The sequence below is a fragment of the Crocodylus siamensis genome, chromosome 4 (genome assembly GCF_052110815.1).
Source record: "Crocodylus siamensis isolate JL-2025a chromosome 4, ASM5211081v1, whole genome shotgun sequence".
Lineage (NCBI taxonomy): Eukaryota > Metazoa > Chordata > Crocodylia > Crocodylidae > Crocodylus > Crocodylus siamensis.
Genome location: NC_143398.1, coordinates 137,929,688 through 137,997,023, shown reverse-complemented (window position 1 = coordinate 137,997,023; position 67,336 = coordinate 137,929,688). Strand labels below are relative to the sequence as shown.

Here is a 67,336-nt window from a genome sequence, read left to right as displayed (position 1 = left end):
GGAGTCAACTGTGACTCTAAGAGCTCTCTCAGCCTCCGAGCTGCTGAAGAGGACATCCCCCAACCTGTAGGTATGCTGGGGGTTCCTTCTTTCTAGGTGGAGTACCTTACATTTATCTTTTTTTAATTAGTTAGAATCTTATAAAGTAGTAAAGATGATCCTACAGTCTCTTTCTGGCCAAGAAATAGAAGGGGTAGTGTGTACAGGAGTCCCAGCAAATATTACATTGTTAAATGGGGAATATCAAACCACCTTAAAGGGAGTGCAGCATTCTGAATCTGCAGAGGATCTTATATTAGGATCCCCCTTTCTAGCAGTGGAGGGATGGATCCTAGATTTTGCCAGTGAAGTAATTTGGAAGGTCACAGGGATAAATGGAGAAATTAGGGAAACAAATCCTTATTGGAAACTAGAGTGGTGTATAGGAATAGAGGTCATAAATTTGGACACTGAAGACAAATAGGTATCACAATTCCCAGATGGCTGGGCTAAAAATGTGATTGTAGGAATATAGAAGCCTCTGTTAAGATAAAAGGAGATTTGGTGCAACCACAAAAGCAGTATACGTTTCAAAAGCAAGCTGAAGAGGCTATTCAGCAAACAACTGAAGAATTGTTGAAGCAGGATGTTGTGATTGAAACCAATTCAGAGTTTAATTCACCTTTTGGCCAGTGTTAAAGTGGATAAGAAGTCATGGAGGTTGATGATAGATTATCAAGCTATCAGTAAAGGCACCCAACCCATGGCCCCTATTGTTGCAGATATGCCACCTATGTTAAGTAGTGTACAGGAGGGGCCTCAGTGGTTTTCAGTAATTGATCTAGCTATTGTTTCTTTGCCATACCTTTGCATCCAGAGTCCTGGAATAGATTTGCCTTTACTTTTAAGGGCAGTCAGTATACATTCACTAGGGTGCAACAGGTATTTCTTATTGTCCTAGCCATTGCCAACCATCATGTTACAAATATGCTACAAAAGCTGAGCAAAGACGACCAGGAAAAGGTGACTTCGTATGTAGGTAACATATTAATATAGGGAACAAAACAGTCTGAAGTAGAGGCTCACTCGGACTGAAAGAGTACTAGCCTTCATACAAGAAACAGGTTTCAAAGTTAGTAGAGCCAAGGCACAACTTGTAACCCAAGAGGTAACTTATTTAAGAGTAAGATTGGTCACAGAGAGGAAAAAAGTAGATCTACAAAAGATAAAGTTATTGTTAAAATTACCTACCCCAAAGGACCCTCACTCATTAAGAGTGCTGTTGGGGGGATTTAACTTTTTAAGATCACACACATTTCAGTTTGCTGAAATTACCCAGCCTTTGTGGAGACTTCAAAAAAAAAAGTTCAATGGCAATGGGGGCTGACTGAGCAGCAAGCTTTAAACAAGTTAAAGATAGTTTAAGTGATGACCCCTGCTTTAAAATATCCAGATCCAGAGAAGCCATTTTACATAAAGTTAGCAGCTACCATAGGCGACTGGTAGGGGGAGGCATAGGCGGGGCAGGTGCCTTCCCTCACAGGGCCATCTCCGCTGCCACCGGTGGCGACTGCAGGTGTTCACCAGCTCCATTCCTGCTGCTGATGCCACCCCACTGCTGCCAGCATCTGCAGGTGCTCGCCAGTTCAGTCACTGCTGCTGGTGTCTACAGGTGCTTGCCAGCTCTGTCCCCGCTGCTGGCTTCTGTGGGTGTCCCCCCAGGCTCCAGAAGCACCAGTCACCCATGGTAGCTACAGAAAAAGCAATTTCAGCAGTATTGATGCAGAAAGATTCAGTAGGCAAACTTGTGCCTGTGGTCTATGAATCCCGCAAGTTAGTGGGTCTGGAAACAAATTTCAATCAAAACAAATTTCAGTCAGTGTGAGAGAATGTTTAGCTATTGTATGCAGAGTTCAAAAGTTTAAAAGCACAACCAAACTGGCACCAGTCATTATACAAACCTACCACTCCCCTCTTAAATACATACCATCAGGGAGATTAGCAGACTCAAAGGTCTCCAACCTGAATAGCTCAATGGGCTTTATTTCTAACAGGACAAGAGGTCCAGCATGAAACTAAATCAAAGGTAGACATGCTTCCGTATGCACTGTTAATTGAGGGAAGCACCCATGAGTGCCCAGATATAAATCCCCAACTAGAACAAATAGGAGTAGGAGAAGCTCCACCACTGAAAGAAAATTCAGCAGTGCATGACGCTCCTCAGCATGTCTGGTTTACTGGTGGGTGCTCTAGCTATGAGAAAGAAAAAAGATATCCTGGGTATGGAGCTGTAAGCTTATCAGGTGAAAAAATTGGGGGGTATCGCCTCCGGAGTATTTAGCACAAGCAGCAGAGGTCAGGGCAGTAAAAAAGCTATTAACTCAAAGATATCCTAATGACCTAACAAAATTTGGGTGCATCTAGACTCTGATTTTTGTGTTGAGGTACTGATATATTGAATTAAAAATTGGAGTAAAGCAGTATGACACACTGCAGAGGGAAAAAAGATTGCTCAAATGAAAGATTGGCAGGCCATTTGAGAATTGATACAAAAACATCCTGGGCCATTAAAGGTTAAACACGGGAAGGTGCACCAGCATACTCTATCCTTAGAAGCCCACATGAATGAATTGGTGGATGCAACTGCTAAAGAAGGGGCACAAAGAAGGGCAGCTGTAGTCCAAACACACAGTCAAACTAAGTCAAAATGGGAAATCCAAGGAAAATATGCAGTCCATCAGGGTTCTGGGGAAGTCAGAAGGTATCCACTAGCAGCATGCAGGAAAGAAATCATAAATGCCTGTTTGTGGCATGAGGCCACAGAAGGCACTATTGCAAGGATTCAAGAATTAGCATACTGGCTGAAATGCATCAGGACGTGAAAAAATGAGTCCATAATTGCTTGCGATGTACTGCGGGGGGGGGGGCAAGATCTGGGACTAAAGTACCCCTTATGCACCAGAGGATAGTGGGGCCATGGCAAAGAATTCAAATTGCCATGGACGGCTAGAGGAAATCAATATTTATTAATGATTGTTGACTTCTTCAGTGGATGGGTGGAAGCTTTTCCAATGAAAACCCACACTGCTGAGGCTACTGCCAAAAAATTATGGATGGAAGTTATTTACAGGTTTGGAACCCCAGGGATAATTGATTCAGACCAGGATCTCCACTTCACAGGATTAGTGTTTAAATAATTTCTACAAGCCCTAGGCATAAAGCAACATTTACACATACCTTACCACCCACAGGCATCAGGGCAAGTAGAGTGAATGAATCATACTATTAAGAAGTGACTCTAAAAGGTGGTGAACAGGTCAGGAACCAACTGGGATGAAAAGCTGCCTCTAATTTTGGCAGCACTCTGAAGTGGAAATAGGTTAGGTACAGGGCTGCAGTCATATCAAATTCTGTTTGGAAAACTAATGTTTCTGCTACCATTTAGCATGATTTCAGAAGCACCAGAAGCTAGTTCTCCTGAGGTAGTAAAATGGGTACAGGAGCTGCCAGAACAGCTCAAGCAATACAGACAGCAAGTAACAGGTGCTATATACAAAACTCAAAAGGAAAAGGACCAATACCAATCACAAGAATCTCACCTACGGGACATTGGGCAACAGGTTATATACATAAAACTGACTCCAAAAGCACATGCCCTGGAATGTAAATGTGCAGGACCATACCATAGTATCAACAAAAAATTAGCCCTATCTTGGTCCAAATTGATAAGGGAGAAAAGGGTAAGTGTGTGTATACTTTCCGGTTAAAAATGATTAATTGAGCATAACAAAATAACATTGTTGTTTGTGTTATAACAGGTATTAAGTGACAGGAACAGGCAATGACATTGTAGGAGTATCCAAAATGTTATGGATGCTGTCAGAAGAATCAGAAGGACTCTTAATCATAATTTGCATGGCTTGCTTGCTTTTGTTTTTGCTTGTTGTGAACACTAATGCTTCTGATTTGTTTTAGGATTTTAAGCTGGAGCAAAAACACAAAGATGACAGGAATAAAGGAACTGTTAGCAGTAGGGTTATTAAAATTACTCAGAAAAGTGAGTGCTCCCAAATCACTCCGAGTGTGTTCAGGTCTGAACCAGGGTTTATTATTTCAAAATAATTTAGGTTTATTTACAGAGTGTTATGTTCAAGTTATTGTGTGTGAAGGCATTGTTCACATAATGGAACCAATAAAATTGCCCCATTCTGGATATTTTCACTTAATACCTCAAGTTAGGAAGTAAAACAGGGGACATGGTAGCATCAACATCCCCTGAGATCCCCTGAGACTGATTTGGCTAAGGCTTTTCTAACTGTGCAGGACAACGCATTCACAGCCCTCGTGTATTTAGCTTAAATGTGGTATTTAGATGTAAGTAAGGGGCCTGTAATGCAGGATGTAAATAGGATGTAAATGGGCAAGTTCCAATTGAATTATGAAAGCAGCTTTATAGGCAAACTAAGCAAGAAAGAAGAGTGGCTTTGCCTTTATAATCAAACTTCTAAACTTGGTATTGAATCCAACTACACTGCAACTTAAAGTGAAAGTTCCAAAACACACTTAAACACAAGGTATTTCCAATTTATAACCTAGGAAACAAGAGTAATGGGTCATTTATATAAAGAATATATGTTACAACCAAATACATTTTGTTTTGACTCTGATTTTATAATACTTCACTACCTGTTGTATAATGAGCCTTATAGTAAGTCACTGATAGTAGCTGTGTAGGATATAGATGTGTGTGTTTGAGAATATAACAGTTATGTATCAAACAATGATATTATGTTAGTGTAAATGATTTAGCTATCAATGTTTATTTGTGTAATGTTTTGTCAGTAATAGGATATGACACTGAGTATATAAAAAAGGGATAGTAAACCAGAGCTTTACTATCAGTTATGAACTATTTGAAAAAAGTAGATTTATACTCAATAAACTTAGAAATTTCAGCAGAGATTCTCTGCCACACGACACATGACACAACATCCAAAATTGGTACATGGTATAAATGTCATGCAAGGAAAAACTATAAAACCTATATCACAGTGTAAGCCAGCTCCAAACATTTCACTAAGGTTTTAACCAAAGCAATATCACAGCTAGTAGGAAACTCTGTTCACTATCAAGCCAATGGGATATTCCATTTAATGTTATATCCAATAGTAGTTTTGCGTGTTGCATTTATTTATTAACCTTATTATTTATTATTTTATATTGCAGGTAAAAATTATAGTAACTAAAGAGTGGCATTGCAAGCTAAATATGTGATACCCTAAATTATAGGGTATCAAGGTGGGGAATGTAAGCATTAAAAATTAATTGTGGATGAATGCATGAGTGAAAGAGTGAATGTGTTTTTCAAACTGAGAAAGCAGCCTTGAGAGCAGGAAGATAAGAAGAACAAACAAACCATCTATAAGCAGAACAGACACCTTGTCTCCCTGTCTCAGGATGTTTTAAATTAAAGTAACTCCTCACTACCCATCCATCCATCTGCAAACCTAAGCCATGAGGTATGTGACTAGAATCAGCTCAACAAAGTGACTGGCTGAGTGGGTTGTCAGGGGGTACCGCAGCAGTCTGCCTAAACTAAGTATTTAAAAAGACAGTGAAGACCGAGCCCTGACAACAGTGTGTGCCATCCACATCCTACCAGGAGAAAACTGCCGGCAGCCCTCTCATAAGATCGTGTCCAGAGGCACCGTGACTAGCCATCATGACTGAACCTGAGCACCAGTGGATTGGCCAGTATGTATGTGTGTGAGTATAAATGATTTTAGATAGACCATTGCTTTTCCCCACTTGATCTATGTGTGCCACTCAATAAAGACCTTGTTTTCTTTTCCTGCACGTTGGTCTTTTATGTGCACTCTCTTAATATGCCTTTAAAGGTGAATTTAGGCAAATCCTGCTAATGCTAAATGCTTTAGCAGGGAGCCAAGTTCTGGCCCTGCTATGCTTGCCTCCACGGACGAACTGGACCTGGAAGTCCAGTGGCACAGTCACTACAGCAGATGAAGGCCCTATAAATCCAGCATTTTCTAGCCCAGTAAGAGACAAGCAGGATCCCAGAAGGAAAAGTTTGTAAGGTACTGGAGAGGAGTAGTTCCCCTGTAAAGGGGAAAAACCAGGAGATTTACCTGGCACCAGTATGGAGCTGCTGGCAGGATGTCTGAGGGAGAGATGGGAGATTCACAACTGTCAGGAGACAAATGCTCCATTTGTCACCGCCACTGCTGACTGCTACAGTCCAGTAGTACTGCTCCTCTGCAAAGGAAGATACACAGACAGACACAGGGAGAATGTGAGTAACAATTCAGAACCATAGGAGGCATATAATTAGCCCTAAGAGGGCCATTAAAATCCCTTCATAATACAGTTGGGGAGATGGGAGGAAGCACCCGAGCCCTAATTAAGTCAGAGACTGCAGCCTGCAGAGCTGCCATAGCAAAGCTAAGAAGTTCCAGGAAGATCCCCGAGTTATATAAATGGAAAGAATTAGCCCTACAAGCAGACTGATTGATGAGAGAATCAACTGTTTGGGAGGGAAGACTGTTTGTAGTTGGTGGGAAGTCTGAATACCTGGGGGAACAGCTGATCCTCCCAGGGATCAATGTATGAAGTTGAAGTGAGGAAGCCAAATTGGTATGAGTTAAGCAACCTAATGGGAGACTCTCTGAGGGATAAGAGAGTCCAATATAAACTGGCAGTGTCTGGGAGTAAGGATTTGGCATGCCCAGGATTGTTTTCTTTAGTTTGTAATTTGTGTTGACTTTATGTTTATGAACAAGACAAGCTGAGTTTGAATAGGAATGATTCCAGTCTGAGACCTGAAGAGTGAACATGGAGAGGTGAGCGGACTTAGCCTTCACCAGTGGATTGTGATTATTGCAAGTGTCATCCAGATGAGCAATGGCCCAGGGTGCAGGGGTGGAGGAACCCTGGACAAGATACATCTCAAGGTGGGTGAGGAGTGAATTGACTGAAAAGAGTAAATTCTGGGAAAAGAACAGCTGAGAGGAAGTTTCCCCAGAGTTTTCCTTTGTGGTCAATGATTCCATCAAGGAATGGCAGGCGAGAAATCCAGTGACAAGGGGAGTGTTGACTCTAAGTGAGAAATGAACCCACAGGCCAGATAGCACCCTATCACACCTGCAGAAAACAAGTACCAAATTTAGGCTGGCATAGGTAAGTCACATTAGCCCATGTATAGATGCTTAATGCACATTAACGCAATGTATGTCAATGGATGCACACCATCTTAATGTGTATTAGTGTGGTTACATGTGGGCTAACATGACTTAGATATGTAAGCCTAAATTTAATGGGCCTTAATGCACATTAGTGGCTCTGCATGTGGATGCATGCCTAAATCATAGTTTCATAGCTGGTAGGGTCAGAAGGGACCTGAGCAGATCATCAAGTCCGACCCCCCTGCAATGGGCAGGAAAGAATACTGGGGTCAAACGACTCCAGCAAGGTAATTGTCTAGCCTCATTTTGAAGACCCCCAAGGTAGAAGCGAACACCACTTCCCTTGGAAGTTGGTTCCAGATTCTAGCTGCCTTGACTGTGAAGTAGTGCTTCCTGATTTTCATAGACATTAGGGCTGGAAGGGACCTCGGGAGATCATCGAGTCCAGCCCCCTGCCCAAAGGGCAGGAGAAAAGTAATCAGTTGGAGCCCCAAACCAGGCTGGAGAAAGAATCCAGACTTCTCCTTCATGTCCTATGAGAGAAGGTTAATTGGGGAGGAGAGGAAATCAGGAAATGCTTTCCATGGCCCTATGCAGACTTGCTGCTTTCCTAGGCAGAGAGCCCTTGCTGTTGCCTGATGCAGTTCAAAGGGCTCCTATCATTCATCTGGCCTCCAGTGCATAAAAATGCAGGTATGATGCAGGATGTAGGGTCCTCTTTTCACTTACTAATTTCTCTCTCTATGCACACAAGTAGCACCAGGTAGTTAATAAACAGACCCGTAATGGGTGCGCAGAAGGGCTAATGCTGTGTACAGAATGACAAGAGATGTATGTCATTAACATCTACCTAAATCCTTTCATCCCCTGAAAGCCTCATAAACACCTCTCCTCCCCGCATTGGAACTGCAACCCCCTGGAGTGGGCGAGAACATGCCAGGCAGAGAGGATTCTTTCAGATTAAGCCTAAACCTTTTTCATTCACGGTCCCCTAAAAAATTTTGAAAAGAGGTGTGGGCCCCTTTGAATTGTAAGTGTGGGTATTCACATACTTTTGATTGATCATAGTCATCTTTCATGGACCCCTTAGACCAGGGTGGGCAATACTTTTGGCTGGAGGGCCACTTATCGAGTTTTGGTGAGCTCCTGGGGGCCACAAGGGTAACCCTGGCCCTTGACAGATGCCCCGCTCCCTGGTTGCCATCTTGGGAATGCAAGTCTTGTCCCTAACCCCTGACTTTTGCCACCAGAAGTCCCTCCCTTTGTCCCTGGAAGTACTCCATTTGGGAAGGACATGACTCTATAGCATGGAGCTCCCTGCTGTTCCCCGTGACCTTCAGATAACACCAAGCTGCACTGGGCTGCTGGGTCCATTGCACGGGGCTCCCTCCAGAGGCATGCGGCTTGGGTGGAGAACCTGGGAATTGCACGTGAGCCCCATGAGATGGAGCCAGGCAGAGCCCATTCCCCCACTGGCCCAGGCTCCACACTCCTGCTGTCCTGCCCTGGGCCCCCGCTGGCCCTGGTGCTAAGCTCCCATCCAGTTGCTGCTTTTCTCCTGCCTGCTGTCACCATCACTCACCCACCTGGTGCTCCCACCTCATCACCACCACATTCCCCACCCCTGCCTGCCACTGCTGATGCCCTTCCCCTGCCACTTGCCTACCTTCTCACTCATTCGCTGTCCCCCCACTCTTTACACTTGCTGCCAATCTCCCCTCCCCCCCACCTGCCAGCATCTGTCTAGCCTGAACCTACTCTCAGTCAACTTGTGGCCATTATTGCTAGCTACTCCTGGTAGTGATTGGGGAAAAGAGATTCTCCCATTCCTCACTGGTCCCCCCTTGTAAATTTATAGATAGCCACCAGATCCCCTCTTAATCTTCTCTTCTGGAGGCTGAGCAGGTTCAGGTCCCATAGCCTTTCCTCGTAGGGCCTGCCCTGCTGCCTCCTGTCTATGCGAGTGGCCCTCCTCTGGACCCTCTTGATGCTGACCTCATCCCTCTTGAAGTGCAGTGCCCAGAACTGGACACAGTACTCCAACTGCAGCCTGACCAATGTCGCATAGAGGGGGAGGATCACCTCCTTGGATCTGCTCCTGATGCATCTGCGGACACAGAGAGGCCCTGGGGGAAACATGTCCCCCCCATCTGTGCACGGAGGAGGCAGCTGGCATTGCGAGCTGGGCTTTGCACCCAAAGCCGAGCCCCAGCCCACCCTTCCCCCTCTGCAGGTCCCAGGGTGGAGCAGGAGAAGGGGAAGGCAGTGCTACGCTCTTCACAGTGACAGTCTGCTCTGTGCTACACTGCATTCAGGCCAGGTGGCAGCACTGGGAGCAGGGGCTATGGTGAATTTTTGGGAGCCTGCAGCCTCCCATGTAGCCCCACTCCCAGTGCCGCCCTGTGTAGTCCCAGCCTCAGTTGGCAGCCAGCCCAGCCAGCATGCAGATTCAGGGGCACACACACCCCATGCCCTCTTGGGCTGTGTGCTCCCCTCCCCCAAGGCCCCCTGGACAAGTAACTTGTGGCTCTGTCCCACACCCTGGCTGTGCAGGGCTTGCCCCAGCTCCAGCCCCCCTCCCTCCCTCTCACACCACTACTGCAGCCGCTCACACTACCAGGTATTTGGAGGGGGGATGTGCCCCCTGGGGCCTCCATTGGGTGTATACAGTGATGGGAGGATCCCCATACCCCTGGACGAACCACCCAGGCTCAATCCTCCCACCACTCGCCCAGCTGGCAGGGGTCCCAGTCAACTTACCCCTGCTCCTGCCTCTGTGGCACTGTCCCTGATTGCAGGGGCCTCAATCTGCTCCCTCACCCCTTCCCCACATCATGGACTGACCTGCTGGGCTTGGGGTGGGGTGCACAAGTGCACCCATGCATGCTCAGCCCCCAACCCCAGCCTTGGATAGACTCAGATCTAACACTGCTCTAGATGAAACAAGGTTATTTGGGGATATCTTTATTGGACCAACTGTATAGCTGGGAGACGTGTTAGACAAGTTTTCAAGCACAAAGTGCCCTTCCTCAGGTCTAGACAACTGTTTAAGATTTCATTAACCAAAGATTCAGTTTTTCCCTACTACCATATGGCCTCACTTGCAATAAACAAAGGTAACTGAAGTGGAGATTTCCTCCTAAAATACCTATCTCGGTGTATGGGACCCAGCTGCCTTCAACTTCTAAGGTTTTTTGTAAAGCCACAGGAGAGGAGTGAGTGGAAAAAGCAGAGAAAGCTGTGATTCATCCTTGTGACTTCTGTTAGTTGTTCAGGATTTGCTTGTAATCACTGGGTGTTTCTACATGTGGTTTTACATGCATTAAACTTAATGCACCTTTGTTTAAGGCACATTAAGGTGATTTATGAGCTTTTTAAGGCTCATAAAGGCAATTCAAAGATAACAAGAAGTTATATTTTAAATACATAGGGAGTAAAAAGAATGCACCGGGTAACATGGGGCCCACTTGGCAATCTGGTGGTTGCACCAGATGATAAAGCTGATCTCTTTAACAAATTCTTTGTCTCCATTTTTCTGAGTAGGGACTGGACATTCCCCTCACCGGGATTCCGGATGGACTCAGGAGAAGCACAGCCTGGCCTAGGGTCAGAGAGGACCTAGCTAGGGAACTTCTGGAGGGACTGGATGTGTTCAAATCAGCAGGTCTAGATGATCTCCACCCCAGGGTGCTGAGGGAATTGACAGAGGTCACTGCAGGACTCCTGGCATGGCTTTATGAGCACTCATGGTGCTTTGCCAAGGTGCCAGAGGACTGGAAAAGGGCCAATGTGGTCACCATTTTCAAAAAGGGAAGGAAGGAGGACCCAGGAAACTTTAGACCCGTTAGTCTTACCTTGGTCCTGGGGAAGCTTTTTGAGAAAATTATCCAGGAGCACATCTGCGAGGGACCAGCAGGGGAGATTATGCTTAGGTGCAACCAACATGGGTTCATTAGGGGCAGGTCCTGTCAGACCAACCTGGTGGTTTCCTATGACCAGGTCACAAAATCCTTAGATGCAGGTGTCTCAGTGGATGTAGTCTGTCTGGACTTTAGGAAGGCCTTCGACACTGTCTCTCAGCCCATTCTCATTAAAAAATTAAGTGACTGTGGTATTGATGCCTACACAGTCAGATGGGTTCCAAATTGGCTGGAGGGCTGCACCCAGAGAGTGGTGGTAGATGGGTCATTTTCAAGCTGGAGGGACGTGGGCAGGGGGATCCCCCAGGGCTCAGTCCTCGGGCCTGTACTGTTTAACATCTTCATTAGTGAATTGGACGAGGGGTCAAAAGTACCTTGTTCAAATTCGTGGATGACACTAAGATGTGGGAAGAAGTGGGCACTCTAGAAGGGAGGGAGAGGCTACAACTAGATTTGGACAGGTTACTGAGATGGGTGGATGAGAACAGGATGGGATTCAATACTGACAAGTGCAAGGTATTGCACCTAGGGAGGAAGAACCAGCAGCATACCTCATCAGCACAGAGGCACACACACATATACATACGCAGACACACTAGCAACTCAGATACACACACATTCAAAATAACTAGTTTAGGTTTATGCACACCTATCACCAGTTTAAGCCCATACATGCTACACACACCAAATTTAGACAGAATCAGTTACCAGCACCTACACATCCAATACACATACATGGATTACTAATTTATATACCACACACACACAATGATATCTATATATATGTGTGTGTATTCATTAATTTACGCACATACCACCCATCTATACGTACACACGAGTGAGTCCCTAAATTGGGTATTGTGATATGCATGTATGTATGTGCTTGGTGTACTTGGGATACCTGGGGAAAGGTTAAGGTAAGAAAGTAGAAGTGTAGGGAGTAAAAGTTGCTGGAAATTAAAGTCACTGGGACCCAGACCGGGGTTAGAACCGGTAGACTAGAAGGGCCTGGGTTGAAGAACTGAGGCTCAGGAGTAACTGTAAGTTAATTGAACTTGATTGATTAAAAGACAAAGCGCAAAGCCTGCAGAACAGCATGCTGGCACAGAGCCTGGGACTGGAGCCAGAGCTATGGGCGAGCTGAAAAGGTAAATGTTGAGAGGAGGGAAAATGGGACTAAGGAAAAGTGTGGATGTTAAAGAGGGGTCTGGGTGTGGGGAGCCAGAGGATGGCTTCAGGGCAGCTAGAGAAGTTGCAGGGAGTGGCAGTAGGTGCTGGAAGCTGGAGAAGGGCTCCAGCTGCAGGACAGCTAAGAGGAGCTGGGAAGCTGTGGGGGGGGAGGGGAGGATTACATAAGGTGTGGGGGAAGCCTGAAAACAGAGAGATGAACAGCAGAAAATCACAGGAAAAGCAGCAGGTGGCAGGGCACCAGGAAAGCAGAGAAAGGCATCAGAAAGTCACAGGGAAAAGGCAGTAGGAGCAGGGGAGGCTGAGAGGTGGCAGAAAAGGGGAGATGGAATTGGGAGGAGATGGGGAAACTAGCAGAGAGATGGTGGAAACTGGAGCTAAGAGAGAGAGAGAATGAGGCTGAAAATTAAGATAAGGAAGGGACTGGGATTTAGTAAAACATGACCCAACTTGTGGTTGCAAATGACAGTGGTTTTATTGAACAGGGGAGATGGTGACACAATGTCTTATTGGTTCCCTTGCACCCACCCACACACACACACACACAATGGCAGCAGGGGTTAGAGAGGCTTGGTGCAGGGCCTGAAGTCCACTGAAGTCCAGGAGGAGAGAGAGAGGCAGAGAGAGAGAGTCCAAAATTGTAGGAGGAGGTATGCAGGTAATATCTATCTATCCAGGCTGGGAAGGGATCCTTGTCCAGTAGGTGTTGTCCAGCGGCAGGTTGCTGGCAGGGCCCCTGGGTGGATAGGTGGTATGGCATGGTGCTGGTCCAGATGGAGAGGGCGTCCCACTGGGTCTGTTTTCACTGCCCCTTTAGGGGCAGACTTTGTGTGACCCTAGTGACAGGAGGCATGCCCAGGCAAGGGTCAGCCCCTGGCACACTAAGCATGTGTCCGCCATGCAGGGATGTGCAGTTTTGGGTGTTTGTAATGGTGGGAGTTGCTGGTTCTGCAGGGTCTTTTGTCTTTCAAATGCTGGTTTTGTCTCTGTTCCTGGGTGAGGTCCGTGGTTCCTGGATGAATCAATGCGAGGTGATGACCCAGTCATTACAGGCCATTCAGTAGAGGCCTGTTACCATTGTATTTCAGTCATTCCCAATAACTCTTATTCATCCGGGAACCAATTTACATGGGAGGGATACGTGACTCATACAGTTGAGACACAGGGGATGCCTGGGCAGAGGACACAAGATGGAGACTTGACATATAAAATGAAAACTTGACATGACTTTGGTTCACTTACAAACACAGGCCTAAACCATACAATATACATATGAAACAATAAAAATCAATTAAAAAATGATAATAACACAATATACAACGGTAAAAATCAATACAAACCTAATAATAATACAATATAAAACAGTGGATATCCAAAACCAAAAACTTGCTACCAAAATAAAAATGTTTAAAGTTTATCCTACATCTTAGCTTACTTATACTAATCTATAGGGAATAGAGAGGGAGAGAAAAAGTCAGAAATGGTTGGGGAAGGGGAGAGAATGCAATAAAAAAAAAGAAGAAGAAAAACTGGGGGTTTTGCTACAACATCATAGTAACAACCTCTACATCTAGACAAAGGAAAACAAAAGTGGCTACAATTGCCTTTCCTGGTACAGATAGAAGAGTCTCTCTTGTTCGTGTTTGCTCCCTAAGAATCTGTTATGCCTCCGAGGTGCAATAAGGACCTTAAAGTAGAACCAGGTCATGTCTACACAAGATGCTGACTGCACAGCAGCCCAAGAATACTGTGCAGTAGTGTTGTGTGGCAGAAACTGTGAAGCAATGCTAGTGTGCAGGAGTCTTGGGCTACTATGCAGTCAGCGTCACAAAAAAGCCATATGTCGCTGCATAGTACTGTGTCTAACAACTGTGCATTCAGTGTTTTGTGTAGACATGACCCCTGTGTCTCCTCAAGCTGATAATTTTGAGTGGATACTTCCTTTTGTCAAGCTCCCTAAAATGCTAAACTTTCTCAAACCATTAGCTTTTGTGCAGTTTTATAGAGATGTCTCTAACCAGGAATACAATAACTATGATTCTACTGTTTCATGTGCATAGCTAGACAAATTTCACTAGGCAACACATGCACAAGCACACATACACACACACGGAAAAAAACTGTAAGCAAATCCTTCACTGACAGTCAGTTTGGCAGTGAAGGATTTCCTTACAGGTTTTTTTCGTGTGATTTTGTGTGCGTGCGCGTGCATGTGCTACATTAGAAACTCTTACAAACATGTTCAACCTGCAGGCAACACAGGAGAACAACCAAACCCTTTAGATCAAAAGGGAAGTTTGTTACAGCTGCATACTTTCCCACTACTGGGTAGTTTGTATAATACTGTTCAGGGAAGAAGGTGAAAACGCCCATCCCTTTGAGGTAATCTAAATTGTCACTGCCTGTTTGTTCTTTGCTTCATTCAAGTTCAGAGAAGTTATTCTACATGACTGATTTGTGTACCTGCTTTAAAGAGGCTTGCTTGAGACTCTTGCATGGGATTCAGTGACTTGCACACATCTGGAACCATAATTACAATTTAGGTCAGGGATTTTTTTTTTTATATAGCAAGATACGATGGTGTCATGTAGAAGGTTTCCAGGACTCACACCAATTGCACTGCTTCTGGTCTCCTTTGTGAATGTCTTTCTTGTGACTTATGTGAAGAACGTAATACAAGAGCTGAGCAAGGAGAGACGGGGATACTTAGAGGTTCATCCTCGATCATTTAACCAGGAAAATGCAGTAATTGAGAGACTGGACCGTTTGGAGACATATATTCGCAACATCTGTAAGTAAAGTATATCCGAAACGTTTATCTTTGCTAGAAACATGTCTCTAAGTTATTCTGCTTTGTGGGGACTTCATAGCATTTTAAAATTGATTCATGGTTTGGGGTTTTTTTGCTTTGTTTTGTTTCTTGGGACTTGGCTGGGCTCTTTTATTTATTTTTTTCTTCAGCATTGGAAAGGATGTGATGAGGTCTTTGTCATATCTATGAGACAGTCTCCTAAGCATGCTTATCTTTACCTACTTTTGCTTTTTGGCTGTTTCCCTGAAACCTCCTAGTGTTGATTGGGTAAATCATTTAGAGATTTATATCTATAAATACTAGAAGCAAGGAAAGATCTGAAGCTTTAGAGTGAAGAGATTAAGAGCAAATGATAAACATCTGGAAGAGTTGGTCAAGCTGGCAGGTCAATTTCACATGAAAACTATTGTTCTAAAAATGAATCTTGCAAACTGCACCTGTTTGGAATGGAAGGATTCTTTGGGAAACTCAGTTCCCCAGCTCACTGTGCCTGGTAGGCAAACAACTTGTATATGGAAGACTGTGATCAGTCCGTGTTTGTCCTTATCGTGTACAGTACTAGTAGACCGTGGCAGTATTACTGGCCAGTTGGGTGGCTTAGCTTTTTTACATCTGCTAACAGGCAGAATGAACTGAGGTCTGAATGGAAGCCTGCTTTTCATCTCCAAAAGTATAAAGGGAGGCAAGAAGCCTGTAAATGAGAACAGTCATATGGGAAGAAACCAGGACTTTGAAGGGCTAGCCACCTTAAAGGCAGACGGATTTGGGATACAGAATATTCTCTGCTTCAGGAATTCATTCATTTATTCTAGAATGAGCATGGCCAGCTGTCCCAATGAAGTCACCCGAAAAAGGGCTACAGGGTCAGGTTTTTGGGCCTTGTTTTTGCTAGACTCATTCAGCTCCACTAAAGGGGCATCTGTGGTGAGAGAGCTGATGCAGCAGAGACAGTGTAGGCTCTCATTATATTCGTCACCATGTTACAGCCTGTTCCACAATTGAGAGCCTAATGGGTACATATTAGAAAGGGGGAAGTAGACAATGTATTTATCATCTAGCAGGGCCAGACACAGGCATGGGTAAACCAGATAGCCGCCCAGGGCCAGGACAAAAAGGGGACCTAAAAATGGTAACTTTTAAATTATTATTATCATTATCTCTGGTGAAGGGGGGCCCAACACTAAACGTTCACCTAGGGCCATCAGATGTCTAGGTACAATGCTGTCATCCAGAGCTGACAGCAGCCGGTTCACTTGTCTCTTTGGAAGAGCTGAAGTGGATCAGCAGGTGTTCTCCACCCATGCTTCCACAGACCCAGTGGTTATAACCACAGTCCAATGCCCGTGTTCCTATTACCAACTGGATTGAGTCTACATGTCACTCTTCTTTGTCGTTTTTCCCATCTCTGGAGCCCACTCTACAGAGTAATGAAAAATGAAAAATGTGTTTGTCTCGGCATCTTAAAAAAGCTGTTTATTTTATTTGTTCTCTCTGCAAATGGAAAAAGCACAGGGGCTGCATTGCCGACTCACTGTTAGAGGCCTTTTCCTTCTTCAGATAAACACAGGAATTACAAGTCAATTAAAGGAATGGCTCTTTCAGATACTGAACTGAGCATGTGTAGCTATGAAACAGTTGGGACATGTGGGTTTGAACCCCTGTAAGCTGAGGGGGCAGACCTGAATGTGAGCCTTTCATTTCTTGAGTTAGCTAGCTATTATAGCAAAGGGGTCCAGAAGTAATGGCAGCAGCACATGATTAGCCCTATGAAAAAGAACATGCAGGTATTTGCTATCATGAGAGGCCTCTGGCCGGTGGACTTATTTGAACAGAGAGAGCTTCCTGGAATAGGTCTTGTGCAGTAGTTCCCCTTGTGGGCACTCTTATTCCATTCTAACTGTGCCTTTGTGTAGGTTAAGTCAAATGAATTAAGCTGACCATAGCATGGAATAAGAACATCCATATAAGGACAGAATAGTATGGAATAGCTTTTTCTAGTCCATTAAAAGGTACTACCCACCAAAACCCTTGGTTTATTCTGAAACTTATAGACCTATAGCACATTCTTTTTTTTTTCCCTCTTGGTTTTCATAGCACATTTGACTCAAGTGATAAACACATGGGAGGAAAGCTTTCTTTAGTGAAGGTTTGAAATAATAGCGGCTTCCTTTTTGGAAATTCTAGGTATGGAGAGTCTCCTTGAACACTCTTCCTGTAAGCATACCTACTCTAGGACAGTCAAAAACTGGTCTGTTGATTGTTTCTCTGCTGAATACAAGCACCTTGAGATATATTGTCTTAGTGTGTATTGTACTATATATGGATGCATACATCATTGTGTAAAAGAAAAAAAATGTGAACACTACTATTTGTCCCTGTGCTAGAAATATGACAGGTCCTGGATAGAAATCATGTAGCATTCAACACTCAAACTACAGTATATGCAATGTGTATTTAGGACTGACTTGTGTTTCTGTGTGCTGCACTTGAGCAAAGAATTCTCCCTGGTGTGCTATTTTGTTCAAATAAAAACTTAAATAAGACATGCACAAAACTTCTATCTGTCTGCCTTTTTGGCCACTGACAGGTGTGTTTGGTCTGAGCTCTGAGAGCTTCTCCCTGTTTTGTGAGACTTTCTCCTTCTCTTGCTTTGTTTTCCCTCCCCCAGACAGTCTGACCCGTTTCTCACTGTGGTCCTCTACTTTTCATTACCTTTTCCTGCTCTCTCCTCCCCCCCCCGCTTTTCTCAGCCCTTTCTCCTGCAGTAACCGTCTCCCCCTACACTTCTATCCCCCTCCCTCAAGGTTGTATTTCTTGTTACAGGAAGTGCCAGCTGGGGTGTTGTAAGACTGTCCTGCATGTTTGCTCCTCTCTGCTGTTTATCTCTCTGTTTTTTTGGCTTTGCCAGTCCCCCCTTCAAAACCCTTCACACATGGCTGCCACAACCTTTGGTTCCTCAATGCCAACAGCTGCAGAGACCCTGTGAAGCAGATGGCTGTCTTTGATTTCCTGTGCCAGAAAACGCTGAATGTCTTCTTTCTGTGGGGAATACACACTGACACAGCTAATCAAGCTGACTGGCATGCCTCCTGAAAGGGCCTCATGTTCTTGAGTCATAGCACCTCCCTCAGTGCAGGGGTCACGATCCCTTTGTCGCCACATCTGACACGTGACTCGGTGGTAGCCCAAGAGGTTGTCCCTGGCTGTCTGTTCACCATTTGCATTCTGTTCATGCAACATCACCTCCTCCTTATTAACATCTATGCGCTCACTGCTGGATGAGAATGGACTGTCTTCTTTGAGACCCTAACTGTATTTTTGCAGAGCGCAGCTGATGGTGATGAGCTTCTCTTCCTAGGTAGGGACTTTAATTGCACAGTCAATGCACAGCTTGACTAGAATGGGCCAGAGTCCCATCCATCCTCTGCCCAGAAGCTGTGGACCACTTTGGAGGCAGTGGACTTTGATATCTGGCACCATCTCCATGCCAATGTGAGGCAGTATACCTGCCTGAAGGTGACTGCCAGTGGACTCTCCATGACATGCCTTGACTGCCTGTATGTCGCCAGGTACCACCTACCCATTCTGTACAGCAGCTGTATTACCCTGGCAGGACTATCAGATCACAGCCTGGTTTCTTGTGCACTGAGCCTTCCTGGAAGGATGCATTCCTGTTCACCCTACTGGTGCCTTAACACTAGTCTATTGCAGGATGCTCACTTCTGTGACTGCATTGCTCACTTCTGGCAGACATGGGAGGCCACAAGAATCACCTTTCCCTCCTGGAAGGAATGGTGGGACATAGGAAGGGTGCAGATTAGAGTTTTCTGTCAGCAGTACATGCAATTCGCAATAAGCAAGCTCTTCCACTGTGTTCGGGAGTTGGAAGGAGGATGTGATGCAACTTGAGGTGGCCCTGCGTGATGCTGACAGTGATGCAGGGCTGCTTGAGAGTCTTAAACTCTGCAAGCAACATCTGTGGGACCTGGCAGAGAGTGCAGCGTGGAGTACGAGGGTCTGCACAAACTGTCAAGAACTGGCAGAGACTGATGCTCAACTCATTTCTTCAGCCTTGAGAAACGATGACCCGTGCGGAATGTCATTGACCATCTTAAGACTCTAGATGGCTGAATGCTCACAGATCCTGTTGAGATCCAATGCTATGCCATCGCCTTCTACCAGGAACTGTTCTGAGCTGAACCGACTTGCCTAGAGTTCACTAGACACTTATAAGATAATCTCCATAGGCTTTGCTCATTGGAGACTGATCGGCCTCTGCCTCCTGCATATCTTTTGTGAGAGTCTTGTGGACCAGACCATGCCAGCCAGCTGTCACTGAGTGGTTCTCATGCTGTTGCCTAAGAAAGGGGACATTGGCTGCATCAAGACCTGGCAATCAGTGTCCCTGTTGTGTACCAGTTACAAGATCCTGGCCAAGGCTTTGGCCAACTGGCTGTGCACCATTATGACTTTGATTATCAACCCTGAGCAGAGCTCCTGCATGCCTGACAGGACCATCCAGGACAATCTGTTCCTGCTTCGAGACCTGTTGATGGCTTCAGACCTCTCCGGTCTCAACATTGGGTTTGTCTCCTTGGACCAGGAGAAAGTCTTTAACCGGGTCAGCCATGACTACTTGTTTCAGATCCCATCTTCACCTCTGCCCTCTGGGTCCTCTTTTGGGACACTTCGAACCTCCTGAAGATAAACAGCACTCTCTGTGTCCTGTTCCTGACTGCCCTCTGTCAGGAATGCTGTACACCTTGTCTGTTGAGTCCCTACTCCACGCATTATAATGGCACCTGACCGAACTAACTCTTCCACCTGCCTCTGGCTCAGCAAGTTGCCTATTGGTCAGGCTGATGGCATATGCAGATGATGTGACTGTTCTTTTTAGCACCTAGGGTGGTGTTCAGTCCTTAGTCAACTGTCAACAAGCCTATCAGCGTGCCTTTTTGGCTTGTGTGAACTGGACCAACAGTGACACCCTCCTTCTCAGTTCTTGGGTAAGCCCCCTTCCCCCCGACTTACCCGGTGGAGGGTCTTACCCTGTGTCAAGAGTGCCTTCAGGTCCTGGAGGTGTTTCTCATGCCATCAATCTTCTCGGCACAGACCTGGGAGGACCTTGGTGCTGACATGGAGGCACTTCTACAGCGATGGCGCTGGCATCTGCCAAGCCTCTCCTACTATGGGCAGGTCCTCATTGTCAATAAATTGGCAGGTGCAACATTGTGGTACCAGTGTGTTGTTTTGGACCCCCTGCCGGACCTGCTTGTGAAGCTCCAATGACTTCTTGTGGACTTCTTTTGGGATGGGTGTCATCACCCTCCCCCGCCCTCGGGCCATTCTTTATTTGCTAGTGGCCAAGCAGGGCCAGGGCTTAGTTAACTTTGTGGGCAGGGTAGCTGTCTTCTGCCTGCAGACCCTCCAAAGCCTCCTTTACTGTGAGGACCTCCTCCCCTGGCAGCAGCTAGCCAAGTCATTTTTGCAACGGGTTGGGGGCCTTGGTTTTGACCAGGAGCTTTTCCTTCTGGATCCCACCCTTCTGGACTGGGGTGTTTTCCCACCCTTCTATTGAAGCATGGTGCGGTCCTGGTGAGCTGCCTTCTGCTTCATGTCCCAAGCCAGGCATCTGTGGTTTCCGCAGTTACTGAAGGAACTTCTGGTCCATAACCCGGCCCTGCAGCATGGGCTGCCAAGCCTTGCCTCTAGTAGACTTGTTGACTCCCTCATCCAGTTGCATACCATCCAGCTAGGACACCTCCTCAATGTGACCTGGTCAGAATGGTTGTCAGCTGAAACTCCGGCCACCTGCTTGGGCATGCACTTGGTCCGCTGTGTTGCCTGTTTCCTAGGGGATGTGTGGGCCATTCTCCCAGCAGATGCAGCAAGTGCTCTGGATGATGACCTCTAGGCCCAGAGAAGCCTTCCTGAAGGGGATGTCCTGGGTGAGCCCTTTCCATCACTGCCCACTGTCCTGGTTGTGGACGGTGACCTGGGGGTTGGTGCTGGCACCTTATTGGCTCTTCACATGCCTCCTGACAGCAGCACTGGGATCCACTTCAATATGCTTCCCTGGAAGGCCCTGTATCTGTGTGTTATTCGAATTTGTCATGCCCGCATCCTTGTCACTTGGGTTGACATGATGTGGTGGAGGCATGTGGTGGCACTGGCACTCACACTGGCCTGCTCTGCCTTGCACACACTTTATAAGCCCCCATCTCCAAAAGGATCAGTGACCTCCAGTGGCAGTTGCTACATGGGATACTGGCCACCAGCACTCTCATTCGCTACATAGACCTAGCTGCATCAGCAGCCTGCCCCTTTTGTCTGAGGGGAATGGAGGAGGTTCTTCATCATGCTTTCTTCAGATGTCCCTGGCTGTTGCAGCTATTTGCTGCCCTCGGCACCTTACTTGTGGCACTAGACTTGGCCTTCTTGGAGGCCATTTACTTGTTCTCCCTCCTGTTCCAGGTGGCCAAAAAGAGAAGGGGTGTCATCTGCCTGGCCAACTTCTTACTTGGCCAGGCTAAGATGGCTATCCTCAAGAGCTCCAGGAACTGGCTTGCTGGGGCTGGCTCAGATGACACCCTGCAGCTCTTCCAGTTTTTGGTATGGCCATGCCTGTCATTGGAGTTTGAGCATGTGGTCCTCCAGCAGATGATTCCTGCCTTCCAGGCATGTTGGGCCATTCAGGGGGTGCTCTACAGTGTTGAGGGTAGCTGTTTAGTCCTTGCACTGTGATACTGCTAGCCCCTTCCCAGGGTAACAGCAGGGGTCTCAGTAGGATGATGTTGTACTGGATATTTTTGGTTTTAGACTGTGAGGGTAAGCCTTGCCTGCTGAAGGCCCAGGTTCTGTCTGTTGTATCAGGACCCCTACATGGACAGTATTTTGCTTTTCCTTGTTGGATTGTTACCCCCTTTTTCCCTTAATAAACCCTTATATAAAGTCTGTCTGTCTGTGTGTCTTTCTTTCAAAATGACCACCAATAGGCGTGTTCCCTCAGAGCTCTGAGGGCTTCTCCCTGTTTGGTGAGCCTTTCTCCTTCTCAAGCTTTGTTTTCCCTCCCCCCAAAATTCTGACCCCTTTCTCCCTGCATCTGCCCCCCACAAACTTTTCATTACTTTTTCCTGCCTTTATTCACCTTTTTAAAGCCCTTTATCCTGCAGTAACCCATTTCCCCCTCCCTCTGGGCTTATTTTTCTCTCCTCTCACTGCAGCTTCTCTGCTGCTTGTTGTTTTCCCTTCTCCTCCCAGGCATGTTGCTCACCTTTCTCCCCTCCTCTGGTGTTTGTTTTTTTTTGTTTTCCAGCTTCTTTGTTCTCTGCCAGCAGAGAGCTGCCCATCCCCCACCCCTCTGGTTCCTTGCAGGGTTAACCATTTTTTTGGCTGGAATGGCTGAAGGTGGCCCACTGCTGGAGCTTCTGCTCCTCTGGACTGGAGTTTTCATCTCTGGCTTTCTGCCGCTCCCTCCATTGGAGTGGAAGGGTGTTCATAGTTCATAGGGTCGGAAGGGACCTGAGCAGATCATCAAGTCCGACCCCCTGCCATGGCAGGAAAGAGTTCTGGGGTCAAACAACCCCAGCAAGGTGTTTGTCTAGCCTTATCTTAAAGACCCTCAAGATAGGAGCCAGCACCACTTCACTTGGAAGTTGGTTCCAGATGACAGTGAAATAGCGCCTCCTGATGTCTAATCTGAATTTACCTTCTGCCAGCTTGTGACCGTTATTTCTAGTCAATCCTGGTGGTGCTCAGGGGAACAGGGACTCCCCCAAAGCCTGCTGGTCCTCCCTGACTAGTTTGTAACAGGCTACTAGATCCCCCCTCAGGCTTCTCTTGTGGAGGCTGAACAGGTTCAGGTCCTGTAGCCTCTCCTCATAGGGCCTGCCCTGCTGCCCCCGATCATGCGAGTGGCCCTTCTCTGGACCGTCTCCATGCTGTCCACATCCCTCTTGAAGTGTGGCACCCAGCACTGGATGCAGTACTCCAACTGTGGCCTGACCAGTGCCACATAGAGGGGGAATATCACCTCCTTGGACCTGCTTGAGATGCATCTGTGGATGCATGACAAGGTGTGGTTGGCCTTCCTGACTGCATCCCCACACTGCCGGTCCATGTTCATCTTGGCATCAACGATGACTCCAAGATCCTTTTCTGCCTCGGCACTGACGAGAAGGGAGTTCCCCAGCTTGTAAGTATGGTGCTGGTTCTTCCTCCCCAGGTGCAGCACCTTGCACTTGTCAGTGTTGAATCCCATCCTGTTCTCATCTGCCCACCCCTGAAGCCTGTCTAGGTCTGATTGCAGCCTATTCCTCCCTTATAGCATGCCCACATCCTCCCTTATCTTAGTGTCATCAGCAAATTTTACCCCCTCGTCCAAGTCACTGATGAAGATGTTGAACAGTGCGGGCCCGAGCCCTGGGGGACCCCATTGCCCACATCTCTCCAGGTCAAAAATGACCCATCCACCACCACTCTCTGGGTGCAGCCCTCTAGCCAGTCGGCGACACATTTGATTGTGTAGGTGTTGACACCACAGTCCCCCAGTTTTTTAATGAGAATGGGGTGAAAGACAGTGTTGAAGGCCTTCCGAAAATCCAGGAAGACTATGTCCACTGCATCTAAGGATTTGGTGACCTGGTCGTAGAAGGCCACCAAGTTGGTCTGACAGGACTTGCCTCTATTGAACCCGTGTTGGTTGCCCCTAAGCATAACCTCCCCCGCTGGCCCCTTGTGGACATGTGCCAGGATAATTCTCTGAAAAAGCTTGCCCAGGATTGAGGTAAGACTAACTGGCCTATAGTTTCCCGAGTCCTCCTTCCTCCCTTTTTTGAAGATGGGAACCACGTTGGCCCTCTTCCAGTTCTCTGGCACCATACCAGAGCACCACAAGTGCTTCTAAAGCCATGCCAGGGGTCCCGCAATGACCTCAGCTAATTCCCTCAGCATTCTGGGGTGGAGATCATCAGGACCAGCTGATTTAAATACATCCAGTCCCCCCAGAAGTTCCCTGACTAGATCCTCACTGATCCTTGGGCTAGATGTGCCTCCCCTGGGGCCTGAGCAGGGCTGTTGGTGGTGGGGCTGATCCGGTCACTGCTCAGGAAAATGGAGGCAAAGAAGTCGTTAAATAGGTTAGCTTTGTTGTCTGGTATGATGACCAGATTTGCTAGTGTGTCTTGCAGGGGCCCCACGTTACCCGTTACCTTCTTTTGCCCCCTATGTGTTTAAAAAAGGACTTCTTGTTGTCATTGATCTGGGTAGCTAGTCCCAGTTCCATCTCCACATTGGCTTTCCTGACCGCCCCCCTGCATCCCCAAGCAATCGCAGTGTAGTCCTCCCTGGTGATGGCCCCTCCCTTCCATTGGGTGTATGCCTCCCTTTTAGCTAGGGGACATTCTCAGATGCTTTTGGTGAGCCATGGGGGCTTTTGCGCCCTCCTGCTCCCTTTGATCTGTGTTGGGATTACCTCCCTTTGGGCTTGGAGGATTGTCTCCTTAAGGAGCGACCAGTCTTCCTGAACACTTGACTCCCCTCCCCTCCGGGACCTCAGTGCCTCCCCTACTATTCTCTTTAGCTCATTGAAGTCTGCCTTCCTGAATTCTAGGGCTGCTGCCCTGCTGCAGGCCTTTGCCATCTTGCACTGGATGGTGAATTTCAGCAGGCAATGATTGCTGTCGCCCAGGCGGTCGAGCACCCGCAGCCCCTCACCAGGTCGTCACCCGTGGCCAGCACCAGGTCCAACAAGGCATCTCCCCTGGTGGGGCTGTGCACCTCCTGGGTCCTACATTTTGGCTAGGAACGTACATGAGTGGTCAGGCCTGGCTGACTGCTCTTCCCAGCAGATGTCTGGAAAGTTCAGGTCACCTGTGATGACCACGTCTTTTGACCTAACTACCTCTATGAGCTGACTTAAGAACTCCCAGTCTAGCTCTTCCCCTTAGTTGGGTGGTCTGTAGTAGACCCCCATCTTTTAGTCTCTTTCCCTCGACTGCCTTGTATTCTAACCCAAAGCACTTCAGTGTGCCCCTCCTCTGACCCTGTGCTACTTGATGAGGATGTGTATTCCTCCTTAATGTAGAGCGCCACACCCCTGCCTTTCCTCCCTGTCCTGTCCCTCCTGTACAGCCTATACCCCTTGATATTCACTGCCCAGTTGTGCGTTGGGTCCCACCATGCTTCTGTGGGCTCCACTATGTCTGGGTTGGTGTCAGCTAGCAGGAGGATAAGTTCCTCCTGCTTGTTTCCCATACTACGAGTGTTTGTGTAGAGGCATTTGAGACCTACTGAGGATGTCTGCACTGGCCCCTAATCTCAGCATTGCCCTGGCCCCTGTTGCTTACCTGTGTATATGTTCTGCTAGTTGGTCTAGGCTGGGCTATACTTGTGGGTGCTGCTTGGTTTAGCAGTCCAAACCAAGTGGGTGTGCTACTACTGCGGGGGCACTGGTGGGCTGAAAAAATGTCCTTTACGATGCCTGGGTAAGTTCAATCCCTATAATTTTCCTCAGCTCCCCTGCTTTGGTGCTTGAGATTGTGGTAGCAGGTGTGTCTGTCAGAGGTGTTTTTTGCCTTGCAACAGCCTTGGACACACCAGCCATTCAGGTAGTAGCCTCCAATATGCCCCCATTTCACTCAGACAATGAGCTCACCAACTGCCTGAGCCCTTACAGCATGGTGATGGGCCCCATTCATAGACTGCTGTTTGGCAGCAAGATCCCTGAGCCTGTCCTATCCTTGAAACGGCAGAAGTTCATGTTTCTTGACATGGAGGGTTGGGGTTTGCCCAACCCCATGTCCTTCCTGATTGATGGGCAGTGGTATGAGGTGTACCTCACCACTGGGGACACCTCATGCTTTTGCTGTGGTAGCAGGTCCCATCTGGCTACCCACTGCCTAAGCAAGAAGTTGGCTGCAGCGGAGCTGCTTGTGGCTGTGCCCGGTGGTGGCTTGTCTGCTTCTGGTGTGGTGGGCCCCATCAGGTGGTGGGGATGGGCCTTCTATCCAGCCACTCCTTGCTTCATTGGACTCAGCTAGCTTTGTAGCAGTGAACCTGGCCACCCCTCATTCCTCCTCCTAGAGGGGAAGTTTTGGCTCTTCCTGCTGGGAAGAGAAAGTCCCAGAAACAGAAGGGGTCTTCTAAAAAGGCCTCACCATCCCCTCAAGAACTCTCCATTACTTCAAGGGGAACTGAGGCTAGTAAGCAGGAACCCCCAACCCCTGCCTGCTTCCTTGGCAGTTCTCCCAGGCCTGGGGGTGAGCTGGGGCCAGGGGAGGTGGTGGAGGAGTCTGCTGGCCCTCCCCCCATTTCTCAGCCCCCTGAGCCTGATGAGGTTGGCATGGAGGTTGGGCCTTCTGGAAGCAAGAATGCCTCGCCCAGGAAAGCATCCCTCCCAAGAAATCGGGGACTCATGTCCCCCTCTAAGGTCCTTCAGAGGGAACTGCTCCCATAGGGCCTGTTGCTGAGATTCTTAGTGAGGGGGCAAAAACTACCCCCAGGCCTCGGCAGCTCTTGGTGCAGGACAGTTCCTCCTCCTCAGTGTCAGATTTTGATTCTGCCTCTGAGGATGGGTTGACGGAAGTCCTGCCTCATGAGGTAGCATCCCCCGATTCAGCTCCAGTCCCCGCTTCCATGGGGAAGGTTCCCACACCAGAGGTGGAATCTGTTCCTAGTTCTGCCAAACCTCCTTGTTCTGGTTACTCTGTTGAAAGCCTTACTGAGTTTCTTGACCAGACCAAGCACCACCAGAAGGTTGCACAGAGCATTTGTAAATGGTTATTAGAACCTGAGACATTCATACTTTCCACCAAGGCTGCAGAATGGTGCTTCACTCCACCCTGGGGATGCAGCATTATAGTTTCTGCCTGAGCAAGCTTGCAGATGATGTTGGGCAATTGCTGTGTGACGCACAGGCTTGCAGGCGTAGGCCCATTTTTTTCTCCTGTCTGGCATACTTACTACTCCATAGTGTTCCTATCTGTTCGTTTTGTCTTGCCTGTCTCCATTTCTACATACCTCACACACACCTGATATGGCCTTTGGCTCTCTCAATGCCAATGAATGCTGAACTCCTGTGTTGTAGAAGGCTCTCTTCAATTTCTTGCACCAGAGCCAGATAGATGTCACTTTTCTGCATAACACTTGCACTGATGCAGCTAATGAAGTGAACTGGCATGTTGTCTGGAGGGACTGTATGCTCCTGGGTCATGGCACCTCCCTCAGCACAGGGGTTGCAATCCTCATATCGCCGCAGCTGACACCTGACTCAGCAATTGTCTAAGAGGTCACCCCTGACCACCTTCTGACTGTTTGTATTTTGTTCATGGTACATTGCTGCCTCCTCATTACCATCTATGCGCCCACTGTTGGGCCTCTTTGAGACCCTGACTGTTTTTTTACAGAGTGCATCTGGTGGTGACAACCTTTTCCTTCTGGGTGGGGAATTTAATTTACACAGTTGACAAGCGGTTTGACTGAAATGGACCAGAACCCCATCCATCCTCAGCCCAGCAACTGCGGACTGCTTTGGAGGCAGTGGACTTTGTTGCTGCCTGGTGCCATTTCCATGCTGATGCGAGGCAGTACAACTGGCTGCTGGTGGCCACTGGTGCAATTACCATGGCACACTGTAGCCATTTGTACATTGCGTTCCCACCCTGCAGGGTGGCTGCATTTATTCCATCTAGACACTTGGGACACAGTCCGTGGATAGCGACCTGGGTGCTGGGCCCAGTACTTCCTTGACTCTTCCCATGCCTCCTGCCAATGATATCAGGGTTTGCCTTGACGTGCGCTCCTGAGGGGCCTTGTACACATGGGCGGTTCATGTCCACTGCACCCTCATCCTTGCCACTTGTCCTGGATGATGTGGCAGCAGCGCCTAGTGGCACTGGCTTTTGGGGCCTTGTTTGCTGCACTGGAGGTGGATGTCTCAGACATTGCCTATTTGGTTTCTTTTCCATGCCGGGCATCTAAAAGGGGTGTCATTGGCAAAGATGGCTACCCATCAAAGCTGTAGGAGTTAGCTCACTAGGGCTGTTTCTGATGCTGCCCTGTGGCTGTTCTAGTGTTTGGTCCAGGCATACCTGTCACTGTGATTCGAACTTGTGGTTATCCAGTGAACAATACCCATCTCCCAGGTGCATTGCACCATTACAGGGTTGCTCTAAGGCATTGAGGGTGGCTGTTTGGTCCTCATGCTGGGGCCATGCCCCTGCCCCACTCTTTGTGGAGTACCAGCAAGGCTCTAGAGCAGTGGTCTCCAAAGTGGGGTGCGCAAGACAATTCATTGGGGTCCGGGAAGAAAATATAAGAACTTCTATTTATATTTATATTTATATAAATATACATATATTGGGGGTGTGTGCTCAAAAATTTTTTACTGATAGGGGTGTGCTATCAAAAAAATTTGGAGACCACTGCTCTAGAGGATTGCTATGGTACTGGATGTTTTTGATTTTGACTGTGAGGGCAGACCTTGAGGGTTAGCTCCAGGCTCTGTCATCTGCACCTGGTCCCCTGTGTGGGCAGTCTTTTTTTGTCTTGTATTGTCACCCATTTCCCCCCCAATAAACATTTATAAAAAGTCTTTCTGTCTTTTATACATATATAAATTTTTCTGGCTGTTCTTTGTGAAAAAAGCAAACAAAATACATTTTACCAACTGATTATGTCACACAATAACTAGTTTTATCTCTGATGCCTAACAGGTCAGTCAGTCCACATGGTCTGATTACTGGCAGTCACAAGAAAGATGGACAGCAAAAACTGAGGAAGGAGAAACTCTCCAAACTAAGGCAATGCTTATAAATCCCATGTCTGCCTGGGGCACTCTCAGGTCTATAAGATACTTGTCTAGAGAAGGGAGTATTAGGCAGATGGGTAATTGGGATAGGCTGCATTGACTGTTGGTCCATGTGCTCAGAATTACCTTTGTGGTCAATAAGGCATAAGCAACATGGTTCAGATGGGGACATATTTTGATCTTACTTACTTCACTGTAAACCAGCTCTTTTGGAGTCTGTAGGACCTGATTCTAAAACTTATTTTCACAATGGTTTTACTCTTGCATTTTTTCACTTTTTTTTTTCTCTGAATTTACACTAGAGTAACTGAAAGCAGAATTTGACCTGGAATATTTAGGCTATTAGAAATAACTTTTTGGAATCATATTTTTTTTAATTCTTTCTATGAGGAAGATAAATCCTGATTTCACCTCATGCAAGTTTCATGGTAGGGATAACTCCACTGATTTTTCATTGGAATATTTGCTTCCTCCCTTTGAGGAGAAACTTGTCTGCGGCATTTATTACAAATATTATCCTTTGTTTCCATTATACTATGAACATAATTTTCTTTTTTTAAGCAGCAATTTCAATGAACAAGCCCTCTAAAGATGATAAAAAGTTGCTACAAATGCCAAAGATGGAAATGCATCAGGAAGAAAGCAAGTTAGAAAAGGAAAAGAAAGCTGTACCTCGGATACTATTTCCAGATTCATACCTCTTTAAGAGATGGGGCACAGATCTAACAGAAGACCAACAGACCAAAGCCCAGGAGTTATTTATTAAATATGGGTATAATGTGTATCTCAGTGACGAACTTCCCCTGGATCGACCAATTCAAGACACCAGATATGCCAGGTGCAGTATAAACCCTACGTATATGCGTATATGTATATGCATAATTTAACAAGTAACAGCCATTTTGAAAGAAGTCCATTTTGTCTGCAATGAGTGGATTCTGCCTTGATGTGGCTGCTCAGCAGCAGGGAAGGGAAGGCCAACCGTGGCATTGTTGAATGTACCCATTGTTTATGACCGTATAAAGAAGTGATGCAGTCCGGGAAATGATCATTGCACACAAAATGGTTTCACTTTGAAATTGCTGTTGCAATTTTTGGAACACCTTTGTGTGCAGAATATATATATACATATAATTACATACAGAGATGTCGCTTCTCTTTAAATCTAGGCAATTAACTGGCTTGATGTGGAACAGGGGATTATATACAAGGGATCCTTGAGCAGATCAGGATTAGTGCTGGATTGATTGTTCTTTCATTCATTTTCTTTTGTGTTTTACTGACAATGTCTTACAATATTCTTGTACAATAGTTCTCCCTTTTTCTAGTGGGCTGTTGAGACTTTGCACTTATTACTCTACCCATGTGTACATCTTTTATACCAGTCAAAAATATTACATTTTGAGAAACGTTGATGAAAACTGAAGTAACATTTTTTACAGGATTTTTTTTTTGTAACATGTTGCTCTTCACCAGCTCAAAGTGTTATGTCCATTGACTTCAACCAAGTTACTCCTGATTTGCAGGAATCCCCAAGAAAGAGAAATCGGATTTTTCTATCTATCATAGGATCAGAGCATTTCTTACTCCTTGCTGAGCTTCTCTCCAGGGTTCCCTGAAAAGAAAAGAGACAGATTTAGAGATTACTCTAAGCCAACACTCCTGAACTTTCAGAAACACTTTGATCTGAATCAAATGTTGACCTAGTCCTTAGCTCAATCAGGACCAAAACAATACCAAGCAGCTGAAAAAAAAGGAAAAAGAAAAAAAAAAGCTATTTATCTCTCTGCCAACTGGTCGTGTCAACCTAAGAATAAAAGATAATTTCATACTTATCTGATTAAGAAATCCTCCAGTCTACCTGCCCAACCCTTTTCAGGCCACATAATAGTTATTTTACTGTCAGAGCCAGATTACATAGGTTTGCCTTCTGAAGAATAGATGGAGCCAAGTCAAGCGAGTAAAACAAACAAGTGAAATTCTTCCCTTCTGAGAAGTAATGGAATGAAGCATGTGTAAACACATGGGAAAGAGAGAGGTACTCTGTTACATTTATATGGTGTGCTAGCTACAAGGAAATATTGCATTCAAGGGTCAGAGAATGCTATCTCTTTTTTATGATGGAAAGGATTACAGTCTGCTGAGTTGGATTATAGAAGTTAGATATACTGGAAATGCCAGTCCCTAAGGAGCATACTGTTCATATCCAAATAGTGTAACTGTGATGGCCAAGTAGGGCATGATCTCCAGGCACCAATTTAAAGGGCACCAACACAACGTTTCTGTGCCACCCTACTGTCCTGCTAAAGAGACTGGCAGTTGGCAGTACTCAGATTGGGGCAGGGAATGGGAAAATGCTGCTTCTGTGGGTAGAGGTGCTGCTGAGGGATTCTGCCTTGATGTGGCTGCTCAGTTATTGTATCTCAAGGAAAATCTGCTAATATTTTTCTTCCTCTCTTATAGCTGTAAAAAAAAATCCTACCCCAAAGACCTCCCAACGCTTAGTGTCATCCTGATATTTATGAACGAGGCAACGTCAATCATCTTGCGTGCCATCACCAGTATAATTAACCGAACACCTTCTCACCTGCTGAAAGAAATTATACTGGTAGATGATCATAGCTCAAATGGTAAGCGAGTCAGAAAAAACATATGCATTAATTTCTGGGGGCCACTATCAAATTATCCAAGATACTAGGAGCCCAGAGGGTGCTTGGTGAAGAGCAATGAAAATGAAGAATTAGTTTGGAGGGATTGAAGCAAAAAACCTCTGAAGAGCCTGGTAAAAGGGAAACATGATGCAAGTATCTGAAGGGTTTAAGGACTGAAGAAGAAGTTTAGTTATTTAGTGGGATGTAGCCGTACAGAGCTGTGAGATGAGATTAAACTAATAAAGGGAAAATGTAAGTTGTCTGTCAAGAATAGCTCCCTGACAGAAATGTCTGAGGCTACAAAATATGCTCCCAAAGATAGTAATGGAAACTTCATTGCTCTTAAAAATGAACTGAACAAAAATCTGCTCTGGGGAACAGGCCTGGCTTCCAGGTGATTTATTGGTCTGTCAAAGTCCACCAGCAGTGATGTCTTTCATGCAGAGAGCTTCCTCGGCTAGCTTTGTGACTGTTCATGGAAATTCAACTTGGAATTGGCTGCTTGAGTTTTTATTGACTGCACAACAAACTAAACAGTTGGTCATGGGCTTGAACTGATGCAATACTTAGATTGTTAGGCCTGCCCACAGGCTGGGGATCTTTGTTTTAGGACTCAGGAGCTCCTCAGCTATCTAGCTTTACTCAGCCCTACTCCCTGAGAAGCAACAGGCAAAACTTTTTATTTTGTCTCACAGGCCTTGATTGGTATTGGACTCCCAGTTGATTCTAGCTGCTGGTGGATCAAAATGAGTAGATTTTAGCAGTACTTGTATCTGAATGGCTTCTTTGGGCAATGCTCAGAGGTCCAGTCTCTTTCACTCTTGCCATTTTCTAATTTGGATGGAGTGTGAGAGATTTAAAACCTCCTACTGGGTTTTGAGAAGGCCCCTCTGCTATACCCTGTCACAAGGAATTTTTTGTCTCTCATTTCTGTAATTTTCTGGCTGACTCATTCTAGTTTCTGCCTCTGGAAAAGAAAAAAAGTTGTACCATGTGCAAAGGGAACCCATGCCTAATATACACAGGTACATATTTGAGAGCCTTGTGACAGGGCCTCCAGCCCCTATTACAGCAGAGTTAAAGGACTATATCTTAGGACTGAGGTGGCTGGCTAACTGCAGGTAGCAAAATGTTAGAGGGCTGATGAGGTAATTGGCAATCCCTGCACCCAAGGGATGGGATTAGGCTGGGTATATCCACAGAGCTCCAAGACTACAGAGCAACTCAGGCCCTGATCCCTGGAGAGGAAGGAGCTTTGTAGAAAGTCCCATGTGGAGCTAGGGTTTTGCTGTTAGTTAGTTTGTCTTAGTTTTAAGGCTGTGAGGCATGGGAGAGACTGAAGGGGCAGGCCACTGAGGGAACTTGGGGAGGGTACTGTAGATTTGTCTACCAGACAGCTAAGGACTGTGAACCTTGTGCAGGAAAGGGCCTGAGAGCCTGAGGACTGTGAGCAAGGGACAAGCAAGTCTAGCCAACTGCACTTGAGGAAGCCACTCTGGTGGATTAAGGGCCACCTCCCAAACATCCATTACATCGAAGACAGGAAAAGCAAAGTAGCGGGATGGTACCCTGAGATGCTAGAGTGGGAGTCCAGATCAGTGAGGCCATTAGGTGGCACCAGAGTTGCCCTAAGGGCCTGGACCTTGTTGCAGGCTTGTTTTTCCATCTCAGCCTCTGTCTTTACAGGTTCACTAAATTATGGGCTCAAATAACAGCAGTTAGCCATCTAATTGCTCATCCATCTATGAAGGTAGATCATTATTTGCTGATATGTGCACAGTTAAACTAGGCCATACAGTTTTGCCCCTGAGTTTAAAAACCAAGCGCTTGAAGTCCAGGATAGGGTGTTAGTGTAGGTGAAGGCTTTCTGCACAGGAGTTCTTTGGTGTAGTTAAATAATTCTAGCCATATTGTAAGGAAGAAATCTCCATTAAACTCAAGGCTGGGAGGAGTTGGAAAGATATTAGTTATTTAGTTTTTTTTCTGTTCCCAGATAAAAATAACCTCCATTAATTGTCAAAGAAACTAAAATGTACCCCTTTTTTTAGAGGACTTACTAGGACCCTTGGATGAAAAGATAAGAAATTACAATGCAAAATATCCCGGGCTGTTGAAAATTGTGAGGCATCAGAAAAGAGAAGGCCTCACACAAGCCCGGATTTCTGGCTGGAAAGCATCCACTGCAGATGTTGTTGCCATCCTGGATGCCCATATTGAAGTAAATGTTGGATGGTAAGATCCAGAGGGATTTCTTTTCCAGGAGTGAAGTATTTTGCTGAGGAGCTGAGGGAGTCATCTGAGCATGGCTTTTCTTTAGTTTCACCATACAGTGGAATTTCCTGTGCTGAGTAATGGCTGCCCCTGAGGCTGGGGAAGGGACACATTGATTGAAAAATCAAAGTGGGGAAACAGCCAGATAACTAGTGGGGTTGTTTAGAAAAGAGCAAGTTAGTGATTCTCAGCTTCTTTGTATATATGTGTCTGTATGGGTGAAGCCTTCTCTTTAGTTTGTACGCATGTGAGAAGATGCTCTGTAAGAACTATGAGGAAAGACAGAGGGATCTGGGACTGTTCAGCCTGGGGAAGAGAAGACTGAGGGGGGACTTGGTGACCGTCTATAAGTATGTAAGGGGTGAATATTGGGAGCTGGGAGAAAAACTGTTCACTAGGGCATCCCAGGGAAGGACAAGGAGCAATGGCCATAAACTGTTAGAGGATGGTTTCAGGTTGGATGTAAGGAAGAACGTCTTTACGGTAAGGGTGACCAGAATCTGGACTACACTTCCCAAGCAGGTGGTGCAGTCCCCAACCTTGGAAATCTTCAGAAGGAGACTGGATAGACACCTTACTGGGATCATTTGAACTTAGCAGTATTCCTGCGCAGAGCAAAGGGGTTGGACTCGATCTCTCTAGGTCCCTTCCAGCCCTTAATTTCTGTGATTTTTATGAACCTATGCAGATTATTTTCTGTGGATGCCACACCCTTGTTCCACTTTTTTTTGGTCCTTGAAAATAATCATAGTAGCCAATGGAGTTTTACATAGGATCTTAATTCACCTAACCGGTGCCTGATGAATTTATAGAGTAACTACTAATTATTATTACCATAGCACATTAGCATAATTTACATAAGGTTCTTTACAAAGACAGCCAAGATGAGGTTCTTGCCCTCGGATACTTACAGTTTACATTAGATATGGGATTTTACCCTCTGTGTGTGTGTGTGTGTGTGTGTGTGTGTGTGTGTGTGTGTGTGTGTGTGTGTGTGTGTGTGTGTGTGTGTGTGTGAGAGAGACATCCCTCTATGTTCTCCCCTCCTCCCCGCCCCCAGCTGACTATTCTTCACCTTTGCCTCACTTACTGTGTTTCATTACTGAGCCAATGCTGTACCCCATGCAAAGATGGTTCTATACAGTCCTGACCTCTCATAGATCACCTAGAAACTCTTCCTATTTGTGTTTAAGAAGTAAGTCCACAAGGACAGGGATCAGGACCTCTATATACCTATAAGGAAAAGCTGTCTTCTGTCCCAAATAGTTTCCAATCTAAATCCATGGCAGGAGGCAAAACTTTGATATAGCATATAGGCAAGGCACAAGTAAAGGGTCTGTGCTTTTTATAATTAGCAGAGGTATTGGTGTGTGAGTTGTGTGATTATTATGGGTGGAATGGGAAAAAGAGCAATGGTGTAAGATGTCTTGACTGAAGACTGACATTGCTAACTGAGTATAGGTAGAAGCTGATCGAACCATACCACATAACTTGTTTGGTCCCACTTCTGGAGATAAGCTGTGAATTTCAGCATCATGGTGCTCTGCACTTTAATTTATTCTTGATGCAAGTCAATTGTAATTTATATGGTTATTATCCTAGGGCTGAACCTATTCTGTCTCGAATAAAGGAAGATCGTACTGTTATAATATCCCCTGTGTTTGACAATATCCGCTTTGATGATTTTGGCCTTTTGGAGTATTCTGTGGCTGCAGATGGATTTGACTGGGCCCTGTGGTGCCTCTATGAAGCATTACCTATAGAATGGTATGATCTCAAAGATGATACAGCTCCGGTTCGGTAAGTCTGAGCAGCATTCAAAGGGATCACAGAGAGCTGAGGTATCTTCAGTGTTGCCCTGTGGGGTTAGGCCAACTCTCAGGAGCTCAATATTGTGCATATTGTACACAATTGCGCATATACCAACACACAAATCAATTAGGTGCATACACACACACACACACACTATCAACTCAGGCATATACACATCCAAACTAGCCTAGGCACATGCATACCTATCACCAATTCAAGCACATTCACTATACACCCCAAAAGTTAGACAAAAATCAATTGTCCATACCTGCAAACTGAGTACACATACACAGATCACTAATTCGTATGTCACTGTGTGCATGATATATACACACGCACACACACCAGTTCACACACATACAACCCACCTACACATAGGTAAATTCTTAACTTGGATGGTACGGTATGTATGTGTATGCTTGGGCTACCTGGGGGAAGGTTAAGGTGAGAGAGAGAGAGAGAGTTAAAGTGTAGGGAGTGAAAGTTGCCAGAACTGGGATTAGATCTGGTGGACCAGAGAGAAGCTGGCTGAGTAACTGAGGCTTAGGGTTACTTAAGGTAGATTGGGGCTGGAAACTGAGGCAGACAGCTGAGATATTAGGGAGGGGGGGTGGGGCAGACAAGGAAGAGACAGCCAGGAAAGAGAGAGAGAGGCAGAAACCTGGGAGCCTGGGGCTGGAAACAGGCTGACAGCTTAGAGATTGTGGGGACAGATAAGTGGTGGCAAGGAGGAAACAATCAGGAAACAGACAAAAACCCAACTTGGGGTTTCAAAATAACAGGTTTATTAAACAGACAACACACTACACAGCCCCATGAAGTTATTGGTACACACACACACGCACACGTGTGTGCGCGCACACACACACATACACACACACACACTGGCAGCAGGAGAAAGGGACTCAGTGGAAAGGTTGGAGTCCAGGCAGGGAAGAGAAACAGAGTCCAAGTCCTTGGTTGAAGAGGGGGTGTGGGGGGGTGATAGCTACCTATCCAGGCTGGAAAGGGGTCCTTGTCCAGCAGGTGTTGTCCAGAGGGGGGTCGCCAGCAGGACCTCTGGGTGAATAGGTGGTGTGGGTTGGTGCTGGTCCAGATGGAGAGGGTATCCCAAGGAGTCAGTTTTCACTACCCCTTTTATGGGGCAGACTACCTATGATCTCCTATGGGGAGGGCCTGTCCAGGCAAGGTCAGACCTGTTCCAGAGGGTTCCAGGTGTTCTTACTGAGCATGTGCAGCCTTGGCACAATGGTGGGTTGCCTCATCTTTTGTTTCTTGAATGCTGAGGGTGGTTCCACAGGCGGGGTTGTTGGTCTAGGTACTGGTGTTGGTGGTTTGGTCATTCAGAGGGAGCTATTTTTAGACCTACTGTCACTGTCTCTCGAGCACCCTCATTCATCCAGGAACCAAGTTACATCGGAGGGCTATGTATGAGTCATGGGTTACACAACCAGGCCTGGGGACAAGATAGACACTTGACAAACAAAATGGAAACTTGACATGACTTATGCTAACTTACAGTACCAGTAAAACCATTATATTGAACAGTAAAAATCAATATAAACATAATAATTATGCAATATAAAGGAGAAAAAAACAAAACAAATACAATTTGCTACCAAAATAAAATGCTGAAGCTTATCCAATGTCTTAGCTCACTTATGCTTATCTATAGGGAATAGAGAGGGATAGAAAAAGTCAGAAATGGTTGGGGAAGGGGAGGGAATGCATTTTAAAGGGAAAAAAAGACAAATTGGGGTTTTTGCTACATTAGTCTCAATGAAAACTAGAAAGGAAAGGGGTTTTACAGTAGTGTGAGTAAAATAGCACTACAAAACTGTATACTAAAACTCTAGGTTTGGATCTGAGGGTCCCTTGGCAACACTGCAGATCTAATATGACCCATATTCTGGGTAAAATCTTGAGAAGAAGGGTGTTCCATATTTTAATCCTGTTCTAAACTTTTCTCTCTGGGCAGACTTTGGCAGGTCACTTAATTTCTTTATCCCGGTCACAATTCAGGGTTAGCTGCACCTTTGGGCCATCTCTAAGCAAAACCACTCCAGGTGTGATTTCACCTCCTTGTAGTGGAATCTCATCACTCTCCATATACAGATTGAAACATGTGGCTACCATGGGCACCCACTGTGCTGATTCATTAGGCCTAACTGCATTCAAGACCTATCATGCTTTCTTTCAGGACCTCTGACCTGACCAATACAATGGTGTAAAACAGGCTTTTTTTAATATTAGTGGTAGGAATACAGTATAAGAAAAAAGTATCTTAACAGTCTACACATTTTACTGTTTTATATAAAACTCGGTTAGCCTTGCTTATTCAGATTCCCCAACCTTTGGACCTGGGTTTCATGCTAGTTTCCCTCAGTTGCTATGTCTCTCTTAAATCTAGTCAAACCAGTTTAAACATTCTATTGAAGTGGTTATAGAAAAAATATTATGCATAACTGTTTTTCAGGTTATTTCTAGAACTTAAACTTTTATCACCATGTAGCAATTAAAAGAACATGTCATATTCATAAAATGTTACAGGCATCTTCTCCAAAGTACTTTGCACATTAGGCTGTAGAAATCCCTTAGGGAGAGCTGTGTATTTTGAAAATAAGAAGACTTTTGTACATAGTATAAAGTAGGAGTGCATCGATATAGAATTTTTGGGCCAGTACTGATGGCTGATTTTTAATGAGCCATATTGGTTGATGCTGATCTGATTCCAATATACAGCCAGGCAGCATGGAGAGCAGTGTCTGGCTGGTAAGTCTGTTGTGGGAAAAGGGCCAAGGGGGGAGGGAAGGGGTATGTGGGAGGAGCAGATCGAAGCCCCTGTGGTGAGGGAGGGAGAGGGGCTTGGGCTGGGGCAGGGCAGGCGCTGCACAGCTGGAGTGCAGTGGGGGATGAAGCTGTGAGTGGGTCATATGGGTGGCGATTCCCACTGCTGCATGCACCCTGGGAGGGCATGTGGAGCATATAGCCCCAAATCTGTGTGCAGGGTGAGGGCAGGCTGCCACTGTGGGCTGGGGTCAGGAAGGTCTTCTTGGCAGGGGCTGGGCTGGGGTGTGGGCAGCAGTGGTACTGGGAAGAGGGCTATGGTGAATTTTGGGGTGGCTGCAGCCCCCCCATAACTCCTCTCCCAGTGCCGCCACCGCCCATCCTGAGCACAGCCCTGCTGGGAAGAGCTCAGCACCACCCCAGCCCCAGCTCACAGCGGCAGCCTACCCTCACCCTGCATGCTAATCTGGGGGCACCTGCCCTCCATGCCCTCCTGGGGTGTGTGCAGTGGCAGACAACCCCCCCCATTGAGGGACTCAAAGCTCTGTCCCCCACTCTACCCTGGCTGTGCAGCACCTGCCTTTGCCCCTGCCTCACTCCCTCACCATGGGGGCCTGAATCTGCACTCCCCTCACACCCTTTCCCTCACAATAGACTTACCAGCCAGACCCAGCTGTTCTGCACGTTGCTGGGTTGTGCTCCTGGCTGCCTGTGTGCTGTGCTGTGGCTGTGCATGCATGGGTCATTTATCAACCACGTTATTGGCCATATCAGTCAAAAAAAGCTCATTGCCGATACAGTCCTTATATTGGTGCTGATCTGATATGGGACTGATGTATCAGTGCACCTCTAGTATAAAATCAAGTCATTTTAGCTTCCATGCTTAGGAGGAAAGATGAAGGATTTATATGTATGCTGTTATCTTAACCCAGCTCACCCTGCCATGGTGGTTAAGGTCATGTAAATACACAGGTAAAGGTCAAATTTAACCCTCTGTACATTAAGGACTTTTAAATATAAATTATAAGAGGATGGACATGGGAAGGTGAAAGAGAACCAAATCTATCTAAAAAAAGCAATTGACTGTTGTTTTTGATACACTAGTGAAAACTAAATGAAGACTCTTTTCATGAACCATCATTCAGTCTTCTACTGGAACTTTTTGGGAATTCAGAAAAGCATAGTTAATTCCTAAATGATTTTTCAGGGCCCTTTGCTTCCTGCTTGTTTTGTCATTTTAGCTTCTCTCCAATTGTACTCATTCTCTTTTGTAGAAGTCCTTCTATCATGGGCATACTTTCTGCGAATAGAGAATTTCTGGGTGAGATTGGGGTACTGGATGGTGGAATGCATATATATGGAGGAGAGAATGTAGAACTGGGTTTACGGGTAAGTTTAATTTTTTTTCAGCTTATAAAACCAGCTATATAAATGTGGCATGTGATTTTCAAAGTAGCTCAGCGTTCAGTACTTGGAGCCATATTTCCCCCCAACCCGAACCCTAACCCCAACATCGTTCAAGTTACATTTGGGTTCCAAATTAGGCATATTTTCAAAAGTTCTCATTGCAATGATTTACCTGGCCAGACTTTGTAGAGTCCAGTACCTGATGTTCTGAGATGACTTGAAAAATCTGACCCTTTGATTAAACCTGTGGTATGGGTAGTTTTTGCTCAGTAAGTTGCTTGCTGGGAGGTGGAAAGTCTGCTATCCTAGCAGAAGAGGCTGGGGAAGCCAGGCACATTCAAATGGGAAATAAGGTGCATATTTTTTCTATTAGTGATGGTGTTGTAAACTAAGGAAAGTTGTGTATTCTCCATGTCTTGATGTCTGAAGGGAATGACTTGTTGCTTTTCTGGGAGACATGTTTTAGATGCACACAAGTTTGAGGGATCAGAACAGTGATAACTGAATTCCTCTGATGTACAAGAAGCCAGGCTAGAAGAGGAAACACTCCCTTTTGGATCTAAAGTCTATGGGTCTTCCAGGTTTCAGTCTTAAATGTGTTTTCCATAACTTCACAGTCAAGTCTATTCTGCCTCTGTTCAGAACCCACAGATTAGGTTTGAGTTTCATTTATTCCAAAATAGTGACACAGCTTACCTAACCCATCACAGATGGGTTTAATGGCCACAATGGAAAATACAATTGAAACTGATAGAGGCAAGAGAAACATGGAGAAAAGATGGTGCATGAGTTTGGTAAGAAGTTTGGAGACAAACTTGTCCATCAATAGGATTTCTGTTAAGTAGTTAAAAGCAATGACTATAAGGGGAAGAAAAGAAAAGAAAAAGAAGAACATGTAAAAACCAGAAAAAGAAAAAGGGGAAAAAGAATTTGATATAGAGTTTACCCAGAGGGTACTGCAGTCTTGAAACCAGAAAAAACCCGAAATAATATGCCAAAAAAAAAAAAAATCTATTATAACTTATTTTAATTTTATTTAAATATATTTTTTGTACTAATTTGTGTGTTTGCAAAGTGTGTCTAGAAGTGACTGCATAATAGCTCAAAATACAGTCCTATTGTATATTGTGTGTGCATGGTAAGGGGGTCTTTGTGGAGATGTGTGTGTGTGTGTGTGTGTGTGTGTGTGTGTGTGGTAGGGTGTGGGTATGGTGGGTGGGTGTGGGGAATGTGGTTAGGGTGGAGGCTGTTATGGTGGGGGGGGGAGAAAGAAAGAGAGAGATGTGGACTGCATGTGAGCTTCATGCTATGCAGACCCCGGGCCCAGGTTCTGTGCTTCTGCCCCACCCTAGGTCCCGGATGGCCCCAGCGCACCAGCATGGACTTTGCACTTCTGCCCACCAGCAACACGTCCCTGCCATTTCCCTACTTTCCCTCCCCCATGCCTGCCCAGCACTGCTGCTCTTGCTTCTCAGCTGCCACCGCCACCACTCTCCCTACTGCTGCCACTTTCTGCAGCCTCCACTCTTCCCATCACTCCCTGTGCTGCCACTGCTAACCACAGCCCCCGGCTGCTCCCCCTGCTTCTCCCTGCACCACTGCCACTTCCTGCTGCCTCACTGCTGCTCCCTCTGTTTCTCCCACTGTTCTGCCACTTCCTGCACACTGCCATCACCCCTGCTTCCCTCTGTCTCCCTTCCCGCTGCTTCCCACGACCCCCTGGTACCCCCCGCCTGCTGCTTCCTGCTTTAGCTCCAGCCTGCCCTGGCCAGCACCATGCAGCTGCTGGACTGATCACAGCAGTTTCCTCCCCCTCCCCGCCCCCACTCTGTTATCTTATCTTATCTTACTTTCCACACAGATGATGGGAGGCATGGAACAGCTCCAGGGTTGCAAGGCCAAAAGCTGCAGAGGCTTCCATTTGGGGGCTGGGCTGGGTTGGGATGGGAGGGGGGTAGTGAGGGACTGAGGGTAGGGTGGAGCCAGGTGGGCCTTTTTGCTTAGCCGCCGGGTCCTGCTGCTGGTTCGCCTTGTATCTGGCTGCTGCTGGCTGCCTGTCATCTTTGACAGACAGCCAGGGGAAGATAAAAATTTATTTTCTAAAATTTTGGGGGGACCCGTGGGCTGGATAGAATGGCCTGGTGAGACTTATTTGGCCTCTGGTCTGTATTTTTGCCCGCCTCCCCCCTCCCCACCATGGTCTATATGCTTTCTCAAAGACTTCCCCAGACTTGAGGAAAGTCCTAACTCTATAATTGGTGCAATAAAAGATATTTCCAAACAGACATTACTTCTCATATTACTTGGATAGGAATTTAGCTAGGACTCCAGGGGTAACTCCTCAGGTCAACGTTTGTACAGGCTCTAAATCCTGCACTTACAGCAGTGAACTGCTCCACTGCAGTGTTGGATCAGTATTGATTAGAGGGAAGTGTTGGATTTATTTCTTACATTACTTGGTGCAGCACCTGGGTTTTCCACTAACAAGAGTTGAAAGCACTTTTTAGCCACCGGCTTCCAAAGAAAACTGTTCCTTTTCTTGCAATCAATTTTGATATATTAACTATATAACTATATATAGTGTACATTTTGATATACACTGTATTTTCCCATTTTGATATACTAATTACAGGATGAGCCACTGCAACCACTCCTATCTACAGGGGGAAAACTTGACTGTTTCTCAACTTATAGTTGAAGGCTATACCTTGCTCAAGCAATTAGACGCAGAATGATAGGCAACAAATTTTATTTTTGCCAGGGGATGGTCTAAAATGATGCCTCACCCCCACAGTATGGCAGGGGCAGAGCTGAGCAGAGCCTATGGGAGGCCAGATGTGGGCTTTCTTCTGCATGCTTAGGGCTCCCCACCCTGCTGCCCTTCCCCTGGGAGCTCCACATTGGCTGTGCTGCAATGGTGCATAGGATCCACCCAGGGAAAAGGCAGGATTTCCAAGACTACAATCTCTTCCAGCTTTATTACATTAAACTACATTAAAGCCTAAGTCTCTGTTGTCTGCATCATGTCTAGTCATTTACTCCATGACAAAATAGGTATCAAATTGTACTTCCATTCTGTTTTTGTACAAATGCCTACTCAATATGCCAGGCAATGGAATATCAGGCCCATTAAAATACCTTGCTATGTAAAAATATGGTCACAACCCCTGACATCATAAGTTCTTTATTTATTGCCTCTTAATGCTTTCTTGTGCTAAAAATGCTCTTGACAAACAAATGTGTTGCACAGTTTACCAATTGTTTAAAATGACGAGTGAGATTTTATGAGGGGGATAAGGCAGGATGCTGTGTTTATTGATTAAAATATTCAAAAGAGCACTCAGACATTCACACACACACACTCCAAATTACTCTGCAAATGTTATATTTATCGAAGTCCGTTGCTCAGTACTACACTAGGTGGCCAGCCTAGAAGTATGAGATCAGGAGTGGGACGTCATACAGATGTATATCTGTGTTCCAGTGAAGTATGCAGAGTGTTACCCAACCTCTTGCTGTTAAGTCTCTCCCCGTTATAGAGGGAATCAAATTGGAGTTGAGTTCCACCTTTCTCGGCTTTGTACCTTCTTTGTTTGAGCCCCAGTAATTTTCCACTTTGGCAAACAGATGAGTTTACTGAGCAACATTCCGAATGTTGTCAGTCAGAGCATCTGGTATATCTCTTATCTTCTTGCTGTGTCTTCAGCCTCTCTTTGGAATTCTTCCACCTTTTGGTCACCTGTTTGTCTGCACATCATTCTTTTAATATTTTTCCATTCACTTCACACTCATTCATCTATACATGCAAACTGTAGTTTTACAAAGCAATTGTTATTCATCATTTGTACTCTATAATAACTATCTCAAATTGCTACAAATTAACTTTCTTTTTCTGGGCTAGCTGACAGCCTTATAAACTTGTACCATGGATATGGAGCCCAGTTGGGTTGCCTTCTCTTCTGTCATTACTAGTCCTTCAAATTCTGTAGGGCCAGGGTTCTCAGGGACACTTGTGTCATCTCATTGCTTCCAGAGGATATATACAATATATGCCTGCCTGGCACATCAGCTGAATGTGAACAGTAAGCTGTTCCATGAATGGTGCAAGAAAAGAATTCCACCCCTCCTTACTCTTCTGTACACATGGTGGCCCTACAGGGTATAAGAAATGTGAAAAGCACAGTACTGACAACTTCCCTTTACCATGAATCAGCCAACATGACTTTGAATGATAATAATGATGGGCCAGTTCACCTAGAAAAGCATGTGTGTGTGTGATTTTTAGTCATTTTTCAGAATAAAAGGATTTGTTTTTCTTTTAAAAGCTGAACCCCATTACCAACTCTTGTGAACTTCTTTCATCCATGCAGGCTTGGCAGTGTGGGGGGAAAATTGAAGTCTTGCCCTGTTCAAGAGTTGCTCACTTGGAAAGGTCTCACAAACCCTACTTGCTGGACCTGAGTATTGCCATGAAACGGAATGCGCTGCGAGTGGCAGAAGTCTGGATGGACGACTATAAGAACATGGTTTATTTTGCATGGAACCTTCCTATCGAGGTTCTTACACTTCTTTAGGTTTGCATAATGTATAGTGACTAGGAGCCCCAGCCCTAGACCAGAAACCTCTTATATTAGATGCAGAATAAACACAAACATCTGGTCACTACCCCAAAGAGTTTACAACCTAGCCATTTATTATTTTTGTACTAGAAAATATTTGCTCAGTTGGATTTTTTTATAAGCTGCGACAACAGGCACCTGTCCTATGATCTGGACTTCCTGGAACGCCTTTTAAATACGTACTAAGAAATAAATGTATAAACGGGCAAGTCATTGACCTCTACACACTATTTTGCAGCATTCTGAAGCCTTGTTATCCAATCCCTATTTTCACCAGGCCCAGAGAGAAAGTTAGAGTTTTACACCATGCTCTAACACCTTAGAAATGGAATGATGGGAAATCAGGAACTCAGCATTCAAGAAGCTCAAAGAAAAGCTCCCTCAGCTGCAGCTTTTTCATATTGTTTTTATGCCTAGAAATAAAGGCCGCCTACATTTGAGCAAAGAGGCTGCTTCAACATCCTGTAATTGCAGCGTGTTGGAGCAGACTCAATTAATTAATTGAGTCTGCTGGAGCGTGGTAATTACTGCACTTCAGCAGATTCCAGTGTTTTGTGTATCAGTGTCCCCATGCTTTAACTTTAAGCATCCCAATTGTGGCAGGGTGCTTTAACTAAAGGTCCTTGAACAAACTTTAACTAAAGTGACCCTGCCGCCATTTTAAAGTGTGGGGTGCTGATACATGAGACACTTTGGGTGCTTTAATTAGAGCAGCTCTTGGAGCCACTTAATTAAAGCACCCTCTCCACCCCCAACTCTCAGAGCACATGTATAAATGCCCAACGTCTCTTTACATACTGTTCCTTATATCAATTAATACTATGACTAATGTGAATGGATTTTTAAAAAATACATTTTGCTTACATTAAATGCCATTAGAGATGCTGTTAAATGCCATTCTTCATTAGAAATTCTTAGTTCTCTTCAAACATTTAAGGAAATACTACTTTTTCCAATTAAGTCTACTTTAAAGGGAGGAAAATGGATTTATGCACTTATACTTTTTTCCTTTTTATGCAAGGAACTGAGTTTGTTGCATTTTTTTTTCTCTCTTTAAATAATTTCAGAGGTGTCTAATCTCTCTTCCCTACCTTCACCCCCAGGTTTCTTTGGTGGAAGACTGCATTGGAAATTTTCTCAGCCTTTCATTTAAGTGAGATTTTGAATCTTCAAGAGAGGAAGTTTTATGTTCTCCCCTCAGTAGTTTAGTTAAATTAATATAATTGTAAAAAAACAACAACACTGTAACAGGAGGGCCTTTTCTGGTCCGATTTCCCAGTGGCCCGCCCATTTGCCACGCCTTGTTGTTAATTATTGAATTGACGTTAATAAAGCGGGGGGCTGCCCATTTCTTGCCCCGATGCCAGGGGGCACTATCTGCAAGCCTTGCAGATGGCATCCAGATGCTATCAATATCACCGGCCCCACACTGGGCCCCAGAATCCTAATAGCTGAACCCCACTTAGATTCCTCCATTCAGGCAGCTGAATCTGCCTTCATTCCCAGCTGCATAGCTCCCTGAGCTGCTCCCCCTTATGGGTATGGTCCCCCACCCCCGGGACCTTTGGCTACTAGCCTTGACCCACCTCCAGGCCAGTTGGAACCCCAGGCCCTCAGCTCTTGGGCATCCCTTGTGGTGGGCCCCCGGCCCTTCGACCCTTCTGGTCCTGGCCCCAGCACTGACCAGTCAGATGTTCATACGGGTACTTGAGCCTATGGCCTCACGCTCTCTTTGGGGTCCACCTTCCAGACCCTACAAGGGTGAAGTGAAATTCATAGGCCGGCTGTGAAAAGTGGTTTGTAATTTGTTCCCTCTCAGGGTCAGATCTAAGAGGCTGGAGGCAGAGTGGTTTTTTTAGTGAGGAATGTGCCCCCACAGGTGGTTGGGTTTTGTTGTCTTTCATAAATTCTGGTGTGCAGTTTGTGGCAGTACTGGAGGTAGCTGGCAGGTTTTGCGTTTTGAGCTGTAGGAAGTTGGCTTCAGTGCTGGTGATGAGGTTCGGTGCTTGTTTGAATGTACAAAACACTTTTCTGAGCTGGGCCTATGAACTGCACTTCATCAGCCTCCTAGGTAGTAGGTACAGAAACTCATGGACTCAATATACACAGTGGAGTTCTGGCACACTGCGGCCTGCCGGACATCTGACACTCCAGGCACCTCTGCACTTTTACCTGTGCTGCTACATCCACCTCCCCCTCACCACACATCAACCTGTCCCTCACCCCCTCACAGGGGTGCACTGCCATGTTGTGCAAAGGCCCCAGCACCAGGAAGAGCGCACCTGAACACACGCACAGTCTCACAAGCACCCATGTCACGAGTTTTGCCTGCCTGCAGCCAGAGGTGCAGGGCCCCAGAAGCCGGACTCCCCCTGCACCTATCTATTTGACAGCTGGCAGGCTTTGTGGCCACAGCAGGCCCTAGCAGACCTGCAGTTTTCACTCTCAAAGGCCAGTTTTGCCTTCAGGTCTCTGAGGTGCAGTTTCCCAGAAACCCATGCACCTATCACCTTGACACTTGGCAGGCTTCATACCCTCAAAAGAGACTACCACCCCTGCAAATTTCATCCAAATCAGCTGAAAAACAACAAAGTTATAGATATTTCTTTGATTCCCCATTAAACCCTATGGCCAAATCTCCAAATTGCTGAATCTTTTCCAAATTGATTAAGAAGCTCTGAATCAATTCGGAAAGCCTAAAATTTCTAAAGACTCAATTTGGATTCATAGATTCAGCCTCCGAATCATCCAAATCATCTCCGAATCTGAATCAAGATCCAAAGCTTTGCACAGTCCTAGAATTCACCTGGGATGCACTTTCTTGCTGTTTCAGGCCAGGACCTTGTCTTGCACCCAGATAAGGTACCCTACCCAATGGGGCTATTGGCTATTCTGGTATGGCTTTGTTCGGTCAGTCCTGTTGGACTTGTTTGTTAAAAAAAGTAATTCTTTTCGTCATGAATTGGAACCCTGGCATTTCACATCCTGAGTACCATATTCAGCGATCTCTTTAAATATACCAAAGTTTGTAAGAGACTCTCTTTTTTTACTCTAAAAGGTCTAGATTTCATTGTAATGTGTCCAGGAAAAACTGGTTCCTGCTGAGCTGCATTTTTGGGATGTTATAGAACACGCTTCCTCCAGTCATCCATAGAGCTTTCCAGCCAAGATATGATCTAGATTTTTAAACAAAAAGAAGGGATTTTTGAAGTAATTTTTAGGTGTTGTTTATATGTAATGAAATATATATATAAAAAAGCATAAATCTGTTTTCTTTTCCTTTTTTACAGGCTTTTTAAAGATAATGCCTAACATTCAATGTGCTATTCTTTCAGAATCATGGAATAGACTATGGAGATGTTACTTCCAGAAAGGAGCTAAGAAAAAAGCTGAACTGTAAAAGCTTTGATTGGTACATAAAAAATGTTTATCCCAATTTAATACCTATGAACACCATTGTTGGCTATGGAACAGTAAGTCTAAGCATGTCTACCGAATCTATGCAACAATAATCTATCTTGGATACAATGAAGTTTACTTGAAGGCAACTTCTCATTAAGGGGGTGTGCAAAGTGGGCCCTATTTGATTCAGATTTGTCCCAAATTAAGGGCAGTGATTTGATTCACTGTTCCTGATTCAATTTGGCTGAATCTGGATCTGAAGATTTGATGCTAATTTGAAGAATCAGTGATTTGGACACAGGCGCAGCTTTAAAAGATTTTTCTACATACCTTGAAGTACCAGAGTGGCTTGTGAACACTGCAATGCTGGGGTGGATGGAGCGCCCCACAGGAGTGCATGGGGGTCCTCCACGTGTTTAATGACAAACCCGGAAGTGAACTGGAAGTACTGGAAGTACTATGTAGAAAAAACATTTAAAGCTGTGTATCTGTCTGAATTGCCAAATCTTTCCAAATCTCTCCAAGTCAATTTGGAGGGTTCTGATTTGATTTGGAGAGATTAAAGGGTCCTCTTATTTGATTCAGTTTGAAGAGTTGGCCACCGAATCGGGCCGAGTCTCTGCCAGATCAAATCAGGGACCAAAGCTTTGCACAGTCCTACTTTCCATATATTTTTGATCCATCTAGTACAATCTGCTTTTTTAAATCTGTCACAGTCAGGTTTGTTTTTGCTACAACTGAGAGACGGATGTAAAGAGTTTGTTGTGCTTAAGAATAGCTGCTTTTCTTTGTCTGTTACATGTGTAAAATTCCCAAACACTGCCCATTTTGTATGTACCACATATATGTTTCAGCATAGCAAGAGAAAGTATTTAAAAGGATGTACATTTTTTTGCAGTATAAGAATATTCAAACCCCTCCTCCTCTCCCCCAAAAAGAGTCAGATGAATCCTTATATCTTTTCTGCAGTTTTCAATGGAGTACATGATACTTGGCAAAAATTAAAAGGTCAGCAAAATAATTATTCAAGTTGAATGAGTATAAATTAAGATAGGACTGCATCTAGTCACTCATCTCAAAGTCATTAGGCAGGCTTGCTGAATTTGGACTGAAACAGTAATAAGAAGCATCATGCTACTAGGGAAATATATTGCAGAAAGAGTAAACTAGACAATATGCTATACAGATACTGGTCAACGTATAAATAGTGGGCAGGCCTGTGTGAAGTGGCTAGTATTTACTTTGGATTTGGATTTGGCCGATTTGGGGGACAGTGATTCAATTGGGTGATTTGAATCACTGTCCCGAATCAATTCTGCCGAATCTGAATCAGATTCGGCTGCTGCCGATTCAACTGTATCTCCGAATCACACAGACCCATCCCGTGCCCACTGTCCCGTCCCTGGCAATGGCTGCCCTGTCTGCCCCAGCTCCTGGCACTTTGAAAAAAAAAGGCCCAACTCACTGGGTGCTGCCAGCTGGGGGTGGGGGGGTCAATCCCCACTGCCCCATGCTCATGGGGGCCACAGCATGGGGCAATACCCAGTGAGTAGGGACCTTTTTTTTTAAAGCACCAAGAGCTGGGACAGGCAGCGCAGGTGTTGCGGGGGCGGGGGGGGGGTGGTCATGGGGACTGGGGGAGCAGGCAGGGACTCTTATCACCTCTGAGTCCAGGTCCAGCTCCCTGCTGCAGCAGGTGGGGACTGCCCAAATCACCGAAGCTCTCTGAATCTTTTCCAAAGATTCAGAGAGCTTCAGATAGATTTGGACCTTTTTATTGGTCCCCTGATTTGATTAGGATGTGGAGATTCATCCGCTGAATTGGGCCGAATCTCCTCTGAATTGAATCAGCTCCCGAAGCTTTGCACAGCCCTAATAGTGGGCTATATTTTCAAAGGTCTACCTGATGAATTGGGCAGAGCCAAACTGAGCCAGTGCAAAGGTGAATACATGAATATAAACTAGGAGTTATGCAGGTGCAAATAAAAGTACTGTGTTTTTTTATCTTTATCCTGTGGAAGAAGGAAAATGAATGTGCTTCCCCTGCCCCCAACCCCTATCACAAACTGAACACATACAGAATGCTATTTTACTTTATACAACCAAGTGGCAGCTTTTCAGCTATGGTTAGAGTGCTGTTCAGGGAAATATGAGGTACAGGTTCTGGCCCACTTTGGATGAAGGGGCCTGGATCCAGAGTCTCCTGTTTACTGGGAAAGTGCCCTAATTTCTCGGGTACTTGGGGTAAAAATTGGGAGGGCCCTCCTCCCCTACCAGAATATCAGAGCTTGTCCTGACATGCATGTGCACAGAGCTGCTTATCTGCTCAGCCAGAGCACAGAGGACTGTGCATGCTGTGTAGCCAGGTAGATCTATCTGCCTCCATGCTACTTCTACAGGGAGCAGGATCACAACCTGTGTCTAAGTGACATATGTGGTAGTTATGTTGCTAAAATATTGCCCTTTGGGCCTATAAAAAGAAATAGGTTTCTGACTGTAACTTGAAAAAGTGTTTCACTAGAAAAATTGTAGTCACTTCTGTTCATTGACTGAAACTTGGTTCAGCCTCATAGTTTGAAATGCAATAGCTCTATATTTAATATGTGGCAGTGAGCAACTAGATTATAACATTTGGTTGCTTTCTTGAAGTGTAGACACTAGAAAAGCTCTTAGAATTACTTTTTATGTTTTATGGGATGGAGTTAGTGCTGAAAAAAATATCTTGAGGTTTCTTTTTGTAAATTCATCATCATTCCCCCCTTTAATTAAAGAGCTCTAAAGCAACCTGTAAACCATCTCATTAGTGATTAAATCCTTGCATCACATCTTGACCATTTGGTCTAGCTGCATTTGAAATGGCTCCTGCTAATTCAGTCACTCTCCCTGATTGGTTCTGGCTCTTCATTTAAGGGACTGCACTGGGTGCTTTCTGTCTATAAGCAGCTCCTGGCTTCTTTGCATTTCCTCATCTTGGGACCTGCTGTCCCTGCCCTGCTCTGACTCTCAACCCTGGGCTTCCATCTCTGGGCCTTAACCCTTGTTTGACATCTCAACTATTGACTTTTGGCACCCAATCTCAACCTGGTATCTTGGGTCTTCTTCTTGCTTCTGGCATTCAAATTAATGTCCCTAGTTGTTGACTCCCTACATCCTGATAAGTGCCAGGTATCCTGTTTCCTGTTCTTGACCTGCAACCTGGCATCCCAGCAACCAACTAGGTCCCATGGCCCTAGCCAGTGGGCTAACCCTTCCTCATCAACCTTGATGTAGCTTAGCTCTCAGTAGAGTTTACAAATCTGGTGGTGGGTAGATGGAAATACAGTCATTATTCCTCACAAGAACATTTTCATTGTATCCCTGTAGATCAAAAACACTCTGAAGGATGACATTTGTATAGATCAAGGCCCTGTCCCTGGAAATACTCCAATAATGTATGGATGCCATGGATACTCACCACAGGTATTGGAAATAACCTACTGAATGTCCAGATGAAACATCTATCTTTAGATGTTTACTTAGGCAGTGAAGTAGACTCCTGAAAATTATTCTCTTCATGCTGTCAAACAGGGAAGTTAAAACATTATTTCATGAGAGAATCAAGTAGGGGCATGTGTAGACAAAACAGGGGCCCTAAATTGAAGCGGTGGGTTTTAAAAAACACCACTTCAGTTTAGGGCTGATTAAACTCCCATGTCACGCACACACCCTGCTGACTTATCTGCCTCTCCAGTGGGGAGGGAAGGCAAGCTGCCACAGGCGGAGTGGTCCCTGAGCTGTGGTGGGGAGCTGGTGCTTCCCTCCATGCCAGTGGTGGCTCCCCCGAGGCAGCACCTGCCCACAGGTGCCTGGCTCAGGCGGGTCCGGGGGGTGCACTGCAGCTGCAGAAGGAATCACTGGGCCCCCACGCAGCTCAGGGAGGCCCCAGGGGAGGGGAACATCAGGCTTGCCACTTTTCCTGGACAGAGCTGCTTTTCTGGGCTGGTGTCAGGCTGCCTGTAGGGCTTCCTGCAGAGCCTTGGAGCTGCACGGAGCCCAGTGCTTCGCTCTGTGGCTGTAGGGGCAGCAAGATAAAATTCCTCAAAGGAGTTTTAGTTTGCTGCACCCCAAGTCATTTAAGTCACATTACACTGCTGAATTTCCTACAGCGGCTGGAATTAATGCACAATACGCCGCTGAGCTGTGCAAACACTGACACCATTAAAGCGGTGCAAAAGCATTTATCCCACTTTAAGGTGTTACGCACACATGCCTCTTGTTTCATCTACACATGGCCTAATAACAAAATACTAAAATTCCTTCCTCAGAACTGATGGGTTCCAAGGCAGGTCTAAGTACATTAAGTCTGGGTTCTTGGTTCAGACCAAAGGATGAGGAAGTGATCCTACTTCCCAAAAATAGATGTCAGGTTGGGAATACTTGGTCTTGTTGGCAATCTTGGAAGAGAGGCCAAGGGCTGGATGGGCTGCAAAGAGAATACTCTTTTGCTCCTTTTCCTTTCCTCCCTGTAGGTCTGAAATAGATTATTACAGTTCAGTCATTAGTATCTACCTGTTTCTCATGGACAGAGGAGAAGAACAATATTTCAGGGACTTGGTATGTTTGTACTGTGGCAGCAGCATATCCCATCCAAAGCTCCCACAGAGCATGCTCCTTCTACCTGTTCCCACTTATACAATCTACACCTAGAAACATAACAGTGGAACTGTTCCAGGATCATCCTAAAGTCTTCCCTCAGGCATGTTGAAAACCAAGGTCTTGAGAGTGATGAAAAAGAGATGCCCTATAGCACTTTGAGCATGTGTTTCTGGATTTGAGGCATGCCTGGAGGAGCAGGTGTGCAGGCCGTGCTTGGGAATGTCCTGGTTATGGGCATCCTACTGCTGCCATGTTAATACACCCTTTGGATCAAATTCATCCTGATTTAACTTCAGCAATACCACTGAGTTTGGCTTCATGTATCAAACGCAAGCTGGTTTCACAAAGATCTACCCATCCTCCTTTGAGGCTTCAAATTTGTCTAAATTCCCCTAATGCAATGTAACATTCCCTTTCAGCATGTGTTTTATCACAGCACAGGAGAAATATATGTAGGAGGCTTAAAAGCACGACGCAATGTAATTGATCGATGCCTATCCGACCCTGGCACAGGTGACTTGCCATTTTTAGACCAATGTAATGAAGCGATTAATAAAGGACTGAATATGCACTGGGATTTTGAGCAGGTAGGTACATTGTCATGTCCCTTTAAATTCATCATGAAAGATCCTAAAATATTTTGTACATGAGGGCAAATTTGCATATGTGGGAACCTCAGGTACAGGTTTATATATGCAGTCCAGGGAGCTATGATGAAGTTAGTGGGATCTTCCAGTGCTCAGTATCTCAAAGAAATCAGGCCTTTCATGGGTCAGAGCCAGACTACCTCAGACTCTGCTTTCTTTGCTATTATCCCCATGAGGTACTTATGCTCCTCAGGGCAAATGCAGCAGGATAAACTCTGACAAAGCCTATAACCTAAGCTCTGATTATAACTCAATGGGAACAAGACATCCATAGCACATCCACAGTAGCAATGCTTATAGACCACAGTGATAGTATTTACCACAGTAATATGCCCACTCTGGATTCACAGCTTTCTCCTGTGTCTTTGTTATATGGTCAGAAGCGCTTGGCTACCACTGTGATAGAACTGAAATGGGGTAGACAAAGGGACTGGATGACTCTTGAGGTAGTTCATCCTGAATGGCAAGGAGGGTTTTTAGACCATTGCAACTATGGCCAACTTGGCATTTTTTATGGCCTAGGTGAGCCTGCAGGAATGTGGCCAAACAAGATAACTGAAACCACCCTGGGCCCCTATAAACCCCAGATAATATTTTAACAGCAGGTTTAAAGTAAATAATATAATGGGTGAGCAAATAATAAATGCTGCCATTTAGATTAAGGAAGACAATAAGAAACAGCTAAGGATTAATTATTAATAGACTATGAGCAGACAACCCAAATAACATATAGTACTTATGCCTCTGTGAGGAAACCTCAATTATATTGATGATAGTTAGTGAATCATGCAACCTCATGCCATTTACGTATTGCTGTATTGCAGCTGTTTGTTTAGGTTAACCTTTCTTAACCAAACTGCTGGAATTTTGTCAGATAAATATAAAGAGACGTGTCTTTGTTACTAAGTATGTGAAGTTGGGAAAGTCCCCTTCCTAGTCTTTTGTTAAGGTAGTACTTATACAGGAATGCCTTTGGGGAGCAATATAAAGATCTATAACAATGCTCTGTCCCAGCACTGTTCAGTTCCCAGTTCACCATAGGAGCTGGGAGCCAAGCAGTACCAGGACTTGGGAGCTTCTTGCTTCCTTGCACAGCCAAGGGATGACTGGGAATGGTTTCACTTCTGGGCCAGATCCCAGCCAGCTCCTGGCTGTGTAAGGATTTCTCCGAGCAGCCCAAAGCTGTCCTGGAACTGTCCTTGCCAGGAAAGGTCCCAGCCAAATTCAGGCTGCACAGGGATTTCCCTGCCCAGCTGGGAGCTGGCCAGGAACTGTCCCTTCTGGGGCAGGTCCCACCCAGCTCCAGTCTATACAAGGATTTCCCTGCTCAGCCTGGAGGTCGTCGGGAACCGTCCTGCTTCTGGGGCAGCTCCCAGCCAGCCCAAGGCTGCTCAAGGAAATCCTCATGCAGCCCAGAGCTGGCTGGGATGTGCCATAGAAATGGGATAGCTCTGGGCCAGTCCCTGGTTGCATGGGGAAGCTGTTGCGGAAAGGGCTTGTCCCAAGGCCACGGACCAAGGGCTTGTCCCAAGGCCACGGACCAGGAGAGCTCTACAGTTTTCAGCTGTCTCCCAGCTCCCTGCACATGAGCAGCAAGCAGAGATCTCCTGGCCCCAGGCACATGGGGACCAGCCCTGTGCTTCCTGCCAGTCCCCTGGCTAACACCCTGGGATGCATGGAGCTCCCCCTGGCCGCTTCAGAGGGCAAAAGCAGGGCTGGAGCAGCCCTGTACCAGGCTGCTCCCATTGGGAGTAGATTTTCTCCCTACAGAAAGCACATGTATACATGCTCCCAGAGAAGGCTTACTGCACAGTATTTTACAGTGCAGTAAGCCTTTATAGTATTAATTGCACATGTAGACACACCCAGTCTGACTAAACCAACATATCTGTGAAGCTCTATGAGATGGAAAGCTACTACTTGGAAGTAAGACAGGCACTGGGTTAACTCTAGAAAGAAGTCAGCCCAAAGGAAGGTAATCCCAATGAGGATCAAAGGGAGCAGGAGAACACACAAGCCTCCATGGCTCACCAAAAGCATCTGGGAATGTCTCCTTGCTAAAAAGGAGGCGTATACCCAATGAAAAGAAGGGGTCATCACCAGGGATGACTATTCTGCAGTCGCTTGGAGATTGGGGGGGCAGTTAGGAAGGCCAAGGCAAAGATGGAATTAGGACTAGCTTCTCAGATTAAGGACAATAAGAAATCCTTTTTTAAATACATAGGGGCAAAAAGAAGGTCCCGGGTAACGTGGGGCCCTTGCAGGACATGTTGGGAAATTTGGTCGTCACACCAGACGACAAAGCTAACATGTTTAACGATTTCTTTGCCTCTGTCTTCCTAAGTAGGGACCAGAACAGCCACCTCCCTGCTGGGCTGCCCTCAGGCCCCAGGGGAGGCACACCTGGGCCAAAGGTTAGCAAGGAACTAGTTAGGGGGCTTCTGGAGGGGCTGGACACGTTCAAGTCAGCCGGCCCGGACGACCTCCACCCTAGAGTCCTAAAGGAATTGGCCGAGGTCATTGCAGGACCCCGGCATGGCTTTATGAGCATTCGTGGTGCTCTGGTGTGGTCCCAGAGGACTGGAAGATGGCCAATGTGGTTCCCATCTTCAAAAAGGGGAGGAAGGAGGACCCAGGAAACTATAGGCCAGTTAGTCTTACCTCGATCCTAAGCAAGCTGTTTGAGAAAATTATGCTGGCACACATCCATGAGGGGCCAGCAGGGGACTGCATGCTTAGGGACAACCAACACGGGTTCATCAGTGGCAGGTCCTGTCAGACCAACCTGGTGGCCTTCTATGATCAGATAACCAAATCATTAGATGCAGGGGTAGCAGTGGACATAGTCTTCCTGGACTTCCGGAAGGCATTCGACACTGTCTCTCACCCCGTTCTCATTAAGAAACTGGGGGACTGTGGTGTCGACACCCACACAGTCAATTGGGTCGCCAACTGGCTGGAGGGCCGCACCCAGAGGGTGGTAGTGGATGGGTCCTTCTCAACCTGGAAGGACGTGGGCAGTGGGGTTCCGCAGGGCCCGCACTGTTCAACATCTTCATCAGTGATTTGGACGAGGGGGTAAAAAGCACCCTGTTCAAATTTGCTGATGACACTAAGATGTGGGGGGATGTTGGCACACTAGAAGGAAGCATCAGGCTACAATCAGACTTAGACAGACTACAAGGATGGGCGGATGTGAATAGGATGGGATTCAACACAGACAAGTGCAAGGTGATGCACCTGGGGAGGAACAACCGGCACCATACCTACAGGTTGGGGAACTCCCCTCTTGTCAGCACGGAGGCGGAAAGGGATCTGGGGGTCATCATTGACTCCAAGATGAACATGGGCCGGCAGTGTGGGGAGGCAGTCAGTAAGGCCAACCGTACCTTGTCATGCATCCACAGATGCATCTCAAGCAGGTCCAAAGAGGTGATCCTCCCCCTCTATGTGGCACTGGTCAGGCCGCAGCTGGAGTACTACGTCCAGTTCTGGGTGCCGCACTTCAAGAGGGATGTGGACAGCATGGAGAAGGTCCAGAGGAGGCCACTCGCATGATCAGGGGGCAGCAGGGCAGGCCCTATGAGGAGAGGCTACAGGACCTGAACTTGTTCAGCCTCCAAAAGAGAAGGCTGAGGGGGGATCTAGTGGCCTGTTACAAACTAGTCAGGGGGGATCAGCAGGCATTGGGGGAGTCACTATTCCCCCGTGCACTGCCAGGAGTGACCAGGAATAATGGTTACAAGATGGAAGAGGGCAGGTTTAGGCTAGATATCAGGAAGCGCTACTTCATGGTCAGGGTGGCTAGGATCTGGAACCAACTTCCAAGAGAAGTGGTGCTGGCTCCTACCCTGGGGGTTTTTAAGAGGAGGTTGGATGAACATCTTGCTGGGGTCGTTTGACCCCAGTATTATTTCCTGCCATGGTGGGGGTCAGACTAGATGATCTACTCAGGTCCCTTCCAACCCTAGAAACTATGAAACTATGAAAAGGAGCCCAGTGAGAAACACTATTCAGGTATGTACAGACTAAAATACATTTGCAGAAATGAATCTGAAATCTGATTACCTGAGACAAAACAAGCCCTCTTCCACGTGAAAGCACCTATCCTGGTGCTGCTCAGCTCCCAAGTCCTGAAGAGACCTGGGAGGTGAGTATCACCAGGACTGGGGGAGTTCCCCATCCCGTGTTGCCCCCTAGTGCTGGAGCTGACCAGGAGCAAATTTGCTTTTGGTCAGCATCTGCACATGTGCTACTGCACAGTATTTAATGTGCAGTTAGTTTACTACCTGCATTTACAGGTAGTAACTAACTGTGCAGTAGACTAATTTACTGTGCAGTAAATATACATACATGTAGATGGTGATGCTTTACTGCACAGTAGATTAGTCTACTATTCAGTAAAGTGTCTCATGTAGACACTCACTAAGTGGCTTTCTTTCACACCTCTGACTGGCTAGTGTACCAAAATGTACCCTACTTATGTTCTCTGCGCATGAGAGTTTACAGTGCCAAGGGAACTGTTCAGAAACCAAGTGAATTGTTTTCTATCTGAGATGCAGACTTCAGCTTTCCTCACATTTTCTTAATTTTTGCAGGGATCATCCATAATCAACAGGAAAACTAAAAGATGCCTTGAACTTTTAAGGGATGAAAAAACATCATATTACAGGCTTGTGATGAAGGCTTGTACTGGACAAAAGTGGACCATTCAACACACAGTTAAGGACTGGGGCAAGAAAGATGCTCTCAGATAGCCACAAAGAAGTCAGAATGCAAAGTATGGACTTGACAGTTTGTTTACAAGAGGAAGCTAACATGCAGGGAAGTAGGCTGTGGAGTCACAGTGCACTCACTGTTGCCACACCAGCTCCTCATCTGGGCATTCTTAGTGCATCCTCTGGCCACCACACTCTAACCATAAAGCCACAGGTCAGGTATTATCCTATCCTCTGTCCATGCCTCTCTTGTGCCTTTCTGGAAGCCTGGAGCTGCCACCAAGAAACTAGTCCCACCCATCACTCCCTGCATACAATAGATATATCAGAAGAATTTTACCAATGCCTTCACCCAGCAATTAGCCAGTTTAGGCAGCTTAGATGAGGATTGAGCACATACCCGCTGTCATGATGGTGAGAGGCTGAGATATAAGGACATGTGCTCAGAACTGCTTTAAGCCTTCAGTACTGCTCTACTTCTGGGTTTGGGCATGTGTGGAGCAGGAGCGAGTGAGTTGGGCTTGTTTCTTAGCGGCGGTCCCATGCTTGGCAAAGAGACACTGCTAGAGACATAGCCTTAGCATGAGGCACTTGACTCCAGAGATTGATTTGCTGTATGTTGTTTCATACCTCTCATGCTTATGGTGATGCGCAACTGTTTTGTTCTAATAAAATAATCCACACTCCTTCACTTCTAGTACAACAGGGCTTATCTTTGGCCCCATCCACTTGACAATTTTATTATCCCCTTATTGTCTAAGATGAGGGGACAACTTCTGACCTGTGGGCAACTAAGACTGGGTCTGTGCAGCACTCCAGGCAAGTTAGTTAGCATAGGACAGCTGGCATTTTATTGTCACTCAGATCTGCTGACTAGTGCAACTGCCACACCACACAGGAGCAACTGTACTCCTTTCAGTTTAGAAGGAAGCCTCTGCAGAGCAGCACGATGAAGGTGAAGGCAAGGTGAATTTGTCAGGTAGAGTGGCCTCAAGACAAATTGATAGTTTTGGGGGAGTGCACTGCTTCTGAGGTTTCATTTTCACCTTTGGGTTAAGTGGATTGACTCTAGCCCCTCTCTTACACTAATCACATTTATTGCCTGTAATTTTTTTGTCAGTGCAAACACCTATAGAATAACAATGTAGAGACCGTCAATTTGATGTTGTTCCATGGTCAGCACAATGTAACATGCTAGTTTTTTACTTAATATGAAATGCATTCTTAGTTGGTTTTGACTTGAACCTAATCTACATTTATGCACAAGTGGGGTTGTGTCTTTGTGCCTCCAAATATCTCAGGGAAACTTTATGTGAACAATTTGGCTCTGTCTGAATATTCCGGAGCAGAAATGGAAGAGTCTACTTTTCAGGTACCAGATTCAACATGGGAAGATCTGACCCACTGTGTTCTTCTCTGTAAAGGAGTTTTTAAAATGGTACATTTGAACGCAGGCATAAGGTCAAACCCACTGATTTTAATGACAAAAAATGTTTATTATTCTTGGTTAGCCAGAAGCTAAGGTAGCAGAAAAAAGGGCAGCTGCTTTCTCGTTGTTCTTTTCTGTCAAAAGAATTGTTTACTGAAGTCCAATGGCTTACTTCTTCCTGCCAACCTGTAGAGGATTATGATATTGCATCACAAGGAACCTAATTTGGCCTGCAGAATCTTCTTTACTGGTGACTTCAGTTGAGAGGAACATTTTCATTGAAGCTGCTTTTTATCATAAATTGTCATTTTTGACAGAACCAAAATGGTTCATAAGATGGTATCAATTTTGCTTTGGAGGAAGAGTGGAAGATGTAGTAAAAGGATAAAAAATGATTTTACAGTTTTAATTTTCCATTTTAGAACAGCTTTGTTTCGAAGTTTACTTAATATAAAAAGCATCAATGGTAAAAACTGAAATGAAATGTTTCTAATGTGTTAAAATGAATTAAAAAAATTGTATTAAAAAGGGCAAACTTTGGGTTTGGGCCCACTTTGGCATGAATTTTTTTCTGGGGACGAAAAATTAGTTTTCTCTCTGGTGGTACTGGGCAGGAAGACTAGATTAACAGTAGAACTCAGAAGGCAAATATTTTTCTAATGCTTCACTTAAAACATGAGGTTCCTAGTGCCCAGAGATCAATGGATCTTTGCCAGAGGAGGGGCCAGCAGGAGAGTTTGGGCATTTATACACATACTTTTCTGTCCCACGACATGCTGGATATCCACAAGCTGTGCTGTGCCACATGCAGTTGTATAAGTGGTGATATGTGCATCAGCATACAGAAAATGGTGGTGGTGTGCTTTTGAGCTAAAGATATCACCTCCAATGTGTTTTAGTTCAAAAGCGTGCCACCACCATTTTGTCAGCACTGATGCTCATTTTGCTGCTTTTACAGCTGCATGTATTACGGCAGTAGGTGCTTTTCAAAGCAGGCAGAACTAATAACATTGCTCACATCTCATGACTCATGAAATGGGATGGAAGCAAACATTTTTTTGGTGATATCTTTTCTTGGATTGTATCATTGGGAAGAGATTAGACAAGGGTTCTGGCACAAGGGTTCTGAAGCCTTCTGCTTCAGGGATTAGTTACACAGGTAAGTGCTGAATCACTGGACTAGAAAGTCATATTTCCTCTTGTACTCTCAGACTCAGTGAAGCTTATATTCTTTCATGCAAAAATGGCACTGTATCAAAGGAGGGGAGAGAGGATGACTTATCCCAGTTTTTCTATAGCCTGGTGACAATGTACTGTACTAGGAAATAAGAGATATGGGTTTAAAATCCATCTGGCTGGGAGAGGCTTAGAGTCCACTACCTGCCAAGATGGAGGTAGTTTGTGGCTCATGTAGAAATGGAGCTTTAGGTGTTTACATACTTAGGGTGCCCAAAGCATTTTGTGGAGGTTTAGAAGATGGCATTCTGACATCATGTACCCTTTATTTACCAGTCTGCCAATATTCGTATGATTTGCAAATTTTATGAGGGGTGATTTCACATGCAGTTTCAGAGCGCTGCTCAAATGTTGAAGAGTGTAAGAGCTGGGATTGATCACTGCAGAATGTGTTATAATTATCTATCAGATGCTGATTCTCCATTGTCATCAACTCTGGTACCTATCAGTTCATTAATTCTCACCATATTTCATGTGATCTACTGATTTTTGTATCCTGATAATTTTTGTAATGGGAAACTTCCATGCTACTATGTCAAAAGCCATATAAAAGTCTTTTACATCTGGTAAGTTACCTTATCAATTTGTAATCTTAAAAACTGAACTCAGGCAAAAATAGATCTTGTCAAACCACATGATTAGCATGATTATTTTCACTGTTTCAAATTCTTTTTTAATTGATTTTTCCACCAACAGCCAGTAGTTATTATTCATCTTTATCTCTTGTAAAGAAGTATTACCGCTTGTTCAGTAGCATGACACAGGGTGGGCAAGTGAGGCATGTACCCTGGGTTTCACCTAAGGGGAAGGGTGCCAGAAGGATGGGGTGAGGGGACCTCACCCTTGGGGCTACTGCTTGCCTTGCTGCTGCCTGTCTCTATGATCCCCTCTACATATGACACCAGGTAATCATGCCTTAAGTAGTAATCCAGCTACACATTCAACCAATGAATGGCACGATAAAACAAGCACAACCGCTGAAGGCCTCAAATGCCTCTACACGAATGCTCAAAGTATGGGGAAGAAGCAGGAGGAACTCGCCCTCCTCCTAGCTGTCACCAGCCCTGACATAGTAGGGATCACAGAAACGTGGTGGGACTCATCGCATGACTGGGCGGTGAGTGTCAAGGGCTATAGGCTATACAGGAAGGACAGGATAGGAAGGAAAGGTGGAGGAGTAGCACTCTACATCAAGGAGGAATATACTTCCTCGTTAATTAGCATGGGGGTAGAGGGGGGGCACTCTGAGGTGCTCTGGGTTAGAGTAAAAGGCAGTCCAGGGGAGAGAGACTTAACGGTGGGAGTCTACTATAGACCTCCCAACCAGGGAGAAGAGCTCGACCTGGAATTCTTAGGTCAGCTTACAGAGGCAGTGAGGGCTAAGGATGTGGTCATCATGGGGGACCTGAACTTCCCAGACATCTGCTGGGAGGAGCAGTCAGCCAAGTCTGATCGCTCACGTCGGTTCTTAGCCAGACTACAGGACCTCCATCTAACCCAGGAGGTGCACAGTCCCACCAGGGGAGACGCCTTGTTGGACCTAGTGCTGGCCACGGGTGATGACCTGGTGAGGGGGCTGCGGGTGATGGGCCACCTGGGAGACAGTGATCATCGCTTGCTGGAATTCACCATCCAGCGTAAGGTGGCAAAGGGCTGCAGCAAGGCAACAGCCCTAGACTTTAGGAGGGCTGACTTCAACAAGCTAAGGAGGATAGTTGGGGAAGCGCTGAGGACCCAGAGGGGAAGGGAATCAGATGTCGAAGGTGAGTGGTTGCTCCTTAAGGAGACGATCCTCCATGCCCAAAGGGAGGTAATCCCAACAAGGGTCAAAGGGAGCAGGAGGGCACATAAACCCCCATGGCTCACTAAGAGCATCCGGGAATGTCTCCTTGCTAAAAGGGAGGCATATACCCAATGGAGAGATGGGGTCATCGCCAAGAAGGACTATGTTATAGTCGCCCGAGGATGTAGGGGGACAGTCAGGAGGGCCAAGGCAGAGTTGGAGATAGGACTAGCTTCCCGGATTAAGGACAATAAGAAGTCCTTCTTCAAATACATAGGGGGTAAAAAGAGGGTCCCGGGTAATGTGGGGCCCCTGCAGGACACGATGGGCAACTTAGTCATCACGCCAGATGACAAAGCTAACATATTTAACGATTTCTTTGCCTCTGTCTTCCTAAGTAGGGACCAGTTCAGCCACCTCCCTGCTGGGCCCCCCTCGGGCCCCGGGAGAGACACGCCTGGGCCAAGGGTTAGCGAGGAGTTAGTTAGGGTACTTCTGGAGAAGCTGGACGTGTTCAAGTCCGCTGGTCCGGACGATCTTCACCCTAGGGTTCTACAGGAACTGGCTGAGGTCATTGCGGGACCCCTGGCACGGCTCTATGAGCACTCGTGGTGCTCTGGCGAGGTGCCGGAGGACTGGAAGAGGGCCAATGTGGTCCCTATCTTCAAAAAGGGAAAAAAAGAGGACCCGGGAAATTACAGGCCAGTTAGTCTGACCTCAATCCCGGGTAAGCTCTTTGAAAAAATTATCCTGGCACACATCCAGGAGGGCCTTGCGGGGGAATGCATGCTCAGGGGCAACCAACATGGGTTTATCAGTGGCAGGTCTTGTCAGACCAACCTGGTGGCCTTTTACGATCAGGTCACCAAATCATTAGACGCAGGGGTTGCTGTGGATGTAGTCTTTTTGGACTTCCGGAAGGCTTTCGACACTGTCTCTCACCCTGTCCTCATCAAAAAGCTGGGAGACTGTGGTGTCGATGCCCACACGGTCAAATGGGTCGCCAACTGGTTGGAGGGCCGCACCCAGAGGGTGGTAGTGGATGGGTTCTTCTCGACCTGGAAGGATGTGGGCAGTGGGGTTCCGCAGGGCTCGGTCTTCGGGCCTGCACTGTTCAACATCTTCATCAGTGACTTGGATGAGGGGGTAGAAAGCACCCTGTTCAAGTTTGCTGATGACACTAAGATGTGGGGGGATGTGGGTGCACTAGAAGGGTGCAATAGGCTACAAGCTGACCTTGACAGGTTGCAACGGTGGGCGGATGAGAATAAGATGGGGTTTAACACTGATAAGTGCAAGGTGTTGCACATGGGGAGGAAGAACCGGCACCACACTTACAGGTTGGGGAACTCTCCTCTTGCCAGCACGGAGACGGAAAAGGATCTTGGAGTCGTCATTGACTCCACGATGAACATGGGCCGGCAGTGTGGGGAGGCAGTCAAGAAGGCCAATCGTACCCTATCATGCATCCACAGATGCATCTCGAGCAGGTCCAGGGAGGTGATCCTCCCCCTCTATGCGGCACTGGTCAGGCCGCAGCTGGAGTACTGCGTCCAGTTCTGGGCGCCACACTTCAAGAGGGACGTGGACAATATGGAAAGAGTTCAGAGGAGGGCCACTCGTATGATCAGGGGTCAGCAGGGCAGGCCTTATGAGGATAGGCTACGGGACCTGAACCTGTTTAGCCTCCACAAGAGAAGGCTAAGGGGGGACCTTGTGGCCTGCTACAAACTGGTCAGGGGGGATCAGCAGGTATTGGGGGAGTCCCTGTTCCCCCGTGCGCTGCCAGGAGTGACCAGGAATAACGGTCACAAACTGGCGGAGGGTAAGTTTAGATTAGATATTAGGAGGCGCTACTTCACAGTCAGGGTGGCTAGGGCCTGGAACCAGCTTCCAGGGGAAGTGGTGCAGGCTCCTAGCCTGGGGATTTTTAAAAGGAAGTTAGATGAGCACCTTGCCGGGGTCATCTGACCCCGGGGCTCTTTCCTGCTAAGGCAGGGGGTCAGACTAGATGATCTACCTAGGTCCCTTCCGACTCTAGCTACTATGAAACTATGAAACTATGAAGCAATAGGATACAAAGGTATTCCACAGAAAATGCCATTAATTAAACATGTGGTCAAATGCTCCTCTGTGGCTGGGAGCCCCAACAACTGTGCAGTTCCCAGCCCCCAGGCTGCACAAATCAGTGCCAGACCCACAGCTGACAAGGCTTACGGTGGTGGCAGCATTGTCAACTGCAGGGCTTGCATCAGGGAGAATGCTGCCCCACACCAACCACCTTGGCTGTGGGGCTTGCAACAGGGACAGCATCTTCAGCTGCAGGGCTTGCAGTGGGGAACAGCAAGAGGGATGCTGCCCCACTGTGGGCTTCAATAGGTACAGGGCTCCCAGTGGCAGCAGTATTCTCCCCACCGCTGCCACTCTGAAACCCCACACCTCACAGGACTCATAACAGGGGCAGCATTCTCCCTGTTGTCCCTGCTGTGGGCCTTGCAGCAAGGACAACACAGGGAATGCTGCCATTGCTGCAAGCCCAGCACCTCCCGAGGCTCACAGTGGGGGCAGCATTCTCCCCGGGGTGAGCCCCACTGAGAGCCCCATAGCTGAAAATGCTCGCCGGGGGGGCAGCGTTCCCAGTGCTGCCCCTGCTGTAGCGCACATTGGCTGGGGGCTCACCATGGAGGCAGTGCAGGGAATGCTGGTCCTGCTGTGAGCTCCGTCAGCTGGGGGCTTGCAGCCCGGGATTGTGATCCCAGGCTCCCCCTGCACTGATCTCAATGTGCCTTTATGTGCATGTATAGAGGGGCCTTATGGCACACATTGCTGACACAAGGAGTGTGTGTCACAGAGCTCATCGTGTTCTGGCAATTGTAGTTTTGTAGAGCAGCAGTGGAGGTTGTGGCTGCTGTGGGGAGAATCGACCCTCATTTTTTTGCCACTGAATTCAGGACTTTTTTTTCTTGCCTTGTGAACATGAGCTTTGGAGGCAAAAAAATAGGATGAAAATTTCTCCCCTGGCTGCGGCAAACTCCACTGCAGGTCTAGAGAGCCATGGTTCCCAGAATGCTTGCACGCCACTGCCTGGCTCTCTGCTTACTACTGTTCCTGCACCTGGAATTAAGAAGGGGGAGAGAGGGGACAGGGGAAGGGTGAGAGATGGCTGGCTTGGATGCATTTTTTCCATGCTATGCTTCTGCTCTTGTTGCATGCAATATAGTTTGAATTAGAAAATTAGCTATCGTTTTCAGATACACTTCGCGGGTCAGACCTGATGATCTGTTTAGGTCCCTTCCAACCCTAAGTACTATGATACTATGATACTTATTGAATAACTACAGGTTTTCTGAATCCTCTGGTGAATGCCTTTCCATGAACACCACAGTTAGAAAATGGCAGATGCTTCTGTTTTATAGCCCAGCCCTGGAAAGAGAAGCTCAATGACAGAATCACAAGCATGTGAATAGCAGAGTAGGTCAATGTTTTGCAGATTCAGTGGAGCAGATGACCTTCAGAAATCTTTTGTGTAAATAAAGCTTTGTCCACTTTTTGAAAACATGGGTCTAGGACTCTACAGAAAGCTTGTTTATGGGTTTACCTGCTTGCTACTATTTTTGTAGATAACTACGCTTCAAAATTTATCACACATTTTTAGAGCAAATGTGATTTCAGGATATCTGTACTGCAGGAATGACCTGATTCACAGTTCTACCTCAATATTGATGCAAAAATAGTTATTTATGGATTTATTCCAATAGAGATATTTGCAATTAATTTCACACACATGATGCTTGGAAAATGGTTATTCATATGCTCATGTGTTCGGTTTCTTGTGAAATCAAATGTTGAAGAAATATGCAGGGAACCTTTGCTCTCCTCTCAATCAGTGCCAAACTCTGAAAGTAATACAATACTGATTAAGCTTCTTAACCATACAAGCTTTGTACATTTGCATCAGTATATTTACCCAAGTGTATTTACATATGGTGTTGTATGTAATTTTACAAATGTTATATTTTTCTAATCTCTTCTATATTACACTTTGAAAAATTTGTGGTAATGTGATTCATGTTTGCTTAGCACATCTGTGAATCACATAGTACATGGTACTCCAACTTTTTGTCCCATTGGTTGAATAAGAAGTGCCCAGTTCATCTGCTAGCCAGATGCCGTGGGTGTGCCCAATCCAGCATGAGGGGTGGGAAAGGCAGGGCCCAAACTTGCCATGTGAAAGGGAGCAAGGGGGCATTCCTGCCACATTCAGCCTTGTGAAGGGAGGGCTTTTGGTCTGGCCCCAATCTGGCCATGCAGGGGGAGGGGGCATAGCTGGGCCTCAATTAGATATACCTTTTTTTTTAAATAATCTGAGGCCTTGTCCTCGCTGTAAAGACCGAGCATATAATTTTACTGCCAACCTTCTGTTGTACATGAAGTTTATACCAGGAAACACGTCCTTTGCTGGTATAAGCTTATTCCAGTTTCTTAAACAAAATAAGCTATCCTGCCAAAAGGACCTCTTCTTTTTGCTGGTATATCTATGTGTTTACTAGGGCAGTGGTGCTCAGCCTTTGGCCTACAGACTTCTCATGGATCTGAAAATTTGGCAGCAGGGGAACAGTGGAAGCACTAATTGCCATGGTTTTCAGAGCTGCAGCCAGTATATGGGATTTGGCTAACCTCGTGTGCTGATCCCACACTGGATCAGGCCTGCAGACTAAGCCTGCCCACAGACTGGCTCCATGCCACTCAGCCAGGTCAAAAAACTTGAACATTGCTGTATTAGGGCCCCCCATGTCCCTCACCAACATCTCTATGATGGCAACACTTTTATTGTAGACCAGGCCTGAATATGGATATGGAAACAGAATTGTATTCTGACACATCTGGTCTGGTTCAACAAGCTTATTTAAACTTTGGTTTTCTGGAGAGGAGGCATCACCTAATCTTGATAAATGGAAACAGTGGGATTTAATTTGGATTTAAGATTCCTTATGTTGATAAACTTGCCTCTCTCAAGATTGCTCTTTGAATGGG

The 67,336-nt window shown here is 46.1% G+C and overlaps 1 protein-coding gene and 1 pseudogene across 1 annotated transcript; both read left to right on the top strand.

Moving 5' to 3' along the window:
• Positions 1–14,863: 14,863 nt before the first annotated feature.
• GALNT8 (polypeptide N-acetylgalactosaminyltransferase 8) lies at positions 14,864–58,124 on the top strand. The gene is made up of 11 exons (XM_090041125.1): positions 14,864–15,077; positions 29,470–29,743; positions 31,369–31,535; positions 33,605–33,788; positions 35,430–35,627; positions 39,701–39,815; positions 44,204–44,389; positions 47,788–47,925; positions 51,218–51,313; positions 52,909–53,076; positions 57,735–58,124. The coding sequence occupies exons 1-11, from the start codon at positions 14,864–14,866 to the stop codon at positions 57,891–57,893; spliced, it is 1,899 nt and encodes a 632-aa protein (XP_089897251.1). The 3' UTR covers positions 57,894–58,124.
• LOC149866555 (uncharacterized) lies at positions 19,447–21,842 on the top strand (annotated as a pseudogene).
• Positions 58,125–67,336: the final 9,212 nt, after the last annotated feature.

Coding starts and splice junctions, on each gene's coding strand:
- GALNT8 (XM_090041125.1), top strand. CDS start 14,864: ATGGTGTCATGTAGAAGGTTTCCAGGACTCACACCAATTGCACTGCTT. Junction 15,078..29,469: donor GACATATATTCGCAACATCT/GTAAGTAAAGTA, acceptor TTTTTTAAGCAG/CAATTTCAATGAACAAGCCC. Junction 29,744..31,368: donor CAAGACACCAGATATGCCAG/GTGCAGTATAAA, acceptor CCTCTCTTATAG/CTGTAAAAAAAAATCCTACC.